General features: G+C 41.6%; 1 long non-coding RNA gene across 2 annotated transcripts; it reads right to left on the reverse strand.

The window, feature by feature from the left end:
- Positions 1-219: 219 nt before the first annotated feature.
- LOC112579678 lies at positions 220-38,264 on the reverse strand. 2 transcript variants are annotated; one of them, XR_003103981.3, is made up of 4 exons: positions 37,886-38,264; positions 32,369-32,479; positions 1,378-1,466; positions 220-350 (listed from the first exon to the last, which is right to left on the reverse strand). It is a non-coding gene; the product is annotated as an uncharacterized LOC112579678 (long non-coding RNA). The 2 variants fall into 2 exon arrangements; XR_003103980.3 differs by lacking the exon at positions 220-350 and having other exon boundaries at positions 1,337-1,466; positions 37,886-38,241.
- Positions 38,265-72,089: the final 33,825 nt, after the last annotated feature.

The raw sequence follows: 72,089 nt of genomic DNA on the forward strand, positions 1-72,089 counted from the left end.
TTGCGACCCCATGGTCTATACAGTCCATGGAATTCTCCAGGCCAGAGTACTGGAGTGAGTAGTCTTTCTCTTCTCCAGGGGATCTTCCCAACCCAGGGATCGAACCGGGTCTCTTACATTGCAGGCAGATTCTTGACCAACCAAGCTATGAGGGAAGCTGATGGAGAGCACTCGCAAAAGATCAGAAGGCAGTAGGAGAGAGGCCAGTGTATTTGTTACCCTTTCTCCTTCCACATTGGCCACAGGTTGGCAGTGGTACTGCGTCATCTCTTGCTGTTTTCTTGCTCACGTTCTGATTATATTCTCTTCAGTTGCCCTTTTCAAGTGTGTCATCTGTTGCTTGCTGGAACCTGACAGATAGAATAATATTTTAGGTTTTTACAGGGTGCAGGAGGTATACAACACTTTTTTTAATGTGAGAAAAAAATCTGTTGTTTTTTCTTGATATTTAGTTTTTGCTATACTTCTAGGCACATTAACACTGGTGGCTCTGAAATAGCTGGAAAATAGAACCTAAAATTGTGACATATACCCTTTCCTGTTTGCTCCCTACTCAAAAGTACAGGGGAAAAACTCAGCTTACAGTTGGTTTTACACTTTTCCAATAATAAGAGGAAATAAACATTTATTTTTTCAAATGCAAACAGTATGAGAAATAACCCCATTTAATCCACGAGGTAGAGAAAATTACTATTAGAAATTTAGTCATTTTTTGCCCTATATAAATGTCTAAAAGAAGGGAGGGAAATTGTCCTGACGATACATTTTCCAATATTTATAATATGCATACAATGTCTCTGTGTGCATATGCATGTTGTGGAGTATGACTCATTCCATAGAAAGAAATACTGCTTTTTTTTTTTTTTTTTTTTAGGTCAACATGAGTCTAACTGAATTCTTGTCCTACCATGCTGATGGGAAAGTCAACCTCCATTATTATTGAGCATTTCCTCTCCATCCAGGATTGTACAAGGGTCTTAATCATTGTGGAAATACCTGGAATTACTTCAAATTATTTGGTCATTCATCCACATTGATTTACTGCTGAGATTCCTTTTAGTGCCATCTTCCCTTCAGGTCTGTTGACTCCAATATTCTTTTTACCACCTTTAGAACTCAAGAGTCTGGAAACAAGTAAGTGAATTTGCCATCCACTGCACCTGGGTGCAGTCTTCCTCTCTGAGGTTTTGTCACAGAGTAAGATAGGAGTCTTAGCTGTTCACTCAACTTATAGGCTTCCATCTCCTAAATCTTGAGGAATCTGTCTTACATATCACCCTCAAAGGCATTTATTCCACACACCCCCCACCAATTTCTCATTTCAAAAGACAGAGTGAGCCTTTGTTGTCTCCATGCAGCTTTTGCTGTTTGCCTTACAGGAATCTGGGGTCTGGATAGCTGCCTGGATGTGGTCAAGAAGTAGGGGTTCGATCCTTGGTGGGGGAAGTTCCACATGCCACACTGTGCTGCCAAAAAAAAGAAAAGAAGTAAGGAGATAGGAGAAAACATAGAATTAGTACCTCAACAAAATTAACTGCCACAGAAATTTGTATACAATTATATATGCTTATTTTTAATTTCCACATGACACCACAAACATTTCTTCATGTCACATGCTTTTAAATGTCTGTATAACCATAAGGTATTCCATCATATGAATGCATCATAATTTATTTAACCAACATTTGATAGACTTTTAGATGTCTCACTCTGAAGGTAGCCTTCTCTGTATCTACTACAACTTTTTAATTTTTAAAAAAAATAGATGCTCAGAAGTTAAAGCTCTTTTCTGATAATAGCTAAAACTTGGAATATAGCAAATTGAAATTAAAAGATATAATTTAGAAGAATAACACTTTAGAATTCTGTCTAAAGTGTATAATACAATTTTCCTCCTCAGTGTGTGTGACCAAAAGAGAGGCCTGTACAAAAGCCATTGGCATACTTGAGTTATTTAGACAATTTTTTTTCCGGAAATGAAGCAATTGTTACAGAATGTCATCTGGACAGTTGAGTAACGATGAATGTTACATGTCCATAGGAAAGTTTCAACTTGGCTCATATTCAAATTTACTTTTGTTTAATTCTAAAAAATCCTGAAGTGACCATTAATGGTTTTTAAATAGAGAAGTAATGTGCTTTTCTGGCCTATTCTTTCTGCAAAATACCCTTACTGATCAATTTTGTACCTGCTGGTTAAAAATCAGGATATACCCTCAGCCAAATCCTTAAATCATGCTTAAAGGAGCTAAAAGTCATTGGAACCCCAAGAGACCAAAATATTTTTTCTCTTGGTCCACAAGTGCTGCTCTGGTACAAGAGCTACTCGGAATGATCCAGACAGTCACCTTCAACTTGCAAAGCCACCAATGTACTCATAGAAAGGAATTAAGGAAAGGACAAGTCTTAGAGTCAGATATTTCTTTTTCATTCAACAGATATTTGTCGTTTACCTTACTATATGCCAAGCATTGTTACTATGGTGCTGAGAATACCTCAGTAAACAAAACAGACAAACATCCCTGAGTTAGAGTGTTACGAGGTGAAATCAAAGAGGAAATGGGCTAGGGGCTATTGACATAGGGCCTGTAGGCTACGGTGAGGACTTTATCTCTGAGTGAGATAGAAAGCTACTAGAAGATTTTGAACACAGATATTTCAGGATTGACATTTTGAAAGAATTATCCCAACCTTAGTGTTGAAAACAGACTACAGGGGGCCAAGCAGGTTAACAAGAACAAGGCTACTACAGTAATCTAAGCAAGCGATGACAGTGGCTTGAACCAAAGTTGTAATGGTGAGATTGTAGGAAGCAGCTGGATTCAGGGTATATTCTGAAGACAGAGCCAACAGTGCTTTGCTAATGGACTGGCTGTGACATGTAAAAGAAAGAGAAGTTTCAAAATGGCTTACGTATTGGGCCTGAGTAAATGGAATCAAGAAGTTGCAATGAAATGCAACAAAGAAGGGACTTCCCTGGTGGTCCAGTGACTAATACTCTGCCCTGGAAATGCTGGGGGCCCTGGTTCCATCCCTGATCGGGGAACTAGATCCCACATGTCACAGCTAAAGAGTTAGCGTGCTACAACTAAAGATCCCATAGGCCGCAACTAAGACCTGGCACAGCCAAATAAATAAATAAGTAAATAAATACTTTTTAAAAATTCAGCAAAGAATAGATAGGAGGAGTAGGTTTTAGGGAAAAGATGGTGACAATAGTTTTGCATATTTCAAGTCTGGGATGTCTACTAGACATTCTAATGGAGACATGGAATTGTTAGTTGGCACATGAGTTGGAGTTTAGTGGAGAGGTCCAGGCTGGAGATACAAAATTGTGAGTGATCATCGTAGAGAAGTATTCAGAGAGCTGTGACATTAAAGTGAGAGTGGATAGAAAAGAATTCCAAAAACTGAACCCTGGAGCATTCCAATTTTTAAGGCAAACGGGTTTGTATTTAACCCTAGCTACTTATAAGCTCTGAGACCTTCAGTGACTTATTTTACCTCTCTGAACCTTTGTTTTGTTGTTGTTGCTTAAAGCTACAAAATTGAGATAATATTGGGCAGTATCTTTTATGATTATTGTGATGACCAAGTGAATTTCTCATCCAAGTGAATTTCTCATCTAAAGTGCTTAGCACACTGCCTGGCACATGGTAAATACTCAGAAAATATTAGTGATGATTATTATTACTTTTTAAACCAGCATTGTCTTCTAAAATGTTGCTGACTACCTTAGTGATAATATGATCATATAATCAATATAGTGGCAATGCCTGCTATTTATCTGCATAAAAAGTGATACATTGAAAGTATATAGTAAGCCACTCCCTCCCCTCATATCTAATATCTTAAGTAAGATGTACTTTTAGCCATGAGTAAAGCTGAGTTTTTTCACCTTGTTTTTTAAGTCCTTTGAACTGTTTAATTTTGCTTTAATCTGATTTGAAATTTTTTAGGTATTTTTATTTAGATCTATGAAACACAATTATAGAGGCTCTCCTTGTAAGCTTTGGCATTCAGTATGACTGACTGTTCTAAAAATAAAAACATGGTTAGTAAAGTTTGAAATAAGGACGCTCTTCTTTAACACATTTGAATAATCATTTGATCTGGAAATTATTTCATCTTTCATTAAAAATGTCTTTTAATTCTCAAAATAAATAACCTCTTATTGCCTTAGCAAAATAAAATGCATTCTGATCTTATTTTCATAGAAATCACCCTGAGATTGTTTGGAAAGCCACTTTCTATATTAAAAACAGGCATTTCTTCCTTTAATGGCCAGTTTTTTTAGTGTCAGAATGGCTTCAGAATTTCTTTTCCTTTGGCCTATTGCTGAGGTGGCAAGGGTAACCATTGAGAAACAAAAGAATAGAGACATTTTAGGATGAAAAGTGTATTCTTATAAATAAGACAAAATTTTTCACTAGTTGTATCTCTTTTTCTTTCCTCCCTACAAGAGAGAAAAAAAATCAATCCATAGTCTACCAGTAAGTAGGCTAATAATTTCTTAGATACTGGTCATAATAAAAGTAAGTGAAAGTGTTAGTCACTGAGTCTGACTCTTTGCAACCCCCTGGCTCCTCTGTCCATGGAATTCTTCAGCAAGAATACTGGAGTGGGTAGCCATTCCCTCTCCAGGGGATCTTCCTGACCCAGGGATCGGGCCCAGACCTCCCTCATTGCAGGCAGATTCCTTACCATCTGAGCCACCAGAGAAGCCCCAATAAAAGTAACGTGCCCTTTAAAACCGATGTTTTCTAGAATTGAAGTCCAAAGTTATGTGTGCAATTCCCTTCTCTGCTGCTAGGTGGCAATTAATGCCTTGGAGAGAAAAAATCTCCACCCATCCCTTGCCCTCCCCCTCATCTTTCCCCACCCAGAAAGATACGTGCATTTTCTTTCCCTTAAGGTAAGAATTTTCTTAAGGATAATTTTCTCTTTCCTGCTTTGTTTTGTCCGAGTGAATTTACATTCACCTTTTCCTTTAATTGTTAAGAATATCACATACAAAGCCAACACAGTCTGCCATAGCTCCAGAAGGATAGATCATATCTCTTAAAGAGGGTGGTTTCCAAACAGAGTGTATGTTCATGAGTGATATAGAGTAGGAAGTTGTTATAATTTCCCTGCAGAGGTTTGTTTTTCTCAATTTTAGTAAGGAAAAATTTCCTGTGAAAGGAATTACAACTGGACCACACTACCATTATGCCAAATGTTGTATAGTTAAATATAAAACAAAAATAAAATAATTTTTTATTTCAATGTGGTGAGATTGCTTTTTTCAAGTGAACTACAGAGCAAACAGTGAAAGAATTTTTCATGAGACTCACAGAGTGATATTATACAAAAAAAATAATTTTTTTTAGATAACCTGCCCTGATTTATCTGTTCTTAGTGAAATTATTTAAAGACTACACGTAGTTTCTATTTGTAAGTGGACTGAATCTCGTCTACATCCTTTTTAAAAAGTTATTTAACCAGAGACGTTGTGTTTCATGACCTACTTTACCAAGAGTATATGTAGTGAGTGTTGGTTTTATATAAAATTCAAAATATCAAATCCTTGTTCAAAGAAGACTCTCGGTTTAGGTCTTAAACCAGACAGACTCTCCCCAGGCTGAACTTAATGAAGCCGAACACCAAAAAGAAAAGCTGCCCCTGGCATTCTAGGCCTTCCCTGCATCCAGATGGCCTGTCTGTAGCCTGGCCAGAACCAAGCCCTTCCTGCTGCTGGCCTTGGATGACAGCCCCCAGCTGCACCAGCTTCCATACCCTATTAACTCTTCAGTGTCCAAGACGTTTAAGAAGAGTTGGGACCTCCACTGTGATTTGGACTGAAAGGGTAAATCAAGTTTTAAGCTTGAAGTTTACTTTATAAAATTTTTATCCACATCCCCTCCTCCCTCCCCTCCCATAGGCTCCTGCCCACAGTAGCTCAGTCAGCCAATTGGCATCAGAGGAGCACCGTTTGGAAGGGAGTGTGTGTGGGCAGCCTGCAGGTGAGGTCAGGGCTGCCAAAGCAGACCATGCGGTTTGTCCTGTGCCTACACCCAATACCTGACTTGTGCCTTTCCAGAGCATGAGTAGACACACAGCAGTCCTGCTGTTCAGGGTGTGGGTAATTTTGAAAAGTATTTTTTTTTAAATAACTTGTTCACAAGACTTAAGTTCAGCAAACAAGAGTGCATAAATGGGAGATATACCATGACCATGAATGGATTTAAGAGAACTTCTCTGAAGCAGTTGTGCCAGAAAAACAAACCTACTCTGTGTTTTAAAAGTATCCTTGGAAGTCTTACTAGTGGCAGCAATTGTTCTCCTCTTGGGTTTTCAGAGGTTTGTTTATACGTGGGAATTTCACCAGGAGGTAATGCACAAAGCAAACGTTACACCTGAAGACAGACTTTCCCTATGGTTTTGCTTTCCTCCACATAGAGAGATGTTATTAACTGATTTGTTAATCAGGGTGCTTCTCTGTTGGCAAGAATAGGTATTTTCTTATTTCCGAAAGCCTATATGAGTCTCCTTATTTTTGAATCTCATTTCTTAGTTCTGTGCTCACTGTTATTTTTAATTATTATTATTATGCCTGTTGCCAAGCTATTCCACTTTCCACAGAGTTGATTAGAGACCTGAGAAATCCAGGCCAACATAAAGACCCAGTTTCCAGATGAGACTACGTGAAAAAAGGAAAAAAAGTAAAAAAGAACAGCAAAAGTTTGAAAAAGAGCTTAGAGCTGTAGAGGATAGAGATTAAAAACAGAAACTCACAGAAGGAAGAATGAAAGGATTAAAAAAAATAAGAGTACTGAGATGAAAATAAAGTATATAAAAGAGAGAATAAAAATAGATCTGATCTATCTGGTGCTTTGCAGTGTTTAGCCTGGAGTGCTGGGTGGCTCCTCTGAGCAACAGAACCTCTCTCAAGAGTTGACATGAAAGACCTCTCTGGCACTGGTTTTGCATTTGTGACTTTAGAACTGAAACCTTTCCCTTTGACCCTCTTCATCTCCCCAGCTCTGTTCAGACCTTCATTCCCCTGGTTTCAACTATCCCACTTGCTTCTCTGCATTTGCCTGGCTCTCAAATGCACAAGATTGTGTTTCCAGGCCATGACCTTGTCTCTTTGCAACTAAGATGATGAAAATAAGGACTCGCCATCCAGCTATGTTGTCTCAGGCCAGTTTGGGCAATTCCTCCCCATTGGACCGAGTCCTCAGGACTCTTCTTTCTGTGAAAAATGTAGTGAGCTAGACAGGCATTTAGGAGAGATTTGTCCCCAGTGGGGATAGGATATCATTACTCAGAAAATAGGCTGAGGTCATCTAAATGCAGAAAGAACAAAAAGGTCCATCACTTCAGAACATAAATGTCTAATGACTGATACTCATAACTGACAGATTGCAACTGGATTTTCACAGAACAGTAAAATGCTACTTGCATGAGAAAGTATATGTGAGGAAAAAAAAAGAAACTAACACATGGAGTTTAGAGATCAACTTTTTCTCTTAGTAAATCTGAATCGAACCCGGGTCTCCTGCATTGCAGACAGATGCTTTACCGTCTAAGCCACTAGGGAAGCCCACAGTAAATCTGAAGAAAAGTCCAAGTAAAGGGGGACATAGTTTAGAATAAGTCATCGGATGTTAGTTTAATGCTCTTTTTTTGAAACGTGCATTTTGTTCCTGAGAAAAGAATTTTACTTCCCTTTTCGTTTTGAGGAGAGGGGCAAAAACTTGGGAGCGTCATTCCTGTGTTCTAGTGCCAAAAGAAAATGGTTGGCATGAGAAATGTTATGAATTTATGAAAAACAATAGTTTTTTCCCCTAATTAGAATGCTGTGTTTTTCACTATTTTCCCCCATCACCATGAGAGTACATGTACAAAAAAATGGCATCTTTGCATACAACCCTTTGACCAGATTTCATAATTTTTGTTCTATGCTAATAAGCAGTCTTTACTAGTTTCAGTCTTTACAAATAAGTCTGTACGTTTCTGAGGCAGCGAATATCAGTAGGGTCTTCTCTGTCCTCTGTCTCTTGACCCCCAGCTGAAACTCTCTATTCACCTAAAAAGGTGAGGCTAGACCCTATTCTACAGAGCATTTTTTCCTTATTGTGCCACACAAAACCGTGGGGACTCCACTCTGGCCGAAGAGACCGAGACTGGCTGCCGACCAGTTCATCTGGCTTGAGAGACGCCAGCTTCCTTGTCCTCTCACAGACAGTCCCTTCTGTGCTGACCTTTGACTAATTGGCAGGGCTCTTGAGCTCTGACCCTACTTCCTCTCTGGCCACACTCTTCTTCCCCACATTGTTGGTCCTTCTTGGAAGCGGGAAGAGCCTGAGGAAAAGGTGCTGGGGAGAGGAAAAGTATAAGTCCTGACATTCAAGCTCCTAAGGATATTTTCCCCATCCTTGATAAATGTTACTATTCATTTAAATGGATGTCAACAAAAGATTTGCAAATTAGTGGAAACATAGAGAATTTAGTGTGCTCTATGCATTGGGGTCGGAGAAGGCGATGGCACCCCACTCCAGTACTCTTGCCTGGAAAATCCCATGGATGGAGGAGCCTGGTAGGCTGAAGTCCCTGGGGTCTCAAAGAGTCGGACACGACTGAGCGATTTCACTTTCACTTTTCACTGTCATGCATTGGAGAAGGAAATGGCAACCCACTCCAGTGTTCTTGCCTGGAGAATCCCAGGGACGGGGGAGCCTGGTGGGCTGCCATCTATGGGGTTGCACAGAGTCGGACATGACTGAAGCGACTTAGCAGCAGCAGCAGCATGCATTGGGGTAGGTAACATACAAATCTCAGGAGACTATGCTAGTTGTTCTGCAAATGTCCTATAATCTTTTTAAAATTGCATATTTAATGGATTTTTAAAAACGTTTTCTTACTTTTTGTAATTATTATGATCTGTAGTTCCATTGTGTGGACATAGATTCCAGGAAAAACTGCAATGCATATAGACAATGATCAAAGAGCTTAAAAAACTGATGTTAAAGCTTTTAAAAATTCCAATAATTTATCTCATAATCAATTAATTAACTAATTTTGAAAGAGCCCCAACCAATATATACTTAAGACCCTTCATACCATGTTTAAAACATTTTTTTTTAAGGTAAGGAATATGGAAGAATGATTGTAAAACTGTAGAAGTCCCTTTTCAATTGTGAAAGCAAAGATTTGAATGTATTTTCCTGATTTTCCTTTGATGACTTCAGTTATGGCACCTTATTTGCATGTACGGCATCTCTCCTGCTAACTTCCTAGAAAAAAACTCCCTCCCTCATTAGGTCGTGTTTGTGACCCTTTAATCTAACCCCTTTACCTTCCGAAAGTTGGCATTCAATTGAAACCAGAGCAAAAAAAAAAAAAAGCCTTTTCCCAGTTTGTTGGCAACTTGTTGAAGGCAATTGACTGCTTTTCAATAGAAAACACTTCCTTCCCCTATTGTGTCACCTCTACCCCTTAAAACACTTTCCAGAGCTCTGACTGAGCCCTCCCTGAATTGCCAGACAATGGCTTCCTTTCAAATAAACTTAGAAGCAGCTGGTGTCATATACAAGTATTTTCTTGAGAAAAGAATCATTGATCTCCACCCATAAGGTGTACATAGTTAAGAGTACCACAGAACAGAAAGGGACTTCCCAATTCAACCCCATCCATGAATTTTACAGGGGAAGAAACTGAGACCCAGAGAAACAAGGGTATAGTTCAATTTTAGAGCAAAGATTCCTCCCTTTTTCTGTGCTATGGACCACCTTGTCAGTCTGGTGAAGCCTGTGATTCCCTTTCAGAATCTTTTTAAGCATGTCAAATAATGCATATGAAGTTGGACCCCCTTTCTTAAATCATGTAGAAAAATTAATTCAAAATGGACCAAAAACATAAACATAAGAGCTAAAACAATGCAATTCTAAGAAGAAAACATAAAATTAAACCTTATGAATGTTGATTAGGCAACGGTTTCTTTAGTCTTTTTCAGTTCAGTTCAGTTCAGTTCAGTCGCTCAGTCGTGTCCGACTCTTTGCGACCCCATGAATCACAGCACGCCAGGCCTCCCTGTCCATCACCAACTCCTGGAGTTCACCCAAACTCATGTGCATAGAGTTGGTGATGCCATCCAGCCATCTCATCCTCTGTCGTCCCCTTCTCCTCCTGCCCCCAATCCCTCCCAGCAATCAGGGTCTTTTCCAATGAGTCAACTCTTCCCATGAGGTGGCCAAAGTATTGGAGTTTCAGCCTCAGCATCAGTCCTCCCAGTGAACACCCAGGACTGATCTCCTTTAGGATGGACTGGTTGGATCTCCTTGCAGCCCAAGGGACTAGCAGTTTTATTGAAATTTAATTCCCATGCCATTTTGTTTTTGTATTTGTTAGTTGCTCAGTGTGTCTGCTGACTCTTTACAACCCCATGGATTGTAGCCTCTCAGGCTACTCTGTCCATGGGATTTCCCAGGCAAGAATACTGGAGTGGGTTGCCATTTCCCCCCGCAGAGGATCTTCCTGACCCAAGGACAGAATGTGGGTCTCCTGCATGGCAGGCGGATTCTTTACCATCTGAGCTACCAGGGAAGCCCAAAAATTTGTCTATTTAAGATATGCACAGGTTTGGCATATTTACAGAACTCTACAACCATCACTGTAATCTAATTTTAGAACCTAACTTGTTTCATTTTTTAAACAATAAGGAGGATTTATTGGTTCATGTACAGGGACTATCAAATAATGAAACGAAGGTCTAGATTTTTCTAAGTCTGTCTATTCATTTATTCTCTCATTTTTATTTTTTTTTTCTTAAGAAAAATTAGATCTAATAAGGGACTTATAGCCAGAATATATAAAGAACTCTGGCAGCTCAATAATTAAAGACAAACAATCCAATTAAAGAATGGGTAAAAGATATGAATGGGCATTTATCCAAAGAAGACATACTATGACCCATGGCCTGTTAACCATGTGAAAAAGTGCTTAGCATCATTAACTATTAGGGAAATTCAAAACAAAACCACTTCACACCCCTTAGGATAGCTGTAATCAAAAAGCATGCAATAATGAGTTGGAGAGGATATTGTGAAATTGGAACCCTCACACACTGCTAGTGATGAGCTAGAATGGTGCAACCATGTTGGAAAACATTTTGGCAATTCTTCAAAAGGCTGAACATGTGACCAAGCAATTTCACTCCTAGGTATAAACCTGGGCTTCCCAGGTGGCTCAAGTGGTAAAAAAATCTGCCTGTCAGTGCAGGCATGGGTTCAGGAAGATCCCCTGGAAGAGGAAATGGCAACATACTCTGGTATTCTTGCCTGGAAAATCCCACAGACAGAGGAGCCTGATGGGCTACAGTCTATGGGGTCTCAAGGAATTGAACACAACTTAGTGACTGAGAACACAGGTATAAACCCATTAAAAATGAAAACACAGCATATAATCTACACAAACATTTGTGAATGCTCATAGCATTTCAGCTATTATTCATGCTGATTGAAAAGTAGAAACAACCTAAATGTCCATCAATATGAATAAACACAATATGGTATAGCCATGCAGTGAAACATTAGATGGCAATAAAAAGGAATTGGAGTCCTGATACATGATACAACTTAGGTGAACCTTAGAAACATGCTAAGTAAAAGAAAAGAGTGGCAAAGGACTCATATTGCATGATTCCATTTATATGAAAGGTCCAGAATAGAGAAATTTATAAAGACAGAAAGTATATTAGTGGTTGTGAGGGCTGGGGGACAGAGAGGAAAAGAGTAGGGGGTGACTGCTACTGAGTATGAGTTTCTTCTTGTGGTGAAACTATTCTAAACTTAGATTATAGTGATGACTGCATAAGTCTGTGATTATATTAAAGCCTTTGAATTGTGTATGCACTTTAAATGGGTGAATTTTATGTTATATGATTTTTATCTCAACAAAGATGTCTAAAAAAATAAAATACAGTGATTTCCCTGGTGGTACAGTGGATAAGAACCTGCCAGTAAGGGACACGGGTTCAATCCTTAGTATGCGAAGATTCTACATGCCAGGGAGCCACCAAGCCCATGTACCACAACTAAGCTGAAGCCCATTTGCCTAGAGCCTGTGCTGCACAGCAAGAGAAATCCCCGCTAGCCAGAACTAGAGAAAAGCCTGTGCACAGCAATGAAGACCAGTACAGCCCCCTGCCTATATAAAAGGAGAGAGAGATGATAGAGAAAGCAAAGTATTTTTAAAAATAAATAAAATATGTAAGAATCCAAAGGAAGCCAATTCTATCAAAATACAGTTATCAGAATATTAAAAATAAATAGCTGATATGGTAGCAATATATGTGCTTCTTTGTTAACACTGCTAAATTACAAGATGTTTAACAGCAAGTCTGTTCAGTCAGTGAGTTCAGTCCCTCAGTCATGTCCAACTCTTTGCGACCCCATGGACTGCAGCACACCAGGCTTCCTGGTCCATCACCAACTCCTGGAGCTTACTCAAACTCATATCCATTGAATCAGTGATGCCATCCAACCATCTCATCCTCTGTCGTCCCCTTCTCCTCCTGCCTTCAATCTTTCCCAGCATCAGGGTCTTTTCAAATGTGTCAGTTCTTCCCATCAGGTGGCCAAAGTATTGGAGTTTCAGCTTTAGCATCAGTCCTTCCAATGAATATTCAGGACTGATTTCCTTTAGGATGGACTGGTTGGATCTCCTTGCAGTCCAAGGGACTCTCAAGAGTCTTCTCCAACACCATAGTTCAAAAGCATCAATTCTTCTGCACTTAGCTTTCTTTATAGTCCAACTCTCACATCCATACATGACTACTGGAAAAACCATAGCCTTGACTAGACAGACTTTTGTTGACGAAGTAATGTCTCTGCTTGTTAATATGCTGTCTAGGTTGGTCATAACTTTTCTTCCGAGGAGCAAGCGTCTTTTAATTTCATGGCTGCAGTCACCATCTGCAGTGATTTTGGAGCCCCCAAAAATAAAGTCTGTCACTGTTTCCATTCTTTCCCCATTTATTTGCCATGAAGTGATGGGACTGGATGCCAGATCTTAGTTTTCTGATGTTGAACTTTAAATCAACTTTTCCACTCTCCTCTTGCACTTTCATCAAAGGCTCTTTAGTTCTTCTTTACTCTCTGCCACAAGGGTGGTGTCATCTGCATATCTCAGGTTATTGCTATTTCTCCGGCAATCTTGATTCCAGCTTGTGCTTCATCTAGCCTGGCATTTCATGTGATGTACTCTGTATATAAGTTAAATAAGCAGGGTGACAGTATACAGCCTTGACACACTCCTTTCCCGATTTGGAACCAGTCTGTTGTTCCATGTCTAGTTCTAACTGTTGCTTCTTGACCTGCATACAGATTTCTCAAGAGATAGGTCAGGTGGTCTGGTATTCCCATCTCTTTCAGAATTTTCCAGTTTGTTGTGATCCACACAGTCAAAGGCTTTGGCATAGTCAATAAAGCAGAAGTAGATGTTTTTCTGGAACTCTCTTGTTTTTTCCATGATCCAACAGATGTTGGCAATTTGATCTCTGGTTCCTCTGCCTTTTCTAAAACCAGCTTGAACATCTGGAAGTTCACGGTTCACATATTGTTGAAGTCTGGCTTGGAGAATTTCGAGCATTACTTTACTAGCATGTGAGATGAATGCAATTGTGCGGTAGTTTGAACATTCTTTGGCATTGCCCTTCTTTGGGATTGAATGAAAACTGACCTTTTCCAGTCCTGTGGCCACTGCTGAGTTTTCCAAATGTGCTGGCATATTGAGTGCTGCACTTTCACAGCATCATCCTTTAGGATTTGAAATAGCTCAACTGAAATTCCATCACCTCCACTAGCTTTGTTTGTAGTGATGCTTCCTAAGGTCCACTTGACTTCACATTCCAGGATGTCTGGCTCTAGGTGAGTGATCACACCACTGTGGTTATCCAGGTCATGAAGATCTTTTTTGTATAATTCTTCTGTGTATTCTTGTCACTTCTTCTTAATATCTTCTGCTTCTGTTAGATCCATACCATTTCTGTCTTTTACTGTGCCCATCTTTGCATGAAATGTTCCCTTGGTATCTCTAATTTTCTTGCAGAGATCTCTAGTCTTTCCAGTTCTATTGTTTTCCTCTATTCCTTTGCACTGATCACTGAGGAACAGCAAATCTATTCAGTACCATAATTTTGACGTAGTGATGAATAGATATGGTAGGTTCAGATATCTGCAACAAATGTGAAAGCAGTAAGAAATGTCTGACTTCTCTTGGCAAAAATCCTTAAGTACTGCTAATAGTCTGTGGTTTCTTGTCTACATTAATAATCAAAGGACTATGTGGCAAATTTAAGCCTACAAATGGGAGGATATGAATGGTAGGCAGAATTGGGAGAACTCTTGAAGGAAATGGTAAATTTCAATTAGACATCAATGAAAATAATGATGTAATTTTTTTCCCTTTAAAATTCACAGACACCCTGAATTCTGTCTATGGATGGAATGGACCTCCTGGGGATCCATCAAAAGAATTAGTGAGAAAACTGGTTTAAAATCTGTTTCCCAGTTCTCTGTCTAATGCTACAATCCCCCACCCCCTTAATGAAGAGGATTAAGTAGAAAAGAATGAGTTTTACTTAAATTGCTGCTGCTGCTGCTGCTAAGTCACTGCAGTCATGTCCGACTCTGTGCGACCCCAGAGACGGCAGCCCACCAGGCTCCCCCATCCCTGGGATTCTCCAGGCAAGAACACTGGAGTGGGTTTCCATTTCTTTCTCCAATGCATGAAAGTGAAAAGTGAAAGTGAAGTCGTTCAGTTGTGTCCGACTCCTAGCGACCCCATGGACTGCAGCCCACCAGGCTCCTCCGTCCATGGGATTTTCCAGGCAAGAGTACTGGAGTGGGGTGCCATTGCCTTCTCCGACTTAAATTGCTAGAGTGAGTCAATTCTAAAAAGAGAGGGACCCAATTGTTGCTTGCATGGAAGTTTCTGAAGAGTAAAAAGGATTTTAACTATAACCCTTCCCTACCCATTTCATTCCTGCCCCACTCACACAACCACCACCACTGTCCATACAACTCATATACACTGCTACTGCTACTGCTGCTGCTGCTGCTAAGTCACTTCAGTCGTGTCCGACTCTGTGCGACCCCATAGACAGCAGCCCACCAGGCTCCCCCGTCCCTGGGATTCTCCAGGTAAGAACACTGGAATGGGTTCCATTTCCTTCTCCAGTGCATGAAGGTGAAAAGTGAAAGTGAAGTCGTTCAGTCTTGCAGGACCCTCAGCGACCCCATGGACTGCAGCCTACCAGGCTCCTCCATCCATGGGATTTTCCAGGCAAAAGTACTGGAGTGGGGTGCCACTGCCTTCTCCGATATACACTACTGCTACCAAATGATATTGTAATTATTATATTTCAATAGAAGACATTGATTTAGAAAACTAATTGTCGTTTAGTGGAGTTTGACGTTTTCTCAGAGGGAATATTTTTAAGAATTTGGTTTTAAAAACCTAGCGAGGCAGAAAAGCTGCCAGCAGAGATTGAATTTGCTGGAAGTAGAGTGAGGTAACTAAGCTAAAATCACTAATTTTAGATTTTAAAGAAATTTAGCCACTCTTTAATTTAGAGGGGTGCTTACCAGGGCATGCCATCTTAAGAGATAGCTGCTGGTAAATATGTGGTTGCTAAGAGGTAGAATGCAGGAAAACAAAAACAAACAAGTTGTTTGTCCTCATTCTAGTCAAACAATAATAAATATCAGATGATTACACACAGATCAAGTAAATAATTTTTTAAAATAGGAATGTGACATGCCTGCTATTATTTGAAACTGGGGACAAGGAGGTTTTTGGGCCCTCTTCTTAACTGCGTCTTCCTTCTAGAGCACCTCCACCATGCAATATAGTACTGCCTGATAATAGTCATAGAACCTAGACCATGGTTTGGGATTGGGCATTAAGACTGCTGGTCACTTGAGTACTGGAACTTATTAAAAAGTTAGACAAACCCTAATCATATCTTCTGAATTTTTTAAAAGGACATGTTTTGACTGTGGTGTTTTATAGTTTTTTTTTTTTTTTCTGGCATCAATAATTCTCTGGGCAATATACTTTGTATACCAAAACACTAGAGTCAGAGGAACAGAATATCTAAAACTGACACCATCTGGAAAACCCAGGTTGAATGGCCACCAGATCAAGTGAATCGTAAGTGCAGTAAAAATGGATAGGGACTGGGGAAGGTCCAGAACAAGATCACTGGTCAGGATTGCATGACTTTCCATAGCAAAGTCATGTGGTTTGAACCCAGCAGTCAAGATCCATAGACTCAGATTCTCATCCAGAACAAGAATCAGGGCAAGCCGCCGGTCAGAAACCATAGAAGAGAAGCAACCCGATGAGCTCAAAGACTCGGGGGAGTAAAGGTAGGTAGCCAAATACTCAGGGTAATTGTCCGTTAAGCGGAGCTCTCCCGGGGCTGATAGAGAGGGACAAGTAGGTAGGACAGACAACTTGAGACTTGGTAACAGAATAGCTCCTGCCTCGGGTCTAAAGATATGCTGATTCTAATTGAGACAGAACTTAGTCCCTACAAGGAAGGCTAGCCTGAACCTACAACTGGCAGGAGCAGGGAGATGGGGCAGAGGTTGGGGAGTAAGGAAAGGGAGGTGGAGCATCGGCTGCTTTTGGTGAATCCTAACATCACTATACATCACTATATGGAGAAGGCAATGGCACCCCACTCCAGTACTCTTGCCCGGAAAATCCCATGGTTGGAGGAGCCTGGTAGGCTGCAGTCCATGGGGTCGCTAGGAGTCGGACACGACTGAGCGACTTCACTTTCACTTTTCACTTTCATTCATTGGAGAAGGAAATGGCAACCCACTCCAGTGTTCTTGCCTGGAGAATCCCAGGGGCAGGAGAGCCTGGTGGGCTGACGTCTATGGGGTCACACAGAGTCGGATACGACTGAAGTGACTCAGCAGCAGCAACATCACTATATGTATACATGGTTATTTATAGATATAAATAGCAACAACCATAATTATAGCTGATATAGAGCACTTAAGTGTTACTGTTAATAGCACTTGACATATGTTAATTTACTTAACCTTTATAACATGCCTACTTTCAGGTTGTGATTTAACCAGATACACTCTAAAGACATTAATTAATGCAGCTTAAGACACTAATATGGGCTTCTCCCCAGTTGGCTCAGTGGTAAAGAATCTACATGCAATGCAGGAGACGCAGGGTTTGATCCCTGGGTCTGGAAGATCCCCTAGAGAAGGAAATGGCAACTCACTCCAGTATTCCTGCCTGGGGAATCCCATGGACAGAGGAGGCTGGTGGGCTATAGTCCACGGTGTCTCGAGAGTCAGACATGACTTGGTGACTAAACCACCACCACCATCATGAGGGGGACTCCTTCCAGGGCCTCAGAGTGGGTGGGCTCTTGTCTAACATTTGGAAATGAACTATCTGAGGAGACACATCTGCTGACAAAGCAAAAGACTTTATTGGAAGGGACATCCAGGTAGGCAGAGACCAGCAGGGTAAGGGAACCCAGGAGAACTGCACTGCTGGGTGGCTCAGTCTCAGGTTTTACAGTAATGCGGTTAGCTTTCTGGGCTGTCTCTGGTCAGTCATCTTGCCCATGGCCATATATGGTCCAATTCAAGGTCCTTCCTCAGTCAAGATGGTTTTCAGGGCAAGGTTTCTAAGAGGTTGGCCGGACATATCATGGGCTGGTCTCTTCTCCCTCCTTTTGGACTCTCTGTAATTCTCCTGGTTAGTTTCTGGCAGCAGCACTGTGTTCCTTATCAGGATCCCCTCATACTAGTGGTTATTATCATGCCTGGCTAAGGCAGGTAATTTTGGTCAGTGGTTCCCTATTATTGTGTTCTTTATGAAAAAGAGAAAACAGACACAGAAAGGTAAGTGATTTGTCCAAGTTCCAATAACCAGTGAGCAGTAAAAGTGGGATTGCACTGGATTCAGTCTTCCTTACTACTCCATAGCCCTGTTAGTTTTGTGTGTAGATGTATATGTGTTTGTGTGGTGTATACATACTTATCCACACAAGTGTGTATATTTACATGATATATATGTGTATATTTACATGTGTACACACACAGGCACACACACATATAGATACAGTGGTATGCTGGAAGCAAATGTTCACATCTCTTCCCAACTCCACATTCAATATCATCATATTGGTAGCTTGAAATTGGCCATGGTGGGAGTATCTTCAGCAAGAAAATTGGCAAAGGCAATAAACCAGGTCTTATTTGAAGGGCTGACTTACCCCTGCACCACTGGGTATACATATCACATAGATACACACATTATCTTATGGATAGGCATATATAACATGAGTAACCAAAAACATAAACAAATGCCTATTATAAGCCACAAATATGTTAAAAATACTCAAATATCAAATGAAGTATAAAAATACTAAGTTAAAGATTGTAATAACTTATGTTGAACTACTTCCCCTCACACAGCCTATATTGGTTAAGAGATCAAATATAATGTTTTATTTAGAATATACTTGCTAAAAAAAAGAAGATATTTGCTATACAATGTTAAATTTTAGTATACCAAAAATGTTTTGGTATTACTCTGTGATAGGTCCCTATCAGTCCTAGATCTACTATGTTGCTAAAAGAAAAATACTGATTATAAAAAAACCCCAATGTTGATGTTTGTGGTTGCTGTTTTTCAGTTAGACTCATCACAGAATTAGTAGTGGAAAAGATATAATGTCTATGGCTTTCAATGAAATGTGCCTATGGGTTGCTGTGAATTTTAATATGAAATTCATTGCCTGGGATCTGCACAACTTTTGTTTAACTGAATAAAATCCTCCAAATGGGGATCAACTTCCGTTGTTCAGTATTTATTTCATCCACAGTGAAACAGGAACTGTAAGCATTGGGATAAGTGGACTGAAAGGCTTCTAAATCTCACTGGAGCTTCTTAGAATGAGCCCCATTATGTGCAGTAATCTGATCTGATCATTTCCAGCAGTGAAAACCAAACCCAAAGAGGTGTTCTTGCTACTTCATACAACATGTAGGCAAGAGTAGGCAATAATCCGTGTCCTTTGATCCTTCCTGCCAAATGAGTGTGATGGAGTTGTGTAAGGCTGAAGGTCTGGCCATGAAGACAAGAACAGATTCTGTCCTCATGCAGGAGGATGGAGTCAGTAGGTGACATTAATACATGGGACTGGATCTTTTTTTTTGTTTTGTCTTTGCAAAACTAAACATGTTAATTCTAAGCCTCACAGTCCTCTAATGCCTGGTGTTCTGTCTTTAACAAAAATGTGTCTTGGGTGAAATGGTCATCTGAACAGATTCTGAGCACAGTCTTCACTTTTTATTATGCTGAGAGGCAGTGGAGACCATATGACCACCCTCTGGGGCTGTGACTGCATCTCTTCATCTCAAAGGACAGAGCTGAACACAGCTAGCTTATTATTATTATTTCAAGTTTACATAAATAAAAAAGGGTTGTTATGCATAAGCTGGAGGAAAGCAAAACTCAAAGTAAATATATTCATGTATTTCATAAACATTCATGTGCTACATAGTCAAGGAATAAAATAAAAATAAAACAGCACAACTTGATAGAAACATTATGCTAAGTTTTATTCCTAAACCAGTTGAGGTGAATTTTTTGTTAATTTCATTTTCTCATACACTGCTTTGGAACCCTAAAATTATACTGGAATTACTCCAGAAGTCCTAAGATACTAAAGCATATCCATTTATCTTGATAGATAAAGATATTACAAAATCATTCATGAGGCTAGTGTTTTCTCTGACTTTCCTGAACATAATGAATTAAGACTGGGGATAACTTATTAGTAATGATGAATAACCTGCTTGTACCATTTAAACAAAACTAGAGAAGAAAAAAAAGATTGAAAAGACAAATAAGACAAGCAGAGGATACTAGAGAATACAAGGTAACCAAACAAAATTTGAGGGAGCAAGTCAGTCTGAATTTTACTCTTGCTGCTATGGGTGATGTAATTTGTTAAACTTTTTATAGAAAAAAAATGACCTTGAAATCTAATTATTATTATCATATTTTCTTGTTCTCTTTTAAAATAGAAACACTGTAATAATTCTTGATGTAAATATAGATATATAAGTGAGGAATTACCAAAAAGATTGCTTTAAAAAATTTTTTTATTGGTGTATATTTGCATTACAGTGTTGTATTAGTCTGAAAGATTGCTTTTAAACATTTTGCAAATTCAGAGTACAGCACTTTCACTAGGATGTCCATTATTTCTCTGCAGAGTGGGAGGAAATGCCATGGACTTGCCTGTCTTTTACTGTGTGCACGCTGTCGCTTCAGTTATGTCTGACTTTTTTCAACCCCATAGCCTGTAGCCCACCAAGCTCCTCTGTCCATGGGATTCTCCAGACGAGCATATTAGAGTGAGTTAACATTTCTCCTTCCAGGGGATCTTCCCAACCTAGGGATCAAACTTGAGTCTCTTATGTCTCCTGCATTGGCAGGTGGGTTCTCTACCCCTACTGCCACCTGGGAAACCCAAACTACATTACAATATGTTGAGGATTACATATCTCAACACAGCACACATACAATAATCCAGAAAGATATTATTACCCACCAAAACATAAATACTCAAGGAACTTTTAGAGTGAGATCACTCTATACAGAACAATGTACATTCAACCTTAAAAATCTGATTTCGGTGACATTATTATTGGATCATTTGCATCCAGCAAATCTCACCCATCAACAAGCATGCTGTGAGAAACAAATAACTATTCTTCAATAGTTGCAATGATTTTGTAATTTTAAATGTATAATTATTTTTACATTAAGATAATACCTTTGTTTAGATGCCTCTGATATTTCTCTTTTTTAAATTCTTTTTCATCAAATACAATGTTAACTTTTTTTGCCACACCCAAAGCCTGTGAGTTCTTAATTCCCTGACCAGGTATTGAATCAGTGTCCCCTGTATTGGAAGCGCAGAGTCTTAACCACTAAACTTCCAGGGAAGTTCTTAGATGCTTCTGATATTTAGAATTTCACATTGAAGGTCTTATTAGTTTTATATATATCACTATCGGGATGTGATGGGTTCAGTTCAGTTCAGTCGCTCAGTCATGTCTGACTCTTTGCGACTCCATGAATCACAGCACGCCAGGCCTCCCTGTCCATCACCAACTCCCAGAGTTCACCCAGACTCATGTCCATCGAGTCAGTGATGCCATCCAGCCATCTCATCCTCTGTCGTCCCCTTCTCCTCCTGCCCCCAATCCCTCCCAGCATCAGAGTCTTTTCCAATGAGTCAACTCTTCACATGAGGCGGCCAAAGTACCGGAGTTTCAGCTTTAGCATCATTCCTTCCAGAGAAATCCCAGGGCTGATCTCCTTCAGAATGGACTGGTTGGATCTCCTTGCAGTCCAAGGGATCTCAAGAGTCTTCTCCAACACCGCAGTTCTAAAGCATCAATTTTTCGGCACTCAGCCTTCTTCACAGTCCAACTCTCACATCCATACTGACCACAGGAAAAACCATAGCCTGGACTAGACAGACCTTTGTTGGCAAAGTAATGTCTCTGCTGTTGAATATGCTATCTAGGTTGGTCATAACTTTCCTTCCAAGGAGTAAGCGTCTTTTAATTTCATGGCTGCAGTCATCATCTGCAGTGATTTTGGAGCCCCAAAAAATAAAGTCTGACACTATTTCCACTGTTTCCCCATTGATTTTCCATGAAGTGATGGGACCGGATGCCATGATCTTCATTTTCTGAATGTTGAGCTTTAAGCCAACTTTTTCACTCTCCACTTTCACTTTCATCAAGAGGCTTTTTAGTTCCTCTTCACTTTCTGCCATAAGGGTGGTGTCATCTGCATATCTGAGGTTATTGATATTTCTCCTGGCAATCTTGATTCCAGCTTGTGCTTCTTCCAGTCCAGCGTTTCTCATGATGTACTCTGCATATAAGTTAAATAAGCAGGGTGACAACATACAGCCTTGACGCACTCCTTTTCCTATTTGGAACCAGTCTGTTGTTCCATGTCCAGTTCTAACTGTTGCTTCCTGACCTGCATACAGATTTCTCAAGAGGCAGGTCAGGTGGTCTGGTATTCCCATCTCTTTCAGAATTTTCCACAGTTTATTGTGATCCACACAAAGGCTTTGGCATAGTCAATAAAGCAGAAATATATGTTTTTCTGGAACTCTCTTGTTTTTTCCATGATCCAGTGGATGTTGGCAATTTGATCTCTGGTTCCTCTGCCTTTTCTAAAACCAGCTTGAACATCAGGAAGTTCACAGTTCACATATTGCTGAAGCCTGGCTTGGAGAATTTTGAGCATTACTTTACTAGTGTGTGAGATGAGTGCAATTGTGCGGTAGTTTGAGCATTCTTTGGCATTGCCTTTCTTTGGGATTGGAATGAAGACTGACGTTTTCCAGTCCTGTGGCCACTGCTGAGTTTTCCAAATTTGCTGGCATATTGAGTGCAGCACTTTCACAGCATCATTCTTCAGGATTTGAAACAGCTCAACTGGAATTCCATCACCTCCACTAGCTTTGTTCGTAGTGATGCTTTCTAATGCCCACTTGACTTCACATTCCAGGATGTCTGGCTCTAGGTCAGTGATCACACCATCGTGATTATCTGGGTCATGAAGATCTTTTTTGTACAGTTCTTCTGTGTATTCTTGCCATCTCTTCTTAATATCTTCTGCTTCTATTAGGTCCATACCATTTCTGTCCTTTATCGAGCCCATCTTTGCATGAAATGTTCCCTTGGTATCTCTAATTTTCTTGAAGAGATCTCTAGTCTTTCCCATTCTGTTGTTTTCCTCTATTTCTTTGCATTGATCGCTGAAGAAGGCTTTCTTATCTCTTCTTGCTATTCTTTGGAACTCTGCATTCAGATGCTTATATCTCTCTTTTTCTCCTTTGCTTTTCGCTTCTCTTCTTTTCACAGCTATTTGTAAGGCCTCCCCAGACAGCCATTTTGCTTTTTTGCATTTCTTTTCTATGGGGATGGTCTTGATCCCTGTCTCCTGTACAATGTCACAAACCTCATTCCATAGTTCATCAGGCACTGATGAACCTTCCTGTGATGGGTACAGGAAGGTTAATCCAAGAACAAAGAAATTTTATGACTCTTTGAGAATTCAAATTACCATCTGAGGGTGGCTCAGACAGCAAAGAATCTGCCTGCAGTGCAGGAGACCCAGGTTAGATCCCTGGGTCAGGAAGATCCCCTGGAGAAGGGAACGGCAACCCACTCCAGTATTCTTGCCTGGAGAATCCCATGGACAGAGGAGCCTAGCGGGCTACAGTCCATGGGGTCACAAAGAGTCAGACACGACTGAGCAACCAACACTTTTTGAGAATTCAATTTAAAGCCCCTATGCAATTGATTGGTCTTCCCTGATAGCTCAGCTGGTAAAGAATCTACCTGCCATGCAGAAGACCCAGTTCGATTCCTGGGTTGGGAAGATCCCCTGGAGAAGGGATAGGCTACCCACTCTAATATTCTTGGGCTTCCTTGGTGGCTTAGACAGTAAAAAATCTGCCTGCAATGTGAGACACCTGGGTTCCATCCCTGGATTGGCAAGATCCCTGGAGAAAGACATGTCAACCCACTCCAATATTCTTGCCTGGAGAATCCCCATGGACAGAGGAGCCTGGTGGACTACAATTCATGGGGTCACAAAGAGTCGGACACGACTGAGCAACTAAGCACACACATACGTACAATTGATTGGAACAAATCTATGCAAAATCATCCAGGGGAGACATGTGTCATTCACCAGGAGGACTGACTTGTTATTTTATGCAAGAGGTTGTGGAAGCATAGAGAAAGGACAGTCTCTAGGACAAATGGGGGTGGTGTTCATGCAAGTGCTCTGCTGGGAGAGAAGGTCCCAGCCAAATGCCTCTGATTATTGCAGTTCTACTGGCAAGAACATTCTCAAAATGAACATGCATCCAGGGAATTATAGCCAATGAATTTCCAGTGTTTCCAGCTCCCTTAGCATGACCTGAGTATCCCTGTTGTAGGATTGCTACATCAGGCTAAGACAGGATGTCCCTTTTAAACATTGAATTATTCTAATACCTCTGGTTCTGCTTCCAGGTTCACCAAACAACAGTCTAATTAGAATCTTGAATGTCTGTTTTAAAGAGGGGAGAAAGGACTAGCCACATGGATGTGACCTGTTGTTGTGACATTCATTGTTCATTGCAAATTAATTAAGTGGCTTTTCTCTTTCAATGTAGTTTTGGCAGAGTGATTTGCTAAAGTGTAAGTGTTATTTTGTCCTCCCTATATTTCCCCCCACATTTCAGAAAGTAGATTAATGTAACCACAATCACCAATGAAGATATAGAACTATTTTATCATCACAAAGATCCCTCATCTACCCCCTTTATTGTCATTCCTATGCTCCTCCCCTCCCCCAATCCAAATTCCTAGAACCACTAATCTATCCTCCATCTCTATAATTTTATCATCTTTAGCATGCTATGTAGATGGAATCATACAGTATGCAACCTTTTGAGATTGGCTTCTTTTTACTCACTATAATTCTTTCAAGATCCATCCAGGTTGTTGTGTGTATTGACAGTTTGTTTCTTCTTATTGCTGAGGAATATTCCATGATTTGGAGGTATTTATCTTAATTAGTCACCCACTGAAGGATATTTGGGTTGTTTCCAATTTTAGCCTATTACAAATAAACATATGGGAAACATTTCTGTGTATGTTTTTGTGTGGACTTAAATTCTCACTTCTCTGTATAATGCCCAGGGGAGTGATTGCTGGATCATGTGGTAAGTATATGTTTAGTTTTTCAAGAAATTGCCAAACTATTTTGCAGATTAGCTAAACCATTTAACTTTACTACCAGCGATATATAATAGAACCAGTTCTGTCAGCATTTGGTTTTGTCACTATTTTCATTTTAGCCATTTTTATAGATATATGAAGATGTTTCATCGTGATTTTAGTTTTGCATTTCCCTAGTGGCTAATTGGAGAAGGCGATGGCACCCCACTCCAGTACTCTTGCCTGGAAAATCCCATGGATAGAGGAGCCTAGTAGGCTGCAGTCCATGGGATCGCTAAGAGTCAGACACGACTGAGCGACTTCACTTTCACTTTTCACTCTCATGCATTGGAGAAGGAAATGGCAACCCACTCCAGTGTTCTTGCCTGGAGAATCCCAGGGACGGGGGAGTCTGGTGAGCTGCCGTCTATGGGATCGCACAGAGTCGGACACAACTGAAGCGACTTAGCAGCAGCAGCAGTGGATAATAATATTGAACACATTTTTATTTACTACCTATATATCACCTTTATAGAAATAGCTCTTCTCTTTTGCCCTTTTTCTAATTGGATTGTTTTTTCTTACTATTGATTTTTGAGAGTTCTTTATGGTCCTTTGGAGAAGGAAATGGCAACACACTCTAGCATTCTTGCCTGGAAAATCCTAAGGATGGAGGAGCCTGGCAGGCTACAGTCCGTGTGATCGCAGAGTCGGACATGACTGAGAGACTTCACTTTATGGTCCTTTGAAGATATTTGGTTTGCAATACTTTTGTAATACTTTTGGGCTTGCAAACACATTTTCCCATTCTGTGTCTTGTCTTTTTATTCTCTTAGGAGGATGTGTTGCAGAGCAAAACATTTTAAAGTTTGATGAGTCCAATTTATCAAATTTTCTCTTATGGCTTATGCTTTCAGTGTCATGTCGAAGAGCTCTTCACCTAGTCCTAGGTTCCAAAAACTTTCTGCTTTGTTTTCATCTAATAGTATTGTAGTTTGACATTTTACATTTAAATCTATGATTCATTTTGAGTTATTTTTGGATAAGGTGAACTTCAGTTGAAGTTCATTTCTTTGCCTGTGAATGTCCAATGGCTCTAGTACCATTTGTTGAAAAGGCTATCTTTCCTCCATCGAGTTGTTTTGCAGCTTTGTTGAAGATCACTTGGCCTTGCTTATGTGAGTCTATTTCCCTGTACTACTCCAAAAGCTCTGTCTATCTGTCTCTTCACCGATACCACACTGCCTTTTTTTTTTTTACTATAGTGTTAACATGTAAGATCCATTAAATTTTTTCTCTCTGTGCTTATATACGCCAGGCATTGCTTGAAGTGCTTCACAAGGATACACTTATTTAAACCTCACAAACTCCTAGGAGATGATTTATGCCCCATTTTATAGATGAGAAAACTGACAGAGTAGTTGAGTAACTTTTTTAAGAGATGGATTTGGAACCCAGGCCCACACACTAGCCACTGTGCTTTATTGTCTCTCTGAAGTGAACCAATCTTTATCTCCTCACAGAGTTGATTTTACTGAACTTTGCATTGGCATTTTACCATGAAACCATGTTGAAAGATATGATAAGAAATAGCTCTATAAACCTATTGTATCTACTGTAGGCAAGTTATGAGGATGTGGTTCACTACGTCACATGGTGTCCTCTTTAGGAGGACAGATGGGAAAACCGCCTCTCAGATCTCAGTACCAGGAACAGATATATTTCTCCTGACTAAGTGGTTTGTTTTTATCTCCTGGACATTGTGAAACTGTATAAGTGATTACATTTCCCACTTTGCGCTGGCTGCTAAAAAGCTCAGAACCCAATTTTCAGCCTATCTTTAGCAGTGATGTGCACTGGATCTAATGTTGTTGTACTTCTGACTTCATCTTATTTTTCTACCCTTATTTTCTCTTCTCCCTCATTTCCTCCCTGACTTATTTCTTTTTGCTTTAGTCTTTTAAAAAAATCAGAGAGCATAAAAAGTCAAACAAGGCTTTTACCAAAAGCAACAAAACAAAACGACAGTCCCTTTGCCCACTCCTCCCCTCTTCTGATTCCCACTCTGTGGACCAACTAAGGTCACATCTTTTAGCTCTTTCATCTGGTGCTTGTGTGTTTTTTTCACTTGGCTTTTCAGTTTAAGCACTATTTCCTGATTACTTATTATGGAGAGTAGAATTTTGTTTTCTTACAGTACTCTCTGTAACACACACCCTTCACCTATAACTATCCTTCCATTGTAATAATATCACAATTTTTATTAAACCCATTTTCAGTGTTTACATTATTATGCCTATGGAAATATTGCTCACAGGTGAACTGCTTGCTGTTGTGTCTTATATAGTCATTTTGTTTTCCCTTAGGTTAATAATTGTCTTTTTTAAACTTCTGTTTCCACAGAGCAGTCACTAATTTCTGCCTAAGCCCTCTGACAGAATTATAAATCTCTCACTCTATCCATTTTGCTTGTTTTCTCACAGACATCTCTTCTGGATGTCATCCTGGAGCTTTTCATCGTCCAGCTTCAGTCTGGGCTTGTTGCTCTCCAGGCTGGCTGCCCAGTTGTCATTCTGTGACTTCCCTTTTTCATCATTTTGAGAATTCTCTCTACATCTCTCTTTCACTGGGTCTCTTGTTTCCTGGAACTCATATTTTCCTCTTGGTTTTGCTCACTTTGTTTGGTGGAACACATCCTGCAATAGATTCCTGAGAAAAAGTTCATGAAAGGTAAATTGTTTTTTAGGACCCACATGTTTGAAATGCTTTTATTTTAGCAGCACATTTAAATGGATAGTCTGGGTATAGAATTCTAGGTTGGAAATAATTTTCCCTCAGAATTTCAAATACATTGCTTCTTTGTCTTCTAGCTATCCATATTGCTATTGAGAGTTTGACACTAGGTACCTCCTGTGGGACTGGAAGATTATTTTTCTCCTCTCTGGAAGGTTTTGAGATCTTCCTTTTCTTCCTAACATTCTGTAATTCCATGACGATCCACCTTAGATTAGGGTCTTTTCTTGTCCACTGTACAAAATGAACTTTAACACCGTGGGCCCTTTTGATCTGAAAATATGTTTCCTTCAGTTTTGAGAAATTATCATGTATATTTTTATTTTAGGAATTTCCTCCCCTCCATTTTTTTCTGTTCACCCTAGAACTTTTGATTCAGTTGTTGAATCACTTAAACTGATCTGATTTTCTTCTTATCTTTCCTCCTCCCCCGCCTTGGAGATTTTCTTTGTCTTCTAACTCTTCAGTTGAATTTATAAATCTGCTATCATATTTTTTTCTTTTCTTTTTTTATTGGAGGGGTGTGTGGCATGCCACACAGCATAGGGGGTCTTAGTTTCCTAACCAAGGATGGAACCTGCACCCCCTGGAATGGGAGCATGGGGCCTTAATCACTGGGTTGCCAGGGATGTCCCATCATATTTTTACTTTCTAGAGCTCTTTCTAGTTCCCTGATTGCCCCTTCCTTCCTGTCCCTGTTTTTGTTTTGCTTTGTTTTTAAATGGCATACTGTTCTTATTTCATTTTCCCATACTTCTCTAAGGGCACTCATTTTAGTGCTTGACATTTTCTTTTATTTCCACCATTATCATCTCCCTCTGAACTCTTTTTGTTTGTATTTACATTTGCGATTTTTCATAAATGGCTGCCTATTCATATTTAAGAGTGAGGCACTTAAATGCCCCTTCTGTGCATGTGCAGAGTGTATTGGACTGTTGAGCTTTGCCGTAGTGTCACGTTGGGGGGTGGGGCAGTGGAAGGTACCTTCAAATGTCCTTATTTATAGATATTTTCTCTTAGGCTGGTTAGTCAGCCAGTCAAAGAAATCTTTTTACATGGGAGTTTATGAACGTGGCTTCTAGAAAGTATTAGGGGAAAAAGGCTGGAGGGTGGGGCTGCAGGGAGCTCATCATTCCTTACAGAGACCTCCATCTAATCCCCCTGTCTTCAGCGAGGTCTCATGCACCAGGCAAAGAATCTTTGACCCAGCCTCTCAAGAGAAACTGCCTGACTTCTTCCAGGTAACCTTTGTAAGGGCTTTCCTGGTGGCCCAGTGGTGAAGAATCTGCCTGCAATGCAGAAGACACAGCAGGTGTGGGTTTGATCCCTGAGTCATATAGATCCCCTGGAGAAGGAAATGGCAACCCACTCCAGTATCCTTGCCTGGAAGATCTCAAGGACAGAGGAGCCTGGCGGGCTACAGTCCATGGGGTCACAAAGAGTTGGACACGACTGAGCGACTTCACTCACTCACTCACTCAGGGATATAACGAATGGTTATAAAGACATTCAAATAATCTTTTCTTTCCATTCACATGCCACATTCCCATCTTCAGAGTCACTTGGTGCCTTCAATTTCAGAAGTTTCCAGGGTTCTGTGGTGCAATTTATCTTCCTTTTTTCAGCTTTATTTGATTTGTCCCATATGAGGGAGCCTGAATTTTGACTCAGGACCAAAACAAAAGTTTGAAGGCAAAGTCAGAGAAATGGTGCCCATGGTAGAATACAAAAGATGAACAAAAGCAAAAGAGTCTCTGCAACCAGAGGAATAATCATATCCAAAGTCACAATCTTTGTCTACTTTCTATGTGTTTCTCCACTTAAAAAGACAGTGTTTTGAAATAGTGTGATGAAGAGGAGCAGTAGTTCCCTCTGCTGATCCCAAGCTATGTCCTGAGGGAGAGTCAAGGCTATATATGAAGAATGATTTCAAGGTCAGAGGTCTGGAGGTTGTAGAAAAGTTAAGAAGTGTGTCCAGGCTTTAGGACTAAGGTCAACAGCAATGTGAGGATGGAGAAGTTTCAATTTTATGTGACTCTTAATTTAGAAGTGCACCCTGATGTCTTAAAGGAGTCGCTGGGAAGGGGGCTGAGTTATGATTTCCAGCTTCCCTGTCCAGTCGTCCTTTGAGGACTGATTGGTTGATAGAAGTCTACTGGTTAGGGACATTTCACTTTACTAAAGTAAATATAGTGGGCCTTTACAAAACTTAGAAACCTTCCTACACAAGGAGAAGGCTGTTAATATACTTTCCATCTCAGGGCAAGAGCTCTGGGTTGTTGCCCCAGTGGGATGTACTATAGGTAGACATGTAATTTGCTGCCAAGTTTGGCTCCTAGGGCCATCTCAAGAAGAAATGGTTGTGTCCCTAATGTCGTGTCATCTACAAACTGGCACTTGCCAAGGGCATTTGCCATCTGCCTCTGTGGAGATTGAGCCCTGTGCTACTGCAGCTGTTGACCTTAGATATGCCCTCAAGGGAGTTCAGGGTGGAGACTGAGGCACTCTGTGTTCCAGGGAAACTCATGGAACAGGTCTTTAGATAGATAGTTTCAGGAACTGTGTTCATGATCCCAGTCTTTTCATCTCCCCCTATCTAGAAAAGCTCTAAATCCCTTCATGATGACATCAGCTCTTTGTGACTAGCAGAAAACCTCTGATAAAGTAAGTGCTTGATTGCACTGAACTCCCCTCTTCACCAAAATCTTACATATTGGCCTTCCTCTACTACCTCTTTGGAGTAGTCTCTCAGAGCCATCAGGCTTCCCAGGTGGTGCTAGTGGTAAAGAACCCACCAGCCAATGCAGGAGACTTAGGAGATGTGGGTTTGATCCCTGGGTTGGGAAGATCCCTTGGAGGAGGGTATAGCAACCCACTCCAGTATCTTACCTGGAGAATCCCATGGACAGAGGAACCTGGTGGCTATAGTCCAGGGGTCACAAAGAATTGGACATGACTGAAGTGATTTAGCATGCACACACATGCACTCAGAGCTATCTGAAGTGCTATTTTCCAGGCAGCAGTTCTCATTTTGCCCCAAATAAAACATAATTCACAACTTTCATGTTGTGCATCTTTTTTTAGATTACAGTCACATTAATAATATTAAGTAAGTTCAAGATATATATATATATATATATATATATATATATATATATATATAGCCTAGCTTCCCTTAAGAGATGACTCAGAGTTGGTACACAAGCTGAAATATCCTGAAAGGAAGAAGGAAGGAAAGAAAGAACGAAGAAGTAAAAAGCTTCATTTTCATTTGTAGCTTTGTCTTTCAGAACTTTTAAAGTGTAATATGTATATATATGTGTGGCTCAGTCGTGTCCAACTTTGCAACCCCAAGCTCTTCTGTCCATGGGATTTCCCAGGCAAGAATACTGGAATGGGTTGCCATTTCCTACTCCAGGGGATCTTCCTGACTGAGGGATGGAACCCATGTCTGTTGAGTCTCCTGCATTGCAGGTGGATTCTTTACCTGCTGAGCCACTGGGGAAGCCCTTAAGGTGTAATACTACAATAATAATAATAATAAAATTTTAAAGTGTGATGCAGAGATTTACAACAAAAAGGTGTTGAATCGTAGCAGACAGAGGGATTTGAAGATATAGTGGAGTAAGGGACTTCCCTGTCAGTCCAGTAGTTTAGACCGTGCTTGCAATGCAGGGGGCAAGGTTTGATCCCTGATCAAGGGACTAAGATCCCACATGTTACTCGGGGAGGCTAAAGGAATAAATAAAACATCATTCCTTAAAAAAAAAAAAAAAAAAAAAAGATACAGTGGAGTAAGTAAGTGATTTAACTCTGATCAAGAGAGAAAAGCTATGGGAGCAAAGGAAAGAAACAGAAAATCAAGATGGTGACTGCCAGCTAGAAGAACTTAAGTTCCCCTCCTCCTGGTGACCCTGTGGAGATTCCCACAACTCTGTCAGCATCTAGAACTTATTTGACTGTGAGTGGAGTGAGAAAGTGCCAGATAGTGGAACCAGTGGCTTCCTGGAAGGATGGGATAGAGAAGCTCAGAGACGGACACAACCAGAGAGCAGAAGAAAGGAAATGACCTTTAGATAGAAGCGGAACTGTAAGTTTTCCTGATTGCTTCTAGCATTCTGCACATACAAAGGAGCCCCAGGAAAACAGTCTCAAAAGGAGAGGAAATAGTGTCAGTGTTGCTGGTGAGGAAAATGGACTTTCCAGATACAGATCACCCAGGGATTCTTAATGTCAATATGATGGTCACGCAAAGACTTGTGGATAGATAATCTTTTCTTTTTTTTTTTTTTTTAATCTTTTCTGTTAAAACAAAACAAAACAAAACAAAAAAATGAACTGTTGCACACTGAGTCCCCTAGAAACTGACTCTGAGGTAGATATTCAAATGCAGGAAGCTTTCTGGAGAGTTCCCAGGGATTCAATACCAGCAAAGGAGTGCAGGAAGTAGGGCTGCATAGAAGGATGGCAGAGTGGTCACCACAAAGGTCGGCCCGCCAATCCTTTGGGGAATTCTGTCCTGCCTTGGCTCAAAGAGGACTGGCATTCATACTTGGGCATGGACTAGTCATTAGTTGTAGGCTGCCTATGAGCTTGGACAACGTGACTCTCTTCAACTGAGGACAGTATCTGAAGAAAGACCCATCTGAGAGCCATCGGCTGCCAATATTACCAGAAGCTGAGGGAATGATTGCCTCAATTCAGGAAGAAGGATCTGAGTAACATACCACAGCATCCATTACAGCCAACCGTTTGCACTGTGTCCACTCACTTTCACTATGATAAGCTTTGGGAACAGCTCCTCCAGGATTCTTCTTGGTCTATGTTCGTGGGGAGATCTACAAGAGGAAGGTTAGTGGATAAACTAGAGCCCCTGGTGCTGCTTCTGGTCTGAAGGTTGCAATTTGTCTACAGCCATAGCACCCTGAATGCATGCGATCTCATCTGAAGGTTGCAGTTTATACTCATTGTCTCCCTGCTATACAAACCATTTTCATTTCCCTCATCTTCAGCACTGTCAAATAAGCGTCTTATGTGGTGGGCCCCTGGTTACCATGTCCTTCTCGGGCTGTGGCTACTCCATTTACCATAAAAATTGTGCAAAAAATTACTCAGTCAATCACCAGGGCCTCCAAACACAGACTCCAGTGTTGCTGGGACAGGAAGTGTAAATGCCACAATTAGTCACTGTGAGTGATAAGCAGAAGCCAGAACCTCTCCTATTTCCTTCCCTTGGATTTCAGAGCCATGTATTATATCTATTGAGAATACAGTCAGATATTAATAAAATAGTTGTTGATGTATGGTATATGCTGCATCTTGGAAGATATCACTCCATCGTTGGAAGGTATCACCTCCAAAGTGGTACTGCAGCTGCATCTTTAAAAGGCCATTTTGTCATTGTCAAGTTGACAACTTCTGTATAGTGTGGTATGAAACAGAAAGAATGGATTCCAAGGTCATGGGTCATGTTGCACCTTCTCTGTTTGAAATGGGTTCCTGGGTTCAATCAAAATGTTACAGGATTCTGTGTTGGTGGATCAAGCACTCCATCCCTATGCCTTCAAATAGTGGTGCTGACTGAGGCCCTGAGGATGGGAAAGGCATACCTATACCCTAAGTATATATTAATTCCAGTCAAAATTAATCACAGCCCCTTCCAGTATAGTCAACTTGCCATCAAGTTGTTGGTTGGTCTCCTGGAAGAATGGTGCCATATCGAGGACTCGGTGTTGGTCTCTCTTAGTAATGGGTTGAACAGAGGGAGAAATAAGAGAGATACAGTTGCATCAAAGGCTTCCATAAGAGCCCATAGGGTGCCGATCCGTGAGGCAAGTGAGTGTGGCCAAATAAATATCCACCCCTCCATCACTGGCCAGTAATTATTCGTGGCTGCACCCAAAGAAAGGAGCATGACCTTGGGCAAGGTAGCTTTCTTCAGTTGAGGGAGAGCAATACTTGGAGAGACATTCACCTGAGAGCTGTCAATGAACTCTCACAGCAGGTAGGAGAATGAGTATCTGAGTCCCGGAGGAGAGAGCTAGAAATAACTGACTAACTGGTAGGCGTTTCCATTCTAAATCTCAGCTTTTCCAAGGAGTTCTAGAATGGGGATAGGTTGGAGGAGGGCAGAAAATTGTGATATATCATCTGCCAGATGTTGTAGTTGCTTATCTGGGAAAATTCATTGAAAAGTGTATATATTGTGATTTCATGTATATCTAACCAAACTTTGAGTTGATCCAAGCAAAAAAAATTCGAAATGGATCAACAAAAAGTACAAAGAATGCCTTTATTCTAAAATATCCACCATTTATAAAATTCTGATTACTTTAAAAACCTTCATTGTTGTATAGACATAGTGTTTACATATTCATATCAAGAAGTTATTTTCGGGAGGAGGGTTCAGGATGGGGAACCCATGTATACCTGTGGCGGATTCATTTCAATATTTGGCAAAACTAATACAATATTGTAAAGTTTAAAAATAAAATAAAATTTAAAAAAAAGAAGTTATTTTCATTCTATTTAAATATATATTTATCTCCATTAATACAGTTTGTTCATAGATTTATTATTTTTATTAGTAATTCGATATTCTACCATATTAATTTATCAATGTTATAATGAGTTAATGTCTCTGTTTGGAGCATATGACTTATATCTGGTTTTTCACAATAATAAGTACTACAAGTATAAAAAATATCTTTAAAAATCTTCCTTTTTTACTCCCATAATGGGATTAAAAGCTCTATTACCAAGGTTACTTTTAAGAAAGATTTTCCTAATTTTCAATACTGCAGCAATGTTCAAGTGTTTGCTTACCAATTCTTAAACTCTTAACACTGGTTTTTTCTTACTTTTGGTAGTAGAAAGAATTTTTACCTCATCATTGTTTTAAATTCAGTTTCCTTAATTATTTAGTGAGGCAAAGAGTTTTCCCAAGTGTTTTACCTTTTGTGTTTTTTGTTATTTGTATCTTCTGGCTATTTATCTCTCTAAAAAAGGAGACTGGTCTTTCATATTTTTATCAGTCCCTTATGTATTATAGACAGCAAACTTTATTTGACTTTATTTTCAGCAGTTTCTCATTCCATTGCTCTTTATCTTGAATTCACTTTTTAATTAAATAGTTTGCTTTGTGTTTATAGCACAAAACCCATTAATAATTTCTTTAAATGTTTTGATATTTTAAAATTGATATATTGTTTCTGTTAGGAAAGGTATGTTATCATAATCTGTAAACTTTTTATCTTCAAATGACAATAGATTTCTGTTAAGTTATTTAATATCTCCAAATCTATTGTGGCATATAATAGAAATTATGATCATTGTTTTTTGGCCTTTTGGCTGAGATCGAGTGTAATTAGAGTCTTTTAAATGTTATCTAGTTTCTCCTGTATTGTTTAACAGAGATTCATTTATTTGTCACTTATTTCACCATATTTTTCATGTTTTAACTTGCTGTGTAGGTAGGTTCAAATTTATTTCTGAAATTTCCAATTTTATCAATAGGTCTACTTTTTAAAAAAATATAGTATTATCAGATTCTTCCCTCTTACATCCCTTTAAGAACTGAAGTGATTTTGGCTTTAAAATATGTGCATATGGTGGGTAGGTGGGAGGGAGGCTTTAGAGGGAAGAGATATATGTATACATAGACCTGATTCATATTGTTGTACAGCAGAAATTAATACAACATTATACAGCAATTATCCTCCAATTAAAATTTTAAAATGTGCATATGAACATAGATATGTGCATATGAATACAGAGGCATTAAAAAAAGGTCTGGATGGTTAGCCTTGGATGATTGAATTACAGATGAGCTTTATATTTTTCTTGCCCTTTATATATATATAAAGGGCATATATATCTTGCCCATATATAAATTCTAATATATGTTATATTACAAAGGACACATCACTTCAATGCTTAAAAAAAAAGAGAAGCTCTGCAGATAAAATTAAGAAAAATATTAACCATAAAATAAAAGATAATTATTAAGAAAATAAAAAGGAGCAGATTAGGGGCACACTCAGATAAACGACTGCTCTCAGTCCTTTGTGTGTGCTAAGTTGCTTCAGTCATGTCCGACTCTTAGACCATAGCCTGCCCAGCTTCTCTGTCCATGGGATTCTCCAGGCAAGAATACTGGAGAGGGTTGCCATGCCCTCCTCCAGAGGATCTTCCCGACCCAGAAATCGAACGCGAGTCTTTTATATCTCCTGCATTGGCAGGCAGGTCCTTGACCACTAGCACCACTTGGGAAGCCCTTTAATGTGACTATAACAAGTGTTCGGCCCTCTTTGTAAGCACATCTCTGCATAGCTACTCCTTGACATTTCTGAAACGCCCACTTTTGTCCCAGTCTGTCTCAGTTCTGTTTCTGGAATCTACTCGCTGTGACTGCAACTGTCTTTGGCTTTCAGTGCCTTTGGTTCCCATGGCTGACTACCTGTCACTGATTTCTTTCTGGACTTCTGATTTCAGCTCTTGCTTTTTGTGTGTTTGGGTTGACTCTGCTCAAATCTCTTTGTAGTCCTTCCTCAACTGTCAATCCTCTCGACCCCTAAACTGCCCACCAGCTTCTGAGTTGTTCTAGTCTCAGCTGCAACAGAAAGTCTGGGGTGACAGACCATCTGCTGATAACAGCCATGCCCTGGACATGGTTTTTTGGACCAGAGGTGGATACTTGCTCATGCGAGAAACAACTTGTGATTTGCATGCTCAGTCACTCAATTGTGTCCAACTCTTTGTGACCCCATGGACTGTAGCCTGCCAGGTTTCTCTGTCCATGGGATTTCCCAGGCAAGAATACTGGAGTGGGTTGCCATTTCCTTCTCCAGGGGATCTTCCCAACCCAGCGATTGAACCCACGTCTCCTGAATTGGCAGGTGGATTCTTTACCACTAAGCCACCACAGAAGATGCCTCATTAATTAGCATTGCATCAAATTTGTGAATGGGAAGTATGACCATATCATTTGTTTAGTCTTTCCAATTATGAGCAGAAATAGCTCTCCATCTAGCCTGGTTTTCTTTCAATGTGTTATTAGGGTTGTGTAGTTTTCTTTACAGCTCTTGGTGTGTGTGTGTGTGAGTATTGTAGGTAAATAATGGGGATTTGGTGTTTGGTTGCAAATGTGACTGCTGTTTTACACCTTAGTTTCTGGATGTTGATTGTGACAACTATTTTTAAATCTGCTTATGTTTTCTGCTGACCATTTGAGGAAATGAGGAATTGCCCAGTGTGAGAAGGGCTGCTTAGCAGAGAGGGATTTGCATCGCCTGTTTGCTTTCACATGTTTGTGTCTCTTGTGGATGATGTTTGAGTAGTGTCTGGCCCTTGTGAATCATGTGGGTGGTGTACCTTTACGTTCTCCTCTATGAATAAGCCAGGTTAATTGATCTGTACTGGAACCAAATCCATGTCCCTAAGCCCTCTGAAGGCACAGGCAGTACAGACCTTTGCTTTCAACAGCACCCATTTCCAATAATTACAGTTGTCTGGGCAGCTTTAGGAGATACTGATTTTTATGATGTGAATAGACTGAAAAACTAGTTATTTGGGGATTGGTTGTAAGTTTTTGAGCAATGGATTAAGGGCTGAGCTAAGTCATGTCCTAAAAATATGCTGTGAGAAAAATATGCTGTGCTTTGAAAATTATACAAGTAATACATGTTCATTGTAGAAAAATGAGACAATGCAGATAAGCTTTAAAAAAGAGAGAGAATGCCTAAAATCTTACCATTTACAGTTGGTTGCTGTTATTTTGGTATTTTACTTCCTAGTGGTTTCCTATGTCTGAAGTGTATAATTAATTATACAAATAAACATGCACACTTAATATATTTCCTAGTTTCTAAGATGTATCTTTTTCCACATTATGACATTTCTAAAATGAGATACCATTTTACAATAAGTGATTAAATTTAATAAAGTATTTCTCTTTCTCCCCTACCCCGCAAATAGCTATTATTAAATGCAGTCCATGGTATCTTAAAATATATTTTTAAATTTCACCTTTTATTTCAGATAATTACAAATTCACATGCAGCTGTAAGAAATAATACAGAAAGATCCCTTTTACCCAGTGTGTAGTTAATTTTATATATCAACTTGATGGGGCTAAGGGATGCCCGATAGTTGGTAAGGTATTATTTCTAGGTGTGTCTAGGAGTATATTTCCAGAAGCGATTAGCACTTGAATCATTTGACTAAGTAAAAAAGATCATCCTTACCAATGCAGGTGGGCATCATCCAATCCATTGAGAGCCTGAATAGAAAAAGAAGGTGAAAGAAGGGTGAGGAAGGATAAATTAGTTTACTTGAGCTGGGACATCCGTCTTCTCCTGCCCTCGGACCTTGGTGCTCCTGGTTCTTGGGACTTTGGACTAACATTGAGGCTTAAACTATTGGTGTCCTGATTCTCAGGCCCTTGAACTTGTACTTGCACTATTGACCTTCCTGGTTCTCAGGCCTTAGTACTTGGACTGAATTATACCACTGGGTTTCCTGGTTCTCTATCTTGCTGACAGCAGATCATGGGACTTTCAGTTTCCACAACCGTGTGAACCAGTTCCTACAATAAATCTCTTCTTATATATCTATATATCTTTGTCTGTGTCTATGTCTGTTTCTATGTCTGTGTCTATTTCTATATCTGTATCTATAATCTATATCTATATATCTTACTGGCTCTGTTTTTCAAGAGAACCCTGACTAATAACACCCATTTTCTCCTACTGTTAACATCATGCAAAAGTATAGTTCAGTGTCACAACTAGGAGATTTGTATTGATATGGAACATTTTCATCACCAGGCGGATCTCTATGTTGCCCTGTTATAACCATATTCACCTTTCTGTCACTCTCCTCACTCCAGCCCAGGCTATTACCTCTGGCAGCCATCAGTTTGTTCTCCATCTCTATAATTCTATCATTTCAAGAATGTTCTGCAAATGGAATCATACACTATGTATTTTTTGCTTTTCTTACTTAGCATAATTCTCTGGAGATTGATCCAGATTTTACATGTATCAATAATGCATTCTTTTGTTATCATTGAATATTCCATGAATGGATACACCCAATTTATTTAAACATTCACCCCTTGAAGTACATCAGGGTTTCCAGCTTTTGGCTACTCAAATAAAGCTGCTATAAACATTAATGTACAGATTTTTGTGGGAATATAAAAGTTCTCTGGCATTTACACCCAGGCGGGCAGTTGCTTGATTGTAAGGTGGTTGCATATTTAGTTCTCAAAACTGTTTTCCAAAGTGGCCTTTCCATTTTGTAGTCCCACCCATGATGTATGAGTGGTCTGGTTTCTGTGCATCCTTACTTTTTATTTTACCCATTCTGATAGGCAAGTAGTGAATTTCATTAATAGTATTATTTTCTTGAATAGTGCTATTCAAATGACCTACTTCATATGGGGTGAGTTGTGTTAGTTTGTGTTTTTCAAGGAACTGGTTCATTTCATCTAAGTTGTCAAAGTTACGTGCATAGAGCTGTTCATAGTATTTCTTTCAAATTCATTGATTTCTTCTCTTTGTTATTCCCTTCTTTTTTGCTTCGGGTTTATTTTGCACTTTTTCTAGATTCTTGAATGGGAGCTTAGATTATTGAACACAGACATTTTCTCTTTACTGATATGTACACATATACATATAAATTTCACTGAAGGAGATATTTTATATTGCATAGAAAAGCCTTAGTGTGCCTACCATGTTTATAGCTCCCTCCCCAGGAATTCAATTCAATTCAGCAAATACTTTTGGAGTGCTTGGGCCAGGCACTGTTCTAAATTCTTAGTATACATAAGGGAACAAAATAGACAAAGAGTTCTGTCTTTGTGGAGCTTACATTTTAGCAGGAGGAGACAGGTAATAAATAATGAGTGTAATTAATATGTGAAGTGAAAGTCGCTCAGTCGTGCCCGACTCTTTGTGACCCCATGGACTATAGAGCCCATGGGATTCTCCAGACTAGAATACTGGAGTGAGTAGCCTACCCCTCTTCAGGGTATCTTCCCAACACAGGGATCGAACCCAGTTCTCCCACATTAAGAAAGTGATAAGGGCAGGAACAAAAAGTACAGACGAGTAAGAGGGAATGGATACATGAGGAACTATACATGGTATATACACATATACTGTATAGTCCATGGGGTCGCAAAGAGTCGGACATGACTGAACAACTTTCACTTTCATATATAGTATTTACTACAGGCTTCCCCAGTGGCTCAGTGGTAAAGAATCTGCCTGCCATGCAGGAGATGCAGGAGACCCATATTCCATCCCTGGATCAGGAAGATCCCCTGGAGGAGAGCATGGCAACCCACTGCAGTATTCTTGCCTGGAGAATCCCCACGGACAGAGGAGCCTGGTGGGCTATGGTCCATGGGGTTGCAAAGAGTCAAACACGACTGAAGTGACTGAGCACACACTCAAACACGCATAGTATTTACTACTGCAGAACTTACTATAATGCATTTAATACTATAGTTAGAGTATTGAATAGATTGGTCTTACAGGCCTTGTGGAGAAAGTGAGATTTGAGTAAAGACCGAAAGGGGTTAGTCAAGTCAGTAAATGTAGGAAGTGTGCCTCAGACAGATGGGGCAGTTAGAGCAAAGGCCCTATGGTGGGAGCATATCTGGAATATTAGAGGAAAAGCAAGAAGGAAAAAGAAAAAAAAGCAAGAGGAAAAGCAAGTGTGGCTGAAGCAGAATGAGCAAAGCGGAAAGTGGTAGCAATGAGGTCAGCGTATAATGAGGGCTAGGTCTTTAGCTCTTGCTCTGGTGAGATGGGGAGCCATTGCCGTATATGAGGCAAAGGAATGACATGAACTGATTTAGGTTTAAAAGATTCACCCTGGGCAACTTCCCTGGTGGTCCAGTGGCTAAGACTCCATGTTCCCAATGCAGGGGGCCCAGGTTCAATCCCTGATCAGGGAACTCAATCCTTCATGCTGCAACTAAGAGTTTGTGTGCCACAACTAAAGCTCCCACATGCTGCAACTCAGGCCCAGCACAGCCAAAAAAAAAAGAAGAATCACTCTGGCTACTATGTTGGGAATGGGTTATGTATAGAAGCAAGTAACTACTGAAGCAATGCAAGTGAGAGGCAGTGTAGTTTGGAGCAAAGTGATTGAAGTGGGAAAGGTGAGAAGGGTTCAGATTCTAAACATATTTTGAAAGTACAGCTAATAGAATTTCTTCATAGATTGGATTTGGGGTGACAGAAAAGGATAGGTATCTGGATAACCAGCTTGATATAAATTTTTAAACTTAGATGACCACTTTTAATACCATATACACCCTTCTTACCTCTACAGTCCTGTCCAGCTTGTTGGACAATTACAGGCGCCTTACCTGGGAGCAGCTGAGCAGTAAGCTGGGCATTAGCCTTTAGGGTGTCCTGGCATGAAAGTTTTGCCCCCCAAAATGGAAATTAACTGTGCCAGTGATTTTTTTCTTCCAGGAATCAGAATTAGAGAGACAAAAATCATCATTATCATCATCCTCAGTGAGAGCAGACATGGAGAGAAGGCAGTATCCAGACTTCATGAGTAAGCAGAAACCATGAATAAACAAATGCTCTGAGCAAACAAAAACCAGGAGGCAGCCAAAAGATACATAGACTACTGACAGATGTAATAGACGATAACCAAGGAAGCACCAAATTTTCAGGAGAGACAGAGTCAATGACCAGGCCTGGGTCACATGCGAATCCTGGAACCTCAGGTACAGTCAGCTACTCTGTTACCAGAAGTGGGAGGACGGTGCTAGACAGGCAAAGACTACAGGTGTGTGCACCAGCCACGTGGAGTCAGGCGGGAACCGACTCATGGGAGCCAGAACCACACATGAGCCAAAACTATGAAGGTGTAAGGAAGCCAGAAAAAGCAGAGGAAACCTGTCTGCTGAGAGAAGCTGAGAAGTATAGCAGACGATCAGAGAGGAGCAGATGATGGCAGATGGTGCCACTGTGTTCGAGCTGGGACTATATGTAATTTTCCTGTTTCAGTCCCATCCACAGGTGTCCTGGCTAGGCTGACCCCAGCATGTTAGTGTCCCCAGAATACATCCTTTAGGTGTTCAAAATACCCTCTTTTCTTTTTTCTTTTTTTTTAAGTTGAAGTATAGTTGATTTACAATATTACATTAGTTACAGGTGTACAGCTTAGTGATTCAGTATTTTTATACATTATACTCCATTTAAAGTTATTATAAAATAATGGCTGTAATTCCTTGTGCTCTACAATATATCCTTATTTATCTATTTTATACACAGTAGTTTGTGTCTCTTAACCACATACCGTTGTCTTAACCCCCTCCCCCCTCCCCATTTGTAACCACTAGTTTATTTTCTATATCTGTGAGTTTGTTTCTGTTTTGTTATATTCATTCTTTAATTTTTTTTTAGATTCTACATATATGTGACAACAAAGAGTATGTGTCTGACGTATCACTAAGCATAGTACCCTCTAGGTCCATCTGCTGCTGCTGCTGCTGCTGCTAAGTCGCTTCAGTCGTGGCCGACTCTGTGCGACCCCATAGACGGCAGCCCACTAGGCTCCCCCATCCCTGGGATTCTCCAGGCAAGAACACTGGAGTGGGTTGCCATTTCCTTCCCCAATTCATGAAAGTGAAAAGTGAAAGTGAAGTCGCTCAGTCGTGTCTGACCCTCAGCGACCCCATGGACTGCAGCCTTCCAGGCTCCTCTATCCATGGGATTTTCCAGGCAAGAGTACTGGAGTGGGGTACCATTGCCTTCTCCGCTAGGTCCATCTACATTATTGCAAATGGCAACTTTTCATTCTTTTTAATGACTGACATATTACATTGTATATACATATTCCACATCTTCTTATCATTCATTTGTTGATGGACACCGAGTAATTTTTTATTTATGCTCCAGGGATAAAGATGGCATATTGTCAGGAAATCACATAGTATCTACTATTCTCTGCAGATTGAGCATGGCAGACAAGGTACAAAAGGTGAATGCGACTATTTTGAATAAAGAAGAGCTAATTGGAATCATGTGAAGCACTTTATGTACCTTCTCTTATTTAATCTGCAGTGTGAAGGAGGTACAATCACTGAGGTTCACAGAGGATAAGTACAGTCTGTCTTCATTATTTGTGGGTTCCATATTTGCAAATTTTCTTACTCACTAAAATTTATTTGTAAGCCCAAATCAATCCTCTTAGCACTTTAGTCATTCCCAGACAGTGCAGGGCAGTGAAAAAACTGATTTCTCCAACTTGCACATTCCCAGCTGAGGCAAGCAAGGCGACACTCTCCTTTCTTGTGTCAGCTCGTATGCTGTAAATAAGTTTCCCTTTTGTAATTTAGTTAGCACCATATTTTTCACTTTTTTGTGCTGTTTATTTGTGATTTTACTGTTTAAAATGGCCTCTAATCATATTGTTAAAGTGCTACCTAGTGTTCGTAAGTACAAGCAGCTGTGATATGCCTTACAGAGGAAACGTTTTAGATGAGCTTTGTTCAGGCACAAGTTACAGTGTTGTTGGCTATGGGGTCAATGTTAATGAGTCAATAATACATGTTTAATAAGGTGCCTTTAAGCAGAAGCATGGGCTTCCCAAGGGCTTTCCAAGGGCTTTCCATGTGCTAGTAGTAAAGAATCCACCTGCCAATGCAGGAGACACAGAAGACACAGGTGTGATCCCTGGGTTGTGAAGATCCCCTGGAGGAGGCCATGGCAGCTCACTCCAGTTTTCTTGCCTGGAAAATTCCATCGACAGAGGAGCTTGGTGGGCTGCAGTCTGTGGGGTTGCAAAGACTCAGACACGACTGAGCAACTGAGCTCTCATACACACAAGCAGAAGCGTACATAAAATAAAGTTATATAGTTATATATAGATTGGTTGTGAAAATGTTTCACTGGAGACTTGCAAGAACCTAACCCTATATTTCCCTTATGAGTAATAGTTTCATATTTACTAATTCAGTGTTTGCAGAGATTTATAGAACATAACTACCATGAAAAACAAGAATCAACTGTGATATGTGTAGGATCAGACAACTTACAGGAGCGTGGAGAGCCCAGCTGCAAAGTCTTTCCTCTCTGATTCTAGACACCTGTGCTCATTTCATCCCACCCTTTCAGAAGAGAAAGAAAAGCTCTTCTGCTCAGCTTCTGGTGCTCCTTCTACTCGATGACATTGCTTTCCCTACAGCTTGTTGCGTAGGTGGGAAATGAAGAGGTATGAAACAACTGTGAAAAACATAAGACCATCCAGCTTAGGCTGGGATTGTAATCATAGCACATTTACCATCACCACTCCTTAAATATATGTGGCTGACATGGCTGCTCTATCACAACCCGTTTTCCTGCTGGAGCCCAAATGGAGTTTCCTGATCTTTAACACAGGACTCCAGGCAATCACTACCAGTCCATCAGAGTAGGCATCTAAGATGAAACTTTTATCTTCCTTGTATGATGACCTGTGTTCTTATAAGATCAAGCATACACTTGTAGTGATGTGAATGAACCTAGAGTCTATCATACAGAGTTAAGTCCAAAAGAGAAAAACAAATATCATATATTAATGCATATATATGGAGTCTGGAAAATGGTTATCGATCAACCTGTTTTCAGGGCAGGAATAGAGATGCAGACATAGAGAACACATTTGTGAACATGGGGGTTTGATGGGAAGGGTGGGATGAGTTGACAGAGTAAGACTGACATATATATATATATACACACACACATACACACTACCATCTGTAGAATAGCTGGTAGGAAGCTGCTGTATAGCACAGGGAGCTCAGCTTGCCGTTCTGTGATGACCTAGAGGGGTGGAATGAGGGGGATAGGAGGGAGGCTCAAGAGGGAGGGGATTTATGTATACATAAACTACCACACCATTTAAAGCAATTATACTCAAAAAAAAAAAAAAAAGGCATACACTTGGAGGGTCCAAGCTGCCAGGCTTAAGGAATTTTAGAGTTTATACTGAGTTTCAGTCTGTTTCAAAACCTAGACCTTTAAGGTAGCTCTGAGCTACCTTGGCCTCCTCCAGGGGATCTTCACAACCCAGGGATCACACCTGTGTCTTCTGTGTCTCCTGCATTGGCAGGTGGATTCTTTACTACTAGCACATGGAAAGCCCTTGGGAAGCCCATGCTTCTGCTTAAAGGCACCTTATTAAACATGTATTATTGACTCATTAACATTGACCCCATAGCCAACAACACTGTAATTTAAGGAATTTTAGAGTTTATACTGAGTTTCAGTCTGTTTCAAAACCTAGACCCTTAAGGTAGCTCTGAGCTACCTTGGCCTCCTCCAGGGGATCTTCACAACCCAGGGATCACACCTGTGTCTTCTGTGTCTCCTGCATTGGCAGGTGGATTCTTTACTACTAGCACATGGAAAGCCCTTGGGAAGCCCATGCTTCTGCTTAAAGGCACCTTATTAAACATGTATTATTGACTCATTAACATTGACCCCATAGCCAACAACACTGTAATTTAAGGAATTTTAGAGTTTATACTGAGTTTCAGTCTGTTTCAAAACCTAGACCCTTAAGGTAGCTCTGAGTGTCTGGCTGACTCTGCTTTGGAAAGGCTTTCTGGATTCCTTTACATAGTTAAGACTGTTCCTGAAAGATTCATTTTGATGGGAATGGCCTTCTTGTTCATCTTTCTATCACCTGTGCCTAGAACACTTTTGGCTAAATGTTCCTCATGATTTTGTTCAGTGAATGCCTGGCCTCTTAGATTGCCATCTATTTTCCCTAGGGAGAAAGCTCTGACATGGGCCAGTGACAGAATGGAATCCTTACTGGCACAAAGCAGGGGCCAGTATTGCAGGGGTGGAGGTTTTCAGCTGAGGAGGAGCTTTTGGATGTAAGCAGTCAAGAAACTGTACATGAAACCGAATAGAGAAGCATTTGACTGAATCTCTCTGCCTCTTTTCTTCATTTCTCTTCATGTTCTCTCCTATGGATTACCTCTTTACCTCTGGTAAGATGGATTTGGGAAACCCAAGCAGGAATGGGGTAAAGGCGTACAGGGAAGAGGAGGCATGGGGTATGCTGCCTGGGAGCTCGTCTTAACTCTGAACTAGTGTTGGAGAAGACTGTTGAGAGTCCCTTGGACTGCAAGGAGATCCAACCAGTCCATTCTAAAGGAGATCAGTCCTGGGTGTTCTTTGGAAGGAATGATGCTAAAGCTGAAACTCCAGGACTTTGGCCACCTCATGCAAAGAGTTGACTCATTGGAAAAGACTCTGATGCTGGGAGGGATTGGGGGCAGGAGGAGAAGGGGATGACAGAGGATGAGATGGCTGGATGGCATCACTGACTCGATGGACGTGAGTCTGAGTGGACTCCGGGAGTTGGTGATGGACAGGGAGGCCTGGCGTGCTGTGATTCATGGGGTTGCAAAGAGTTGCACACGACTGAGTGACTGAACTGAACTGAACTGAAAGGACTCCAGCCTTCAGCTTCTAGTCTGTGGGCACCAGTGTTGCCCATTCTCACACAGGGCTCAGGACTCTTAGCCCTCTACCTGCCCAATTCATCTTCCTCTCCCCAGCTCCTTTTTCCTTTCTCTCACACACAAGTCATAGCAGATGTGGTTTGTGAGGAAATAGGGAAAATGAAGTTAGCCCGGGAAGACATGGATATATTTGACCGGGAGCCTAGGAAGGGAAAGTCACTCAGTGCACAGGTGTGGAATGGGAGAGTTGAAAGAACATTAGATATCTGAACCAGGTTTATTATTTTATTATTGGAAGTGGTTTTCAGTCAAAATCTCTGCCCTGGTATTGGGAGGACCACAGGAAGCTGGGGCTTCCCACTCTGCAGTGGGTTCTGGAGCAGTGTGGTACTCAAGGCCTTGGGGGACTGTGATAAAGTACCTAAAGGCATGGGCTTTGGAATAAGACTGAACTGAGTTACCATGTTCTAGGTCTGTGGTTTGGGGCAGGCTCCTTAATCTCTCTGGATTTTAGTTCTTTTATGTGTAAGATGCAGATATTAATGGTATGCACTCTATCGGATTATGATTCTCACAATCATTCAAAGAAGTGAGGTCTGTGGTGTTTTTGTGAAGCGTTCTTAGGAAACTCAAATGTTATCTATTGCTATTATTCATAATACTATCATCTTGTGGTATTTTCTTACACCTGGTGAGATATTTCCTTTTCTTCTCAGCTCTGAGAATGAAAGCAAAATATACAGAATTTTGAAGAATCTGTAAGAGCAAGACAGGTGCTCACAGGGACACGTGAGCCTGGGTCTGAGAAGCAATCCCGACTGTGGAAGTGTCAGGACACCCGCAGGATTGCCCAGCAGGGACCAGAGTGGGGCCTCTGGAGATCATTCATTCCTGAGATCATTTGGTGACTGATTAAAAAAGGCACCGAAGGCTCACTTTGGAAAAGTGTGCCCGTATTTCCTCTTGCCCTACTTCAGCAGGCTTGAAGGGGTAAGGAGTAGCCATCTCCAACTTACCCGAGAAATGAACCAATGGCCCAGAGCGATGGCTATTAAGCTATTGTAAGCCTCGACACGCTGGGCTTCACCTCTCCAGCTTCTGTGACATTTGTTTCCCACAGCTGGGCTTATGGATGCCTCCCGCCTACCACTGCCTTGTGTAATCTCCCAGCATTTGCCCATCACCCATTGTATTAGTTTCCAACTGCTTCTGTGTCAAATTATTACAACCTTGGTGCTTAAACAACACAAATTCATTACCTTAGAGTTTTGCAGTTTAGAAAACCAAAATGGATCTCACTGGGCTAAAATCAAGGTGTCAGCAGGGTTTTCTTCCTTTCTAGAGGCCTTAGAGGGGGCAATGTTTCCTTACCTTTTCCAGCTTCTAAAGACCACCTGCAGTTCTTGGTTTATGGCCTCCTTCCATCTTTAAAGCCAGCAATGGCAGGTTGGGTCTTCACACTGCTATGTTCCAACCTCTGCTTCCATCAACACATGTTCTTCTGATTCTTCCTCTTCTACACTCAAGACTCTATGATTGCATTGGGCCCACCTGAGTAATACAGGATAATCTCCTTATTTTAAGGTCAGCCAATTAGCAACCTTAATTCCATTTGCAACCTTGCCTTAATTCCAGAATTCCCACTTGCCATGTCAGATTACATATCCATAGGTTCCAGAGATAGCATGTGGATGTCTTTGGGGGCCATCATTCTGCTTTCAACATTACTCACTGTGCCCTGCTCTCTGATTCTAGAATGAGTAAGCTCCCTCGGATGCCAGGCCTGAGCCATCCTCTTTGTGCTGGGATTCATGAACCCCATAGTAAGGTGCTGGTCTCTAGCCTGACTGGTCCCTCCCCTTCACTTTTATATAAAGTGATCCAAAGTGCCTTATACTGAGCATGAGGGTGCTCTGGGTGCTCTGCGCAAATAGGTGGGTAGGAGAAATTATTCTTTATTTCTTCAAAAACATTCATATTCTTTATTGTGATAGCCAGGCTAACATTAATAGATTCCATTTTTTTGATTAATATTTTCAAACAGGGATTTCCAGTGGTAGCCCAGTAGTTAAGACTCCACGGGTGATCCAGTGGTTCAGACCCTGCTTCCACTGAAGGGGCCACAGGTTCAGCCCCTTGCAGGGGAATTAAGATTCCACATGCCACACATTGTGGGGAAAAAAAAATACAAACGTAAGAAGCCGATTGGTTCATTCTATGCTATCCCAGTCTTATCTGATAGCACTTTCATTAACTTAATTAATGCCTGAGGACAGTTTTCACAGACTACAATAATCGTTAGCTGCCAGTACTGAAAACTCTCCAGTGGTGACCTGTATGTTTCTAGACACATGCATAAAGGCACACTCATCTACATGCACAGTGCTCAGTGTGGTGGGGAAGAGATATTAAACTATGTTAAAGATGTGCTAGCTATCATCCTACCTTAAGTCGAGGGAAAAGAAGAAACGGATCTAGCATTTATTGAGAAGCTGCATTGTGCTAGGAACTTTATATTCATGAACTCACTGTAAATCTTATTAGAACGCAGGAAAGCAGCTTTCATCAACTCCATTTTACAAATGTGAAAATTGAGGCCCGATAGTCACACAACTAGTAATAACTCAACGTGTGACACCTGGACTGTCTGACTCTAAAACTTTTTCCTTTCCCTTTCACATGACCAGCTCTTAAAGCAAGAGAATGGATCAGAATAAGGACATTCAAACTGAGGCTAGTGGAACGAGCCCTGGAGCTTCTTGGAGATACCTAGGGAGTCCACATGTAAGGACTGAAGGTGTTTGGTAAGAGGCAAGAAGGGTGGACTGGGTTTTGGGCTCTCCCCACCTTTAATCAGACCAGCTCTACTGTTACCAGTTTTATATATTGGGATTCAATGTAATATTTCAACAGGAAAAGATGGGAAGTAGTTCTGCTAACATAGACTCTTAAAGGCTATGAGACTGGAATCTGACCTCCACATCCCTACAGTTCCAGAATTCTGTCCTAGTTATGCCCAGCTAATCGGTCAATTCTTCCAGGGCCTTGATCATCCACTGAATGTGGTCAGAGGCTGTGGGAGGAATGTGGTGGTGGTGGTTTAGTCGCTAAGTCGTGTCCAACTCTTGTGACCCCAAGGCCATATAGCCTGCAGGCGCCTCTGTCCATGGGATTCACCAGGCAAGACTACTGGAGTGGGTTGCATTTCCTTCGCCAGGGGATCTTCCCTACCAGGAATTGGATCCGGGTCTTTACACGGATCTTTTGATATTGATACATCTAGGCAGACTTCTGAGAGTCTGCCTAGACATGACACTGGTTGGCTCAGAGTGAGTCAATAAGATACTTTCAAAGTGAGCAGAGCCCTGTGAAATGAAGGAGATAACAACTTTGAAAATTTTAAGTTAGCACCTCATAGGCTACAATGTCTGGGTGAGTCATTATCTTAACAAAGGGTAAAATGACAGGTACATCTTCTCTTTATGTGGGGATCTTCCCGACCCAGAGATCGAACACGGGTCTCCTGCATTGCAGGCAGATACTTTACCATCTGAGCTACCTGGGAAGCCCCTTCATTTGGGGACACTCTTATTTCTGCTTCCCTGAGTTACTCCTTAGTAATCTCTCAAGGAAGTCTATTAAAAATAGCCAACATTTATTGATGGAATACATTAATCTTTACAATAAGTAACTCATGTAACAGAGCCTCAGAATGCTGCCCCCCTACCAAACCCACCTTGTTCCTCATTCATGGCCATAGGATTCCTGATTTTTAGCTGTGCACAAGGCTGCCTGGAATTTCCCAGCCTCCCTTCCAGCTTAGATGTGATTGTGTGACTACATTCTTGTCAATGAGATGTAAGCAGAAATATTGTATGGCAGCTTCTGGCAATTTTCTTCAAAAGACAGAAGGTGCATGCCCTTTACCCTTTCTTCATCCCTTTGTCCAGCCTGCTTCATGGAAGACAGATGCAATGGTTGCCAGTCTAGTCACAATCGAGGACCATGAGGCCACACAGAAGGTATGGAGAGCAGTGAAGTGGCCCTGGGTCCCTGAGGACACTGTGGAACAGCTCTGGAGTTTCTACTTCAGAAACTACACACACTTTGGTGTGAAAGAAAAACAAAAGAATATTGTTGAAACTGTTTATATTTCTGTTTCTTATAGCCAATATGAATCTATATAGGATAGACCCTATATGCTATGTACTATATTTTTCAATTTTTCAAATAAGAAAACTGTGGGTTATCCAGATTAAATCATTTTCGAAAGTCACCCACCTAGTAGACGAAGCAGTTAGGATCTGATTTTATCAAAGCAAAATATACTTTCCTCCTGTTCAGTGTTTACTTTCAGACCCTGAGGATAGTTTTTGACCCTCTATAGTTGGCAATAGCCTTTCAGCAAAGCCCTCTGACAGGGTCTGGTCATTGAACCATACTCTTCAACTTGCCCCTCCTTTATCTCTTTCAAAAATTCATGAGTTCCAAGGGTCATGGTGAGGCTCAACTGCATGTCACCCTGAGAGTTCTGGGAGGTCACTGCTGCCACCAGGGGTCTGATTGCATGAGGGCTGTTTACAAATTTTTATAGTTTATTTATTATATTTATGTATTTATTTACCTTTGACTGTGCTGGATCATCATGGCTGTGCATGGGCTTTCTCTAGTTGTGGTGATCAGGGGCTACTCTCTAGTCGTGGTGCTTGGGCTTCTCTGTGTAGCACGGGCTCTAGGGTGTATGCACTTCAGTAGTTGTGGCACTGGGTTCAGCAGTTGCAGCTCATGGGTTTTAGAGCACAAGCTCAGTAGTTGAGGGGCACGGGCTTAGTGGCCCTGAGTGGCATGTGGGATCTTCCTGAACCAGGATTGAACCTGTGTCCCTTGCATTGGCAGATGTATTCTTAACTACTGGACCACCACGCAAGTCCTACATGAAGACTCTTAGACCTTCCAGGATAAAGGATAATAACGACCATGGGAACTAATGATTGAGACTCTAGACAGATGGATGATAACTCTGAATAGAGAGGGAATGATGAAATAGGCCCTAATCCCAGGGGGAGGGCAGAGGTGCTGGGAAAGCAGAGCAGGATGTAGGCGAGAGCAGAGTGGTAGTGGGTAGCAGAAGGGGATATCCGTCTCACTGTGGGCACACACAGGCAGGTGAGGGAGGCTGAGGTAGATGGTATCACAGAGTGAGAAACAAGTGAGACACACGTGTTTAGATGCCAGACTACCTAAGGTTTGTTGAAAAATGTTTCACTCTTTAGAACAGCAATTTCATTCCACTTTGGGGTTAAAGAGGGCTGTGGTGCGATTAAACAGAGCTAACACTGGGAATAGTGATCAAGGTTGGAGGGCAGAGGAGGCAAATTGGCAGCACCAGCAAACACAATGGAAAGTGAGAAGGTAGATGCCTTCCTCTTGACTGCACTCATCTCCCTCAAAGGGAAAATCAGAACCAGTGGTGGATAAGTGGCAGGTGGCTGGTTTACTTGCAGATCTAGTTGAGACATGACCTGGGGAATGTATGACATGTTCCTTAGGAACTTCGAGGGGATATTTTAAAAATATGTATCATAAACCAGGCATAAAAGGAAAAATATTGTATCATTCCACTTATTTGAAGTACCGGATGAGCGGCACTCCCTAGGTTGTGCTAGTGTTAAAGAGCCCGCCTGTCAATGCAAGAGACATTAGAGATGCAGGTTCAATCCCTGGGTCGAGAAGATCCCCTGGAGGAGGTCATAGCAACTCACTCCAGTGTTCTAGCCTGGAAAACTCCATGGACAGAGGAGCCTGGCGGCTACAGTCCATAGGGTTGCACAGAGTCAGGCATGACTGAACCGAGCTAGCATGTAGCACAGATGCATGAAATTCATAGAAACAGAAAGTAGAACAGTGGCTACAAGGGGCAGGAGGGAGCAGGAAATGGGGAGTTGTTGTTTAATGCGTACGAAGTTTCAGATTCACTTCAGTTCAGTTCAGTCGCTCAGTCCTGTCTGACTCTTTGTGATCCCGTGGACCGCAGCACGCCAGGCCTCCCTGTCCATCACCAACTCCTGGAGTTCACCCAAACTCATATCCATTGAGTCGGTGATGCCATCCAGCCATCTCATCCTCTGTCATCCCCTTCTCTTTTCGCCTTCAGTCTTTCCCAGCATCAGGGTCTTTCCAAATGAGTTAGCTCTTCACATCAGGTGGCCAAAGTATTGGAGTTTCAGCTTCAACATCAGTCCTTCCAATGAACACTCAGGACTGATCTCTTTTAGGATGGACTGGTTGGATCTCCTTGCAGTCCAAGGGACTCTCAAGAGTCTTCTCCAACACCACAGTTCAAAAGCATCAATATTTTGGCACTCAGCTTTCTTTATAGTCCAACTCTCACGTCCATACATGACCACTGGAAAAACCATAGCCTTGACTAGATGCACCTGTGTTGGCAAAGTAATGTCTCTGCTTTTTAATATGCTGTCTAGGTTGGTCATAACTTTCCCTCCAAGGAGTAAGTGTCTTTTAATTTCATGGCTGCAGTCACCATCTGCAGTGATTTTAGAGCCCCCCAAAATAAAGTCAGCCACTGTTTCTACTGTTTCCCCTTCTGTTTGCCATGAAGTGATGGGACCAGATGCCATGATCTTCGTTTTCTGAATGTTGAGCTTTAAGCCAACTTTTTCACTCTCCTCTTTCACTTTCATCAAGAGTCTCTTTAGTTCTTCTTCAATTTCTGCCATAAGGGTGGTATCATCTGCATATCTTAGGTTATTGATATTTCTCTGGCAATCTTGATTCCAGCTTGTGCTTCTTCCAGCCCAGCGTTTCTCATGATGTACTCTGCATATAAGTTAAATAAGCAGGGTGACAATATACAGCCTTGACGTACTCCTTTTCCTATTTGGAATCAGTCTGTTGTTCCATGTCCAGTTCTAACTGTTGCTTCCTGACCTGCATACAGATTTCTCAAGAGGCAGGCCAGGTGGCCTGGTATTTCCATCTCTTTCAGAATTTTCCACAGTTTATTGTGATCCACACAGTCAAAGCCTTTGGTATAGTCAATAAAGCATGATGCAAAAGCTCTGAGGATGGAGGCTGCTAATATTGCACTAAATTGTGAATGAACTCAATGCCACTGAACACACTAAAAATAGTTAAAGTAGTAACTCTTATGTGTATCTTACCACATGCACATAAAAAGGTATGTTTCCATGTGCAGGGCAACCTTTATCCCTCACTGAGGAGAGGTTAACTTAGCTACAGGTAGCCTAGCACTATGGCTAGAAATCCCATTCCTTTCAGACATTCTGCCTTGGCCCTGTCTTTGCTATGTTCCTGTATTTAGTTGCTTCTAAAATTGGGCCCCTTCTTCCATGTTTGACCATCCCTTATTCCTTGAACTTAATGTGGATTTGACTTCTAAGGTTCAATCTCTGACATATATTCCTGGAATACATTTGCTTTTCACCTCTGTCCTGGTTATATTCCAACTGTCTGGGCAACTCTACACCTCTGCTCCCCAAAACTATTCCTCCTGCCTGGGCCCCACTTTTGCCTAAGGCCCTGCCTGCCTAATCTGGCCTCCTTCAAGGGCAAATCAGACACCTAACCACCGGGGGCCACACTGCTGACTCTCTTCCCTAAATTCTTAGACTCTAGGATGAGAGCACTTATCTACATACTTTCTTGTGACATCCCTTGTTGGGGGATGATAAGATCCGAGGTCAGAAGTGACCAGACCATCCTGGTGATGAAGAGAAGATGGTGAAAACACAGGACTGCAGACTGTGATGACCTGGAGGATAGGTTGGGGGGGTGGGAGGGAGGGCGGTTCAAGAGAGAGGGGATCTACGTATACGTGTAGCTGATTCACTTTGTGGTACAGCAGAAACTAACACAATATTGTAAAGCAATTATACTCTAATTAAAAAAAAACAAAACAGACCAGCCCCAGATAACCGCTAGGTAAGCAGAGAGGTCTGTGAGTGGACAGTGGCTCATGCAACCAGCCTAAAGTTCTGGGGATTCTACTAGCAGGGGCCACAGGCCATTTTATGTTTTGCTTTCTTTCCTGCTGTGACCCAGATGAAAGCTGAGGCCTCCCTGATTAATGAGCCCAATGAAATCACCTCAATCACTTGATTCTACACTGTGGGATAACACACAACTTTCCTCAGATTTGGGGGAATTTTCAGAAGCTAGTAGTCTCCTGACTCTGCCCCAGGTTTCTGTATTTAATCATACTGGTTCTAATTTACCAACCTGTTTTCCCAAGAGCTAGGAAACAGTGCTTTCACCAGTTCAGTCAGTTCAGTTCAGTCGCTCAGTCGTGTCTGACTCTTTGCGACCCCATGAATCACAGCACGCCAGGCCTCCCTGTCCATCACCAACTCCCAGAGTTCACCCAAACTCAACGTCCATCGAGTCGGTGTTGCCATCCAGCCATCTCATCCTCTGTCGTCCCCTTCTCCTCCTGCCCCCAATCCCTCCCAGCATCCGGGTCTTTTCCAATGAGTCAACTCTTCGCATCAGGTGGCCAAAATATTGGAGTTTCAGCTTCAGTATCAGTCCTTCCAATGAACACCCAGGACTGATCTCCTTTAGGATGGACTGGTTGGATCTCCTTGCAGTCCAAGGGACTCTCAAGAGTCTTCTCCAACACCACAGTTCAAAACCATTAATTTTTCAGCGCTCAGCTTTCTTCACAGTCCAACTCTCACATCCATACGTGACCACTGGAAAAACCATAGCCTTGACTAGACAGACCTTTGTTGGCAAAGTAATGTCTCTGCTTTTGAATATGCTCTCCAGGTTGGTCATAGCTTTCCTTCCAAGGAGTAAGCGTCTTTTAATTTCATGGCTGCAATCACCATCTGCAGTGATTTTGGAGCCCCCAAAAATAAAGTTAGCCACTGTTCCCACTGTTTCCCCATCTATTTCCCATGAAGTGATGGGACCATGATCTTAGTTTTCTGAATGTTGAGCTGTAAGCTCAACAGTTAACCCCAACCAAAAAGTCTGTAAGTTTTACAAAGTGGTAAGTAATATTACCATTGTTTTACAGAGGATGAAACTGAGGCACAGAGAGGTTAAATAACATGCACTATGAGGTACCATTTCACACCAGTCAGAATGGCTGCAATCCAAAAGTCTACAAGTAATAAATGCTGGAGAGGGTGTGGAGAAAAGGGAACCCTCTTACACTGTTGGTGGGAATGCAAACTAGTACAGCCACTATGGAGAACAGTGTGGAGATTCCTTAAAAAACTGGAAATAGAACTGCCTTATGATCCAGCAATCCCACTGCTGGGCATACACACTGAGGAAACCAGAAGGGAAAGAGACACATGTACCCCAATGTTCATCGCAGCACTGTTTATAATAGCCAGGACATGGAAGCAACCTAGATGTCCATCAGCAGATGAATGGATAAGAAAGCTGTGGTACATATACACAATGGAGTATTATTCAGCCATTAAAAAGAATACATTTGAATCAGTTCTAATGAGGTGGATGAAACTGGAGCCTATTATACAGAGTGAAGTAAGCCAGAAAGAAAAACACCAATACAGTATACTAACGCATATATATGGAATTTAGAAAGATGGTAACAATAACCCTGTGTACGAGACAGCAAAAGAGACACTGATGTATAGAACAGTCTTATGGACTCTGTGGGAGAGGGAGAGGGTGGGAAGATTGGGGAGAATGGCATTGAAACATGTAAAATATCATGTATGAAATGAGTCGCCAGTCCAGGTTCGATGCACGATACTGGATGCTTGGGGCTGGTGCACTGGGACGACCCAGAGGGATGGAATGGGGAGGGAGGAGGGAGGAGGGTTCAGGATGGGGAACACATGTATACCTGTGGCGGATTCATTTTGATATTTGGCAAATCTAATACAGTTATGTAAAGTTTAAAAATAAAATAAAATTAAAAAAAAAAAAAGAAAAAAAAAAAAGAAAAAAAAAAAAAATAACATGCTCAATGAATATCTGTAATTTGGGGAACTATATTTGACTTCTTTTAGTGTGTGTGTGTTGGGGGGGAGGTGCTGTTACATTATATGAGCTCAGCCTATCACCATCTTGCATAACTTCTTTCCCTTCTTCTTTCTCTTCCCTAATTTTTTCCATCCCAGGGGGCCCTCCAAATCTCAAATTCTCCTTCTCTTTTACACAAATGGATTTCCACTCTCACTTTTGGATTCTAGCAGTTATCAAAATATTTATTCTCAAGCAGTTAATTCTTCCCTAATAGAAACCCTAGTGCATGCATGCGTATGTCGCTTCAGTTGTCTCTGACTCTTTGCGACCCTGTGGACAGGAGCCTATCAGGCTCCTCTGTCCATGGAATTCTCTAGGCAGGAACACTGGAGCGGTTGCCATGCCCTCCTTCAGGGTGGCACTTCCCAGCCCAGGGTGGTGGTAGTGGTAAGAACCTGCCAGTCAATAAGAACACTAGTATGTATTAACCTTTAACATAACATGATTTTCTCTACTGTTATACTCTTTTAGTTTTAAATTTTCTTGTATCAACCAAGCCAGTTTCAAAGTAAAAAGTATCAGAGTCACTCAGAATAAAAGGATTAAAACTTCTCAAATCAGACCTTATATGATAGCCATTCCTTTATTTAACCCACAAGGATTCCCATTTTTTCCAGCCTCCTTAGATCTTGCAGCACTATCTAAACTTGGCTGTATACCTGGGGATCTCTGGGATAAAGCCTTGGGCCAAAGTGCAGAGATTCTAATTCAGTGTATGAAAGTGGGGCCTGGGATTCTGCATCTTCAAATCCCTCAGTGATTGTTGAAGAACACTGATTACACAGGCTTCATTTCAAGGGCTCAGTAGTCACATAGGCCTACTGTATCAGACAGTGGGGATACAGAACATTTCCATGACTGCTTGACATTCTAGTGAACAGTGCTGGTCTAGACCATTTAAGGTCCATAGAACTTTCACTGTGATGCATAGCAAACGTGATTCCCCCCCACTTCCTTTCTCCACCTTCCCGACTCCTCTCACTCCATCTGGACTGTCCCTCCCTAGGCAGGAAACTCTCCTATAGTCTCAGCCCGTTCTCTGACAGCTCCCTCTACCTCTTGGCCTTCATTTATTTGCTCATTTCAGGGCCAGGATATGATGTTAGGGTCCTCTTTGCTCCCTGTAAGCGTTTCCACACACTTGTGAAAGACTCAGCCACTTGGAGGCCAGTGCATTTGGCTCTGGTCATGCTCCTCCTCCTTACAGATTTATTACCAGCCTCCTAGTCATCTCACTTGATTATTGAACACTCATTCATGTGAACAGGCTCACGGTGTTCTTGTTTACCTCAAACCTTGCCATCATCTCAGATGATGCCAGTGTCCAGCTAACAATTGGTCCCTCAGTTCTTTGACCTTCTCATCTCCACTTAAAACGTTAAGGATAAGAGTTAACACTTGCTCTGTGCCAATCACTAGTCTAAGAAATGAGCATATCCTGTATTAACTCATTGAATTCCATGACAGTCCTACAAGACTGACCACTGTTATTACCATCTCCATTTTATAGATGAGGAAACAGGTCTGCTGGTGGTTGTTCTGCTATTGAGTAGAGAAAGCAAGATCTCAACTCAGGCACTCTAGTTCCAGACAGTACTTGCTTTACTACTCCTCCAAACTTTCTCCTTCCAATGACAGTCTTCTGTTCAGCTTCCACTACCTCCACTTCCACTGTCATACCCTGAACTCCACCATCTCCTCTATCTGCATCATCTTCAAATAACTCATTAAAGCATTTCATACTCTATCAACTTCCTCTTTCTCAAGCAGATCAATAAAAGCAACATAAAAGTAATGCTAATACTAGCAAACACTTATACAGCCTAAGTGCTTTTAACTTGTCAACTCATTTATTCCTTTTTATGAGTGAAGGGAGGTATTATTACTATTTTACAGAAAAGGAAATTGAGGCACAGGGAAGTTAAGTAACACGTGCAATGTCACACAGCTCATTGGTGGCAAAGCTAACATTTGAATCCAGTCAGATGAGAGGCCATGTTCTCATCTTCTGTGTTAAAAATTATAAACCTGGGACTTCCTTGATGGTCCAGTAGATAAGAATCTGTCTGCTAATGCAGGGGATTATGGTTTCGATTCCTGGTTCAGGAAGATTCCACATGCCACCGGGCAACTAAGCCAATGTGCCGCAAAGACTGAAGCCTGAGCCCCCTAGAGCCCATGCTCCGCAGCAGGAGAAGCCACCGAAGTGAGAAGCTTACATGGCAACAAGAAAGTCGCCCCTGCGCACTGCAGCTAGAGAAGCCTGCACGCAACGACAAAAACTCGGGGCAGCCAAAAATAAATACATTAACTAATTTTTTAAAAAGAATGATAACCTGGAGTTGTGGGGGAAATCATTTTCACCTGCCTTTTTTTTTTCTTCCCCCTAAAATACCCATGCCTATCCTCCAGTTTTAAATGTTTGTTTTCTGTTTTGAAAGAGCCTCTCAGATAATTTGGACATTTATTTCACATTGAGAATCGCAAATTAGATTCTCTCAGCAGCCTCCCACCCTGGTGTTCTGGTCAAGTTCGACTCACTGCTGTCCTGCCAACTGTGGTCAGGACAGCTTCACACAAACAGGTCAGGGCTAGGCCTGGGAGTGGAGGCATTGTGACCAGCACAGCTGAATGAAAAAAGCCTCAGTATCAATAGCCTGAAGAGGCTGAGGCAAGCAGGGCTGGACCAATTTCTTCATGGCTACGTAATTCCTGCTATGTTTTTTTCTCATGTCCATTTGATTCAGTCCAACAGCCAGGAAGAGGAGCAACTGCTTTGCTGTGGATTGCTCAGAGCCGCAAGCATCTGTCCTCATTAATGTGACGGCTTCTAAAACAAGAAGAAAGCAGAATGAAACGAAGGAAAGCAGAGAAGGTAGTCTTGGCATAGGTCCAGGGGAAAAGCAGTCTGGCTGAAACTGTTCAGTTCCCTTGGCCAGGAAGCAGCAATCTACGTAAACAGGAAGTAGAGAAGGTTGAGGGAGAGGGCAGTGGTTAGCTGGTGAGAGCAAGAGCTGACACCAGATGGGTCTAAGTGGTTACATGCAAACGTGACCCTGACATGGGCCAGGACTCTGCATGCGAGCCATCTCGGCTCTCCTGAGAGCCCTTGTTTCACCAGGATGTCTGTGTAGTATGTGTTGGGTCCTATTCTCAAATGGATAAATCTTTGAGCATCTGTGGTGGTGGTTTTTTTTTTTTTTTTTTGGCTAATTGTCTGCTGGGTATCATTTATTTCATTTAATAATATAAACCAGGGGTCCCCAACCTCTGGGAACTAATGCCTGATGATCTGAAATGGAGCTGATGTAATAAGTCATAGAAATAAAACACACAGTAAATGTAATGCACTTGAATCAGCTTGAAAATATCTCCCTACCCCCACCTAGGTCCATTGAAAAATTGTCTTCCATGAAACTGGTTCCTGATGCCAGAAAGGTTGGGGACTGCTGATCTAAACACTCTGTGATGACATGATTACTATTTCCATGCTTTTAGGTGGAGAAAATTGGCTCAGAGAGATTGTTAACTTGCCCAAATTCATTTGCATTCTACCACTTATAGAATGGTAGAAGTTTTGAAATTTGTCTTCCCTCTGAAAAGTGACTTTCATGTACAACTTATTAGAAAGAAGCTGTCCAAGTTTCCTAAGCATGCTGTAACAAATGATCACGAACCAGGTGGTAAAACAACCACCAGCTTGTTTATTTTCTCATCATTCTGGAGGCCGGAAGTCTGAAATCAAGGTGTTGGCAGGGCCACACTTCTTCTGAAGGCTCTGGGGGAGAAGACTTCCTTTCCTCTTTCAGCTTCTGGGGGTTCCAGACATTCTTTGGCTTGTGCTATATTGCTTCAATCTCTTCCTTCTTCTTCGTCCCTGTCTTCTTCTCTTCTGTCTCTCATGAGGACATTCTTCAGGCTGATCTCATCTCAGTATCCTTAATTACAACTTCAAAGACTCTTTCCAAATCAGGGGGCCAGATTCAAGGACATGGACGTAAGTTTTGGGGGGCTGCCATTGAACCATCTACCGAGGTTATCATTATTAATATAGTCATGAAGATTTTGTAATGTTTTAATTAGAACCACAGAACTGAGAGCTTATTAGACACGTATTCCCATGGCCAGATCCCCATTCTTCTTTTTTTTTTTGGCTGTATCGGGTCTTAGTTGCAGCACCACACGGGAGCTGTGGAGCATCATGCGGAATCTTTCATTGTGGTTCATGGCCTGTCTAGTTGTGGTTCCTGGAGCACAAGGGTTCAGTATTTGCAGCACACAGGCTTAGTTGCTCCACAGCATGTGGGATCTTAGTTCTCCGATCAGGGATCGAACTTACATCCCCTGCATTGCAAGGTGGATTCTAAATCACTGGACCATCAGGGAAGTGCCCCCACCCCCCCACTCTTTAAAAGAATGAACTTTTTCAAGATGATAGTCTCTCCAATCAACTCCCATGCATCTTCCCAAATCTTAGGTCTATCAGAATCTCAGGGCCAGAGGGCAGTGTATCACAAAGACATATGTATGTGTTAAGAAAACACATCAAGTGAAAGTGATATACCTCTCCATAGATGGCTGGGAATCGCTTCTCTGAAAGGATGCTGTAACCCTGGCTGATTGGTGAAGGAACCTTCAGGGTACACTGCTCATTGAGGAAAGAGAAATATGACAACAGCAGTGGTCGTGGAAGCTAAAATTTAGATTAACCTGAAGAACCTCAAATTCAAAAAGCAGGGCTGCACAAAAGGGACTGATGACGACAAGGCAGTAACACTGTTGTCTAATGTGATCTGTCTGAAATATAAATGTAATCATGTCACTCTCTGCTTGAGATCTTTCAGTGGATCCCTAGGAATACTGGATAAATCCAACGTTCCTCCTCATAACACTTCATGAGTTGGCCTCTAAATTTTTAGATTCATCTCTCATCACTCTCTCTCAAAAACTGTCTTCTGCCACAACAAAATTATTGCTATTTCCCAAACAAATCATGTCCTTTATTGCACTTCTAGCCTTGAACACGCTGTTCCAACTGCTTGGAATCCTCTTCTCTGCCTGGTAATTCCTGCTGGCACCTCAAGACCTGTTTTCCTTGCACCTCATCTGCCATCCTTCATTAACAACCCTCCCTGCTCCCTTCCATGAGTTGGCACCTCCCTCGACTGTGACTCCACGTCACTTCATTCATGGGAATTGTTGACCTTGTCTCCTATCCAACCTCCTTCCAATACTTTGAAGGCTTTAGGAAAGAACCATGTCATACTCATCCCTAAATCCCCATGCCTAGCAGGTCCTTAATAAATATTTGCTGAAAAAATGAAAGGACTAGGTCAACATAGCTTGAAGTCTGAGATATTTGTTTTAATGATAGTGGGCCAATTGGACAAATCACTTAACTTCTCTGTGCCTTGGATTCCTCTTTAGTGAAATGGGTTTGATAAGAATAGTGCCTACCTCAGAAGGATACATAAGCCCTTAATAAGAATGATCAATAAGCATTATCTATTATTATAACTATTAAGAGGCAAGTACAAAAAAATTGTAATTATTTGAGGTGGTGAATGTAACTAACCATATTGTGGGAATCATTTCACATGAGGTACTTGCATCAAATCGTGACCCAATGATATATGTCAATTATATCTTAATAAAGCTGGAAGGGAAAAGAGGCAAATACAGTAATGAACCATCTTCTGAACTAGTGGTTTTTTTTTTCTAGTACAGTGGGACCTGTATTAGTCAAGACTCTTTCAGATACAAATGACAGAAACCCAGCTCTAACTGGCTGAAGCAAAAAAGAGGGCTTAATTAACTTGTCTATCTGAAAAACCCAAGGTTATGTATATTAGTTTCAATATAGCTGGTTTCAGGGGAAAAACCAAATTGGGAAAGGAGTATGTCAAGGTTGTATATTATCACCTTGCTTATTTAACTTATATGCAGAGTACATCATCAGAAATGCCGGGCTGGATGAAGCACAAGCTGGGATCAAGATTGCCGGAGAAATATCAATAACCTCAGATACACAGATGACACCACCCTTATGGCTAAAAGCGAAGAAGAACTAAAGAGCCTCTTAATGAAAGTGAAAGAGGAGAGTGAAAAAGCTGGCTTAAAACTCCACATTCAGACAACTAAAATCATGGCATCTGGTCCCATCACTTCATGGCAAATAGACGGGAAAACAATGGAAACAGTGAGAGACTTTATTTTTGGGGGCTCCAAAATCACTGCAGATGGTGACTGCAGCCATGAAACTAAAAGATGCTTGCTCTTTGGAAGAAAAGCTATGACCAACCGAGACAGCATATTAAAAAGCAGAGACATTACTTTGCCAACGAAGTCCATCTAGTTAAAGCTATGGTTTTTCCAGTAGTCAGATATGGATGTGAGAGTTGGACTATAAAGAAAGCTGAGCGCCAAAGAATTGATGCTTTTGAACTGTGGTGTTGAAGAAGACTCTTGAGAGTCCCTTGGACTGCAAGGAGATCCAACCAGTCCATCCTAAAGGAAATCAGTCCTGAATATTCATTAGAAAGACTGATACTGAAGCCAAAGCTCCAATACTTTGGCCACCTGATGCAAAGAACTGATTCATTGGAAAAAACCCTGATGCTGGGAAAGACTGAAGGCAGGAGAAGGGGATGACAGAGGATGAGATGGTTGGATGGCATCACTGACTCAATGAACCTGAGTTTGAGCAAGCTCTGGGGGTTGCTGATGGACAGGGAAGTCTGGTGTGCTGCAGTCCATGGACTTGCAAAGAGTCAGACACGACTGAGTGACTGAACTGACCTGATGAGGACTTGACTTCTTTTGAATTTCTCAGCTCTGCCTTTATCTACTAATTTTATTCTCAGGCAAGTTCATTTTGTAGAAGCAAAATGTAGTGTCAGACTTTCATTTCCACAACTTAACAACCATGATAGAAAGATCTAGCAAGGGACTTTGCTTGCGGTCCAGTGGCTAAGACTTCATACTCTCAATGCAGAGACCCAGAGTGGATCCCTGGTCAGGGAACTAGATCCCACATGCCAAAAGTAAAGACCTGATGCAGCCAACAAAAGAGAAAAAGTCTGGGCTCAATTCTGATTGGCCCAAATTGGATCATATGCTTATTCCTAAACAAATCACTTCCTCTCTTTTTGTCTAGGCCTGGATCTGTGCATAACCACTGAATGACTAGTACGGCCTTTCCACAAAGACAAATTAAGGTGTGGTGACCAGTAGAAAAGCAATGGAAGCAGACAGGGACAGATTCAGGTTTTGTGGAGCCTGATACTTCAAAATTTTCAGTCTTTCCTCAATAAAAATAACACAAAAATTTTTGTATTTTTGAAATGCAAAATACATTTTGAAATACAAAATTTTGAAAATACATTTTGAAATACAAAATTTTGTATTTTTGAAAATACAAAAATTTTTGAAAGTGAACTTTGTTTAGAATGAGGAAATAAGTTGCAAAAAATTACTGAAATGTGAGCGATTCAGTTCTTTTCTGCTGAGGTCTGTTTAGGCAATTTCCCAGCAATGCTTATATTTAAATGCTTCTTGATTGTTACGTGGCTTTTGCTCCCCTTCTGCAACACTCTGTAACTCCTAGAGTCTCCCAGCACTTTCAGGGACCCATGCAACTGAAAGGCTCGGAAGCTTCCTAATAAATCCGTCTCTAGACCTAGAGCAAGAAAAAAATAACAGAAACAACAGATGTCTATTTCTTAATAGAACATTCCTTGTTTTAAAGAATGGACATATATTCAAATAATTCTGCTCAGGCCACCACGTCTGGGGAAGCGTGGGTCTTGGCAGAACAAGCGATCATCATTCTGTACTTTGCGGCGCTGGCCAAACCCAGCTGGATTTTTGCTACACTGATTTTAACAGCTCTGCACTCACGTAATTCAGTGCTTTAAAAGGCCATGTTTTATTTGGCACCAATGCCTTCAACCAACTAACAGGGACCGTTGGCCCCAGGAGTCAAAAGCTGAACCTGTCCTGCCACAGCTCCTGGCTGCGTCCTAAATCTCCTCTTTCTCCTTCTTCTCATCCACCTATTTTCACACTTCGTACTCCTCTTTCTCCTCCTCCTTTTCCTCCACTCTTTCTTTTTCCTTCTCCTCTTCCTCCCTGAGTGTTTTGATAGCCCTTTGAGTTCAGACAGTACATCACACATGAGGCCCAAATTATGAGCAAATTCCACTGACGTCAGGCCATTTGTCCATCCAGCAAACTTGGCTCGTTTTTTGGCATCTCTAAGCTGTGTCCATTGGAGACTCAGACAAGTGCCTTCAGGGCAATGGAGGCACTCCAGATGGTGGTGTTCAGATAGCCTCCGCAGCACACTGCCTCCCATCTGGGCCAGCGCTCTGAATGCCATAGGCCACCCTTAGCACATCCCCACAGCTGCTGTTGACTCTTGGAAGGAGCGCAGCAAACACACTGTGACTTATCAGGGGAAACCTGCAGATGATTAACTCTGGGCCCATTATATGCTACATTTCCACCAAGCAGACTCCAGGCTGGGGGTAAGAGCAGGGTAGGAGAGAAGGCAGACCAGGAGTTTGGCAGCAATTGTAAATGTTTTCCCCAGCAAAGGAGACACATCAATAGAAAGGGGGGGAAAAACCCCACATTTACAGAGAGACAAACGTGGGTGCAGGTCCCTGCTATTTCCCTCATTACCTGTGAGAATTTGATAGATTGTGGTAGGTATCTGCCAGACATTCTTTCCCACACTTCTACTTCTGGACACAGCAGCCTCTTTCCTCGGGGGCTCTTCTCTTCTACTCCATATGGCCTCAGGGCTCTGTTCTCCTACCTCCCCTGAACCCTTCCATTCTCTCTCCTCCTCAGTGATGGAACGCAAAGGGGCCAAGTTCAGAGTCACAGGTCTCTAGACATAGCGAATAAGCCCATGAGTTATGCTAGCTCCTTGTAGTCCTTCCTTGAAAGTTTTCCAAATTTCTACATAGGATCAAAGCTATATAAGAATGCTAATATACCTTATGAGTCCACAATGAGGGAGAAAGGAAAATAGCTGTCACCTAGCTGGGAAAAGCGGAGACACCTAAAGTTGAAGAGTGGAAGCATCTAAATTTAAAAAGCTATGTCTCCACTTTTCTGAATTACTGCCATAGCTACCTAGATTTATGGGGACAGTGTGGGATTACACATATGTGAATTTTCCTGGCAGCTGAAGGTTACCCTTCCAGGGTAAAAAGACCTCTTTTTTTTTCTTTTCTTTTTAGCCATATTATTTGCAGTGTTTTCCAAAATGTTTTCTACACTTCCCTTGTTAAATGGGAGGCATCACATTTAACCTCTTCTGGGTGGCTCAGGGTCATCCAAATGAACATCTGCTAATAGGCCGTACGATAACATGGTCTGATTTTTTTGTAGGTTTTTTTGTCTTTGTTTTGTGTGTAAAGATCATCCCACCCCGCATTTCCTAACTCCTTCCTGCTCACCCAAGCTCCACGGGGTGAGTTCCCCAAAAGAATGAGCCTCATTCATAGCCGAAGTTCTGATCCTCTTGCTGTTGTGCACACCCCTTCCCGATGTGCTCTTGCATTCCTCTGGCTCCTGAACTTCTGTTTGCTTCCTGCTTTTAGTCTGGCAGTTTCCCCTTAGATCTCACCTGTGATACAGCTGCTCTGAGACTGACCTTTGGTCTTCTTCCTCATATGCCATTCTGCCTCTGCCTTTGGGCCCTGATCTGCCTCCAGCTGGCACCTGTACTGAGCCAGGCTAGGGTCCCATGACAAGGGATCAGATGTTAGTGTTCCTGACTCCTTTCACATGGTTAAATGGATTGGAATCATTTACTGCGGAGACAACCTTCCACACCACCACAACCCCCAGAATAAGACTTAAAATACCTGGGAGTGGAAGAAGGGTTACAGGAAATATTTGTACTACTGCAGAGGGCATACTGTAACTGGGTAGTGCAGATACCAGTTTTCTGGGGAGGGACAATTATTACTGATTAATTGGGGTAGGGAAGCTTCTTTGAAGTTGCGAAATTTCCAAGCCTGACAGCTAGGCTCCTTCACGGGCCCCTATCTTACCCAGGACTAGTTGTCTCTTCTTCTCCCTGTCCCGACACATGAGCCCAAGATCACCCAGGTTACAACATTTTCTTTTTGCTTCAACAGACTCATCTCTTCACCTCCATGAAAATTGTTTAAAGATGAGTTAGTAAAACATGAAAATGTATGTTTACATGTGTTGAAAATGGAACTTATACTTCTTAAGGGCTAAAGGGGGCTCACATGCTAAAAGTATCTTAGCTTTTAGTTAAAGCTATAGGAAATGTTGCAAATGATGAATCATGCAAATGTAAATGTGTAAGTATAAACTGCTTAGTTCCATATAAAGAACTCAGGAAAACGCCTATTGATCCCATGTTCCCAGTGGCCTACTGAGCAGCTGCTTTGCCTCCTTTACATGGAACTGGCCCATCTGGCTGTCCAGCCACAAAAAGTACTTAAGAGCTCCGCCTGGATGCCCCACCTCTGTTATGCACCCAGAAATTTCTCCTCTCTTTCCACTTCTCCTGCTTGTTGCTGTTCAGTTGCCCAACTCTTTGCAACCCCATGGACTGCAGCACACCAGGCCTCTCTGTCCCTCACCATCTCCCAAAGTTTGCCCAAGTTTATGTCCATTGCATCGGTGATGCCATCCAGGCATCTCATCCTCTGATGCCCTCTTCTGCTGCTCTCAGTCTTGCCCAGCATCAGGGACTTTTCCAATGAGTCAGCTGTTTGCATCAGATAACCAAAATACTGGAGTTTCGACTTCAGTATCAGTCGTTCCAATAAGTATTTAGGGTTGATTTTCCTTAGGATTGACTGGTTTGATCTCCTTGCTGGCCAAGGGACTCTCAGGAGTCTTCTCCAGCACCACAATTCGAAGGCATCAATTCTTTGGTATTCTGCCTTCTGTTCCCGTTCTTAGAACCGTGCGTGACCACTGGGAAGACAATAGCCTTGACTATACGGACCTTTGTCGGCAGAGTAATGTCTCTGCTTTTCAGCACTTTGTCTAGGTTTGTCATAGCTTTCCTGCCAAGAAGCAAACATCTTCTGATTTCATGACTGAAGTCACCATCAGCAGTGATTTTAGAGCCCAAGAAGAGGAAATCTGTCACTACTTCCACCTTCTCCCCCTCTATTTGCCATGAAGTAATGGGGTTGGATGCCATGATCTTAGTTTTCTTAATATTTGGTTTTAAGCTAGCTCTTTCACTCTCCTCCCTTCATGGATCACTGCCGCGTTGTGGCAAAGGGGCTTTAGTAACTTGATGAAGCTATGAGCCATGCCGTGTAGGGTCACCCAAGACAGACGGGTCATGGTGGACAGTTTTGACAAAACATGATCCACTGGAGGAGGGAACGGCAAACCACCCCAGTGTACTTATCATGAGAACCTCTCCTGCTTATCCCATGCTAATTTCTGCTCACCCTGGCTCTGGGATCCCACAGCATGCTTTTAATGCTGTGGTCCTCAACCGTGGCAACACACACTGAAATCATCCAGGCCCAAGCACAACCAATTAAATGAGAATGTCTGGGGCTGAGGCCCAAGCATGAAATCCACCTCCACCTCCCCCCAATTTCACTGAGAAAATTTCAAACATATAAGAAAGTTGAAAAAAATTTATAAATCCATCACCTCCTAGATCTTAGCATTAGCATTTTATTATACATGACTATATATCTCTTAACATTTCATTACCATGTTTATCCATCCATTAACATCCCTCTACCTATCCATTAATCCATCTTATTTTTAAATATGTTTTACTATCATCATTATTATTTTGACTGTGCCATGTGGCTTTCAGAATCTCAGTTCCCCAACCAGAGACCGAACCCAAGCCACAGCAGTGAAAGCCTGGAATCCTAACCAGTAGGGTACCAGCTGCTACTGCTGCTGCTAAGTCACTTCAGTCGTGTCTGACTCTGCGCGACCCCATAGACGACACCCCACCAGGCTCCCCCATCCCTGGGATTCTCCAGGCAAGAACACTGGAGTGGGTTGCCATTTCCTTCTCCAGTGTGTGAAAGTGAAGTCTCTCAGTCGTGGCCAACTCTTAGCGACTCCATGGACTGCAGCCTACCAGGCTCCTCCGTCCATGGGAATTTCCAGGCAAGAGTACTGGAGTGGGGTGCCATTGCCTTCTCCAGGGTACCAGGGAACTCCCTAAATATATTTTAAAGTAAATTAATTAACAGTGCATTTGGAGACAAGGGCTACAGTTATTCCTTAATGACTACAGAGATTCCTGGAGTGATGAAAAACTTTCAGAAATAGACAGTGCTGATGGCTGCACAACAATGTCAATGTGATTAATGCCACTGAATTGCATGAATACACACTTTTTTAAGGTTCAATTAAAAAATGGCTATAATAGTAAATGTTATCATATACACATACACAGATATGTGTATGCATATGTGTTTTTTAAACCATAAATATTAAAAAAATAAACTGCAGATGATGGTGTATTACTTCCTAAGCCTGGATGGTGTGTATGTGTTTGGTTTTCATTATTCTTTATTTTTCTGGGCTCCAAAATCACTACAGATGGTGACTGCAGCCATGAAATTAAAAGACGCTTACTCCTTGGAAGGAAAGTTATGACCAACCTAGATAGCATATTCAAAAGCAGAGACATTACTTTGCCAACAAAGGTTTGTCTAGTCAAGGCTATGGTTTTTCCTGTGGTCATGTATGGATGTGAGATTTGGACTGTGAAGAAGGCTGAGCGCCAAAGAATGATGCTTTTGAACTGTGTGGTGTTGGAGAAGACTTGAGAGTCCCCTGGACTGCAAGGAGGTCCAACCAGTCCATTCTAAAGGAGATCAGCCCTGGGATTTCTTTGGAAGGAGTGATGCTAAAGCTGAAACTCCAGTACTTTGGCCACCTCATGCGAAGAGTTGACTCATTGGAAAAGACTCTGATGCTGGGAGGGATTGGGGGCAAGAGGAGAAGGGGATGACAGAGGATGAGATGGCTGGATGGCATCACTGACTTGATGGACGTGAGTCTCAGTGAACTCCGGGAGGTGGTGATGGACAGGGAGGCCTGGCGTGCTGCGATTCATGGGGTCGCAAAGAGTCAGACACAACTGAGAGACTGATCTGATCTGATTCTTGACAATGTGCACATATATTATAGTTTTTGCTGAGAAGAAGATTTTTTTGAAAGACTGAATAGTATTCTTTACCTGCGGGAAAATGCTTAAGTGGTTCCTTCTTCAAGAATGCCTTCTCTCTTTTCTTTGCCTACAGGAATTCTCCCTTTCTTTAAGAATCAGTGTGTCTTCCTCCTTCTGGGGGGGGGTCTCTCCCTTGCTACTGCAGCCACTGTTAATTTCGCTTTCTTTTGAATTTGCTTAAAATCACTGCCACTCATCCTTTGTTGTTATTGTTTAGTTGCTCAGTCTTTTCTGTCTCTTTGCCACCCCACGGACGATAGCCCGCTCAGCCCCCTGTTAAATACTATTTCTTTTCATTTTGGGTGGAGAGAGCATGCTTGCCCTGGTCTCAGCCCACCCCCACCCTGCCCAGGCTCTGCTCTCACAGGCTCTCTTGTTCTTTGATTCTTGATAGGTTAAAGCAATAAGAAGCACCGGCAAAGACTGGAAGCAGAGGAAGGGAGAAACCAGGGGAGTTCTCGCTCTTTCTTTCCCTGCTTCCTGTGGAATCTGGCAGGGTCCCGGTGGACAGCCCCTCCCTTCCTGGCCCCAGCTCTCCCTTGGGCAGGTCCCCACCGTGGTTCTAGCTTCCTCTGCCTGACTGCCCAGGCTTCTGGGCTCTGGTAACATCGCTTTCTCCCAGACACTCATACGGCAAGGGGAACGACCTCTCTCGATTCTGCTAAATCTCTGGGCTGCTTCACCATTCCCTATTTGGTTTCTTCACTCTTCCATTCATCTGTGTAACTAATCCTTTGTAAGAAAAAAAAAAAAATGTCCCTTCCTCTGAAAGCCCTGTTTATTTTCCTGGCTAGATCCCAATTGATACAATGTATAGTGAAAAGAGCGCAGGCTTGGAAGCTGGAGGGATCTAAGCTTGAATCCTGTTGTTTATTCTATGAACTTGGACACTCCGTTTAACCTCATTCTGTAAACTGCAAGTTAGAACACCTACCTCATTGTGTTGCTTTGAGTGTTAAACGGCATGCCTGTACCATAGTTAGGATTCAATCAATGGTAGCAGCTGGTATGGATTTATAAACTCCTTGACAATATGGTCATACCATTATTCTCTTTATGTCCTAGTGCTTACATAAAGGTGTTTGTCACAATACCATTATTCTCTTTATGTCCTAGTGCTTACATAAAGGTGTTTGTCACATCCTACCTTGTATTTTTATTTTATTTTTTTAAAAAGTATTAGGGCTTCCATCGTGGTCCAGTGGTTAAGAATCCACTTTGCAATGCAGGGGACATGGCATCAATCCCTGGTCTGGGAAGATCCCACATGCCACAGGGCAACTAAGCCCACGCACCACACTGCTGAGCCCACGAGCCATAACTACCGAAGCATACCTAGAGCCTGTGCTCCGCAGCGAGAAGCCAACACAAAGAGAAGCCCGAGTACCGCAGCTAGAGAGTAGCCCCCACTCTGTGCAACTAGAGAAAGCCCACTGGCAGCAACGAAGACTCAATACTGCCAAAAAATAAAACATATTTAAAAAGACAAAGTCTGAAACAAATGTATTAATTTTTGGCTGTGCTGGGTCTTCGTTGCTGCCTGGGCTTTCCTCTAGTTGCAGTAAGCAAGGGTTATCTCTAGTTGCGGTGCTCAGGCTTTCCATTGCAGTGGCTTCTCTCATTGCGGAGCACAGGTTCTCTCGGCGCATGGTTTAGTTGCTTCACCACACTTGGAATCTTCCCAGAGCAAGAATAGAACCCATGCCGCCTGCATTGGCAGGCGGATTCTTAACCACTAGACCACCAGGGAAGTCCTCTGCATTTTGTTTCATCAGCAGCTTATTGAGCACCTGCCACACACTAGCAATTGTTCTAGGCACCCTTTCTAGAAAAAAAATGATGAAAAATAAAGACTTTGCTTTCAGTGTGCTTACAGTCTAATGGGAGTGAGAGAAGTGATAACTAAGTCTACCAAAAAAGCAATCTGATGAACACAGCAAACAGAGGCACGGATGACATTTATGGCACGTGGCTGAAGGAGTGAGGTGCTGACTCTGCCCAGGGGTATCAGACAGAACTTCAGAGGAGTGGGAACTCTGCTGGTTCTGAAGGAAGAGAAGACATTCAACAAGCAACGAACACAGGGAAGGGGAGCTCAGGCTGAGGGAATGGAATAAGCTCTGATCAGGCATGTACACTCACTGCAATTTAATGCCATTTAATGCCTTTAATGGGAATTTGTCAACAGACACCTCGAGGAAGACCTTGAAATCCTTGCCAGTTTATGGACATGGATTTGATTCTACAAGTAAAAATATGAATAGAAAATTTTGAGGAAAGAAATGATTTGATCTAACTGTAACTTAAGAAATAGTACAAAAGAGTTTGGAGGCCTTTTAGCAAGTTCCTCCGATTCTTCTGTTGTGGTATAACTCATGACACTTGGTGATTGGTTGATAGGGGATGAGCAAAAGAGTGAGTTAAAACTGGCTCTAAGGCAGCATTTCTCAATCTATGCAACAGAATAGTATCTCATGAATAACAACCGTCATAGCTATTTTTTCAATGTACTTAGAAGGAATATATATACACACATATTTGTATATGTAAATTCTTTGCATTGGCCTATGTTTATAGCCTGAGGTTCATCTGACCCAGATGAATTCTTGGACCTCATATCAGCTCTTCCCCTTGCTCAGTGTGCTTCAGCTTCATCAGTCACATTTTTTAGCTTGAACAGGCC

This window comes from Bubalus bubalis, chromosome 16, assembly GCF_019923935.1.
Source record: "Bubalus bubalis isolate 160015118507 breed Murrah chromosome 16, NDDB_SH_1, whole genome shotgun sequence".
Lineage (NCBI taxonomy): Eukaryota > Metazoa > Chordata > Mammalia > Artiodactyla > Bovidae > Bubalus > Bubalus bubalis.